General features: G+C 36.1%; 1 pseudogene; it reads left to right on the top strand.

Moving 5' to 3' along the window:
• Positions 1-14735: 14735 nt before the first annotated feature.
• Positions 14736-33318, top strand: LOC130041445 (40S ribosomal protein S3a-like; annotated as a pseudogene).
• The last annotated feature ends 38771 nt before the right edge of the window (positions 33319-72089 follow it).

The raw sequence follows: 72089 nt of genomic DNA, 5'->3' as shown, positions 1-72089 counted from the left end.
TTATTGTTGATTTTTCCTCAGATCATGGTGCAGACTTTTCATTTTGTGAAAAATTTTTTTTAAATAACAGTTTGTTCTATTTGGCTAAATCGCTAAAGATGATTTTGATTTTAATTTTTTCCTTTAAGATTTCTATGAATTATTGTGTTCCCAGTAAGGATTAATTGACATCGACTTTGTTATCTATTTCAAACATTTCATACACACTTTTCTTACCTTTTCCAGAAGAGCCATCCTTGACGTGATTTGAATGAATTAATGAATAAATTATTACATAAGATGATTGCATGCTTTGACTTAATTTTTATATTATATAATCAATATAATAATAATGTATAACTCCAACTTATATTCTTGTGTTTAACATAAGAAAATGATGAGACATGCTTTTTTGTAATTGTGATTGTGGAATAGATATTATTAAGCAAATTTATCATCACTTTTTCTACTTTTATACAGAGCTAAACCAGATCAATAGTAGTAACGTGGTTGTTGACTCAGGTTCAATGCCAAGCAATTTATGTGGTCTCCTGTGCCTGCCAGGATGAAACCCTGAGCACAGATCCAGGAGTAAGCCCTGAGCAATGCCAGATGTACCCCTCCTTTCAAAACAAACAAGAGAAAGATCAGTTTTCATTGTATGCAAGAGAAGTTGTTAAGGTATGTATAAGCCCAAATGTGTACGTTTATATCTGTTGATAGCCAGTATTAGATACTCCATATCATTGTATGCTGTTAATTTAAATGAAAACACACACAGTGAAATCTAAAGGTTTCAACACTTATGTCACTGACCTTCTCGATTAATATCCCAGTTACAGTTGTGTTCAGAGATAGGCATAACATAACCTTTCCACTTTTAAAATAGTAAATTAAACAAAAACCAGTGGAGAATGGATAAAATGCTGAACTAAACTGAAATTTAAAAACCTCTATTTGTACTTTACAGGAGTTAATTTTCTTCCTTTAATATTGAATTAGAGAATAATTTCACATGATGCTTTTTGCTTTCTGTTTTTAAAGAACGAAAGCTGTATTTTATTTCTACAGTTTGATTTTTCTTTCTAGCTGACTTTTTCAAAGTCACCAAACTGAGAAACATCAAAATTTGCATGGGGTCTGAGCTCTTCTCATTAGAGAGATTCTCACTTGTTATGATTGTTTTGCATATAAATAACTGAACTTTCAGAAATTAGGTTCAGTTTGCTTTCCCAAGCAAATTTTTGTTTTTCTAATTTGTTTGGCGTTCCCAAATAAATTATGGGGAATTTGACTTTCAGGGAAAAATCTGAAGTTTCTAGTGAACCTGGACTACCATTAATTTTAAGATAAGAAGTTTGACAAATTCTGATTTGCCTTACTTTATCATAGAGACTTTTTTGTCACGGAGACAGGTTTGAACTTTGTTTTTTTTCGATCTGATGGGGGTTTTGTGCCACATCTGGCAATGCTCTGGGTTTACTTCTATCTGCATTCAGTGATCACACCTGGTGGTATTTGGGGGGGCATATGGAACTCCAGGGGATTGAATGAGGGTAAGATGCATGCAAGGCAAAAGCCCTACCTGCTACCTGCTATTCTATCTACCTTACACCAAGACTGAATTTTGAATTTAATAAAAAAAATTCAGGTCCTGAAAAACAGGAAATTTCCTTGTTATTATTATATCTAGAATGTCTGCTGGAATAGCTCTTGCACCTTGATCCCTACCAAAGAAGCAGCATCATTCAATTAGTTGTATCAACCTTTAATAAAAGGATCATGTAAATCAAATTATTTGAAATAATTGTGACAATTGTCAAATTATAAAATATTAAGAATCAGAGGAACAAACTTCAGAAAGATCATGCACTGCTGGTATGGTTCAATTTTGTCACTCCAGTGCACAAAATAAATAGTAGAACTGAGTTCTAGCTCCTTTGCTTATATGTCTTGACAGACTGTACTTATCAATGCCTAGAGAAGTTCAGGAAAGGTAGCTTGGCAGTCATCACGGGCTCAGTTATGGGTGTTTTCAGCACTACAGTGGTTTTTAACAAAAATGCAAATTGATCTCAAGCTGCCCTCAAAAATTGTGATCGTGATATGCTTATATCACTAGGCCTCAAATTGAAATCCACCAGGCTGGTAAGAACAGATTAAAACTTTTAAAAGTGCATTGTTTTGTGAGTCATGTAGATGGGACATGCCTTTTTGATAAATACATTTTTTATTTGAAATGTTTTATCTTAATAGTGATTACAAATGCTAACTAAGGATATGGATAGAATTATTCTCTTTTATAGGTGAGATGAGGGAGAGTAATTTCCTAGAATGAGCTCCTAATTGGAAATGAACTATTAGAGCAGTGCTATTAAAGGTCAATAACAGAAAAATAATTTGCTACCTTTTAAAATACTTGCTTCAGCAGACTGTAGTTTCAATTTATTTGTGAGGACTATACATTTTGCTGAGCTAATATGGCAGACAAAGGACATCCTCAGTGCTCAAATATCTTGTCAGTGTTTCCATGGAGACCAAAAAAATCATAACCCTAAGTTCAAACAATTTGAGAAAGGCTAAATACCATACCACAAGTATGGTAGGGAATGAATGAGAAATTTTTTGAATAAGTTATAAAAACACACCTTTACACATGCCGTGTTTAGTAGGCATGAATGGGGAATCTGTTATTCTCCTTAAATTTCCTTAGATAACTAGAACTATGGTGTGGTATGTGGTATAAGTATGCAGTTGGAGCCCTGAATATGAAATCAGAAGATTTGGGTTTTAGAAGAGACTATCCATTAACAGCTGCTTGAATTAGAACAAGTAACACAATACACTAATTTATTATTCAAGAAGCTTAAAAGAAGAATAATCAATCAGAATTGAGGTGAGCACCTAAAGGATCAAAGACCTAAATTCAAAGATATTTAAAACTCCTTTGTCTACATTCTTTTTTCTCCTTTGCTCTCAGAACTTAGTCTTTTGACTGCTGAGACTATATATTCTTTCAGTTTCTGTCATCACTACCTGCCTCTCTTTCATTCAGAATCTATTTCTTTTCTTGTATAGTGGAATATGGTAGTAATGGCATTCCCACCTTTCTTTTTGTATCATTGATGTAATGTATTGATACAAGATCCCTCAAAGACTGTCATTTTTATATATGGCACAGTAACTTAAGGGAGAATAATCTATGGGGGAACAGAATTATTCTCCTATAGAATAATCTATGGGAGAATCAAGACAACTATTAAAAAGCTATCAAAATTTTGGGGAAAAGATCATTATTTCCTGAATAGAATATTTGAACCAGGATTGTGAATATCTAAATGTTTTCATACACATTTACAAACAGGAAACGGAGGAAGAAAGACGGGAGAGATATATGAGGTAAAATAATGGTTTGTTCCATTGAAATAGAGAAAGTACTTAAGAGAAGCAGAAGCAGAGGAAAGGTAGTAGCTGATGATGTGAGGAAGTTTTCAGAGATTGAGTAAACACAACAACTTTTATGAAAAACTTAGAGGTTCAGAGAAATCAACAGTTAAGGCCCTTGCATTGTAGGTAGCCAAAAGGGGTTCTACCCACAGCACCACATACGATCTGCATGGTACTGCTAGGAGTGATCATTGATAATAGAGTCAGGAGTAAACATGAGCTTTTCCTGATATGGCCTCCCAAACAAAATACTGAAAACTAATGTCTACATCTGTTTTCTACATTTTTGTTGTCTATATTTGTCTATTGTTGTCTACATTTCTGTTATATCCCTGCTTAAATCATCCCATCCCACTCTTAATAAAATCCCGTAACTTGAAAGCACTCCTGAATTCTGTGACTTTGGGCAGGGTGAAGGGGGTCTTCTGTTACTAACAGAGGCATTCTTCTTTTGCAAGAACATCTTCTGTTTGTAAGGCACACTTTGGATGCTGGAGAGGTGGTCATTTTGTGGTGAAGGGAAGAGGGCTTTATACACCAACTGGGCAAATGTTTTGGTGCGTAGGATAACTGCTGACATGAATAGAAACAGGGAAGCAACATGCCATCATGCAATTGAGTAAAAGTATCCCAAGAGACATGATGTAATAATCTGGATTTTTAGGAGTTGATTTCAATTTCACATCTATGAATTAGGGAATGTAGTTATTCCCCTAACTGATTTATAAGAATGTCTAGCATATGTGACTATGATAGAGCTATAAAGATAGGAAAGCCTTATGTAGACATGCCATGTTATAATTACCTAGTTTTAGATGTTTTACACTGATTTAATAAAAAATACCTCTTAAAACCACCTACGCCTTTATAAGGTGCTAATGCGGGGCCATATTATTAGGCTAAGACACACAAAGAGTTGAATATTGAATTTTCTGACATTCAGACAAGTATGAACATTGGTCTTAAGGTTTCTGAAATTCAATTTTACACTTAATCCAGACTTATAATTGCATGGCACTAATAATTTGATATTGGAAACTGATTAAATTATTGTTATGTGAATATAAACTTATCTTTATGCCAGCTGGCAACTTTTTTTTTACTTTGTTGTCTCTTCTCTTATTCTTTTCATTTAGTATTACAGTTATATGAATCAATTTTTAAAAGGTACATTAAAGGATTTTTATATTATACTGAAATAAATCACCTTTTCCCTATCAACATAAACCATTTGCTTTAAGAATTTCCGCTGCTTGCCAGAGGCTACCTCTAGTACCTGTTTGCTGGTTTTTATATTAGGAGATCAGATTAGCAGTTGTATGGAGAGCTTAATAATAAGGTTTTCCAAAAATACTTAGCATACATAAAATAATTTTCTTTCAAGTATGTTCTCTTTTTCTAAAAAAAGTTAATTAAATTTTCTCTCTCAGACTGTACAGATTTAAGTATCGAACCTGTCTTGATTTTTGTCAAAAATTTTGGGATTTGCTATAAAGTGAATGTACCTCACCAAATCCTTGAGTGGAAAAGTAGTCTCTATAGGATGATTGATCTTTGGAAATGGGGTTGTTTTGTGGTAACTTACAGATTTGTAAAAGAGAGCCTATATGGAAAACATACTCAGGGTACTAATTTTCCCATCTAATTACAATAGCACAGCCAAAGACAGCCATCTATGAGCCAGTAATTAGGTTCTTACTAGACTTAACTTCCTGATGCCTTGATTTTTGACTTCGCAATCTCCAGATTGGAGACATAAATCTATGTTGTTTGCTAATCAACACCTCATTGTCTTTTTGCTTTAACAGCCTGAATGGATTAAAAGAGTCATCTACATAGACAAAGGAGAAGGCTACTTGCTCATCAAAATCCACTTGTCGTGTTACATTGTAATATAATCAGAGCATGGATATGACTTGAGATAGTTTCTAAACTTATACCACTAAGTGAGTAAACTTTGTCAAATTAAGGGTGAAGTGACAAGAGCCAGAATTTTAAGATAATAACAACTGAAAATAATATCATATAGGCTTTTCCTGTCATCTCTTTGTCCTGCCCTAAAATCTGAACATGAAATTTCTATATTCCAGTTTTTGTTCAGTACAGTAAGCTAGTGGATGACAAAGGCAAAGACCAGATAAAGTCTGAGTTCTTGAGTAAACTATGTGCCTCCTTTAGAACTTTTAATCTTGGAAAGAATTTTACATTTTATCCTCATGTTGAATGGGAGGCATTCCATTGTTATAACACGTAGTATCACTCTAAATAATAAAGAATCATTTTATTTTTTGTGAAATTTATAACAATTTAGACTAGAATAGAGTAGTTCTGGCTCCAATTTTGTGAGAACATGAAATTGTTATTTATATATATATATATATATATATATATATATATATATATATTTAAACCATGCATTTGCTAGAAACTTTTCTGCTTTGCTTGAAACTTTGCTGCTCTCTATAGATCGACTTAATAGTCCTGGTGGACCCAAACCCAGATGCTATTAGTAGTATCATCTCTTCACCTAGGCACCTCCTTAAAGTGACACCTTCTCCCAGAAGTGGGTCATGGTCAACTAGTGCTGCTATCCTAGAATCAAAGTGGCTAATTTTTACAGGGCATTTATGTGCAGGATTTTGTATGTATCTGCTACCTGTCAGACCGAATGCCCTGTGAGACTAAAATGAGAACATTATTCATCGGTATCTCCTCTATCAATATTCTGACCTTGCTCTGCCTTGAATACCGGTTTCACTCACTCTAGTGCAGGTTTCACCTGAGAGTACTATATCAGCAAATTATTGAGTAAGTATTTCTGGTGAAGGTATTGTAACTTGTTGAAATTAGCATGACATAAATTAGTATTAAATAATAGCCAAGTTCCTCATCATTAAATAGGAAAAAGATAATTTGAGAATTGATTTCATAATCAGTTAGTTCATTTTACATTCTCAGTTGGCAATAGTACAGCAGGTAGGGCGTTTGCCTTGCCCGCGGCTGACCCGGGTTCGATTCCTCCGTTCCTCTTGTAGAACCCAGCAAGCTTCCTAGAGTATCCCTCCCACATGGCAGAGTCTGGCAAGCTACATGTAGGAGATTAGATATTCGAGAAACAACAAGTCTCACAATGAAGACATTACTGGTGCCCGCTCCAGCAACTCAATGAACAATGGCAGGACAATACTACAGTATTACAGTAGCCAATAAATATTATCCATGTATTTGTTTGTCAATACACATTATTTTTATGTTTGTTGAGATGCTTACCTACTATTTAAATGCTTCTTTCTTTATAAAACACTTGTGATCATACTGAAAAAAAAACATACAGTGGTTATTGATAAAAGATTACATTTTATTATCTTTAGCACAAGAGCAAATCTAGCACACTTGCATTTACTTCAAGCTAATTTAATTACCTATCATTTTTGTAGTTTAAAAATGTTATTCCCTTTTGTCTTATTTCCATTGTTCAAGCTATCATCAATCTCAATAGCTTATATTGAACTTTCTTCACTTTAAATAATAAAAAGGAGAAAAATAAGATATTCTTGAGATTATAAAAAATCTAATATCTTTATTTCATGTGTATTTTTTCCTTTAATGTCTACACAATTCATTTTCAGAATCTGTGAGTAAATTAATAGTTTGAGTTTGTGATGATCATGTGTTACATCAATAGACAATTTATAGACACTCAAAAGTGAGCTTTAAAAATTTTTATTTCTTGCAATAAATATTGCCCATGCCAAATAAACTGCTATGTTTTCATGGAAATGTTGCATGAAGCTTGTCTTATTTACTCAAACACTATGCTTAAATGAGTCAGATATTCATATAATACATTTTATAGCATCCACCAAACCTAAAGTTAGACAAACTTATGTTTATTTAAAGAGAATTGTGAAGTTGAATTTGAGCAATTAGTTTTTAATGATTATGAATTTGTGGTTGTGTTAACAAATCCATATTAAAAATCAATCCATATGTTTTCTATAGAAAATTGTTTAAATTTTCCACAGTCTGTTTTTCACTTTTAGCACATTCATTTTCAATTATTACACAGTTTTGTAGCTTTATTTTTCCTTCTATTAATATTTTTAATATCAATTGATCACTGGTAAAGTTTTAGTGGACTGTATAATTAGCTAGTTTTATTTTATAAATTAAAATATTTCTTCATCGTACCTAAAAAATATTTCTTTTAAATATTACATAAGACATTTGATTTAAAAGAAATTTTACTACTTTAATTAGTTGAAATAATCAGAGGTTTATTTTATTTTTATAGATTTTAGTGTATTTTTATAGTTTAAAAGCATGATGTCCTTTGTTATATTTTTATTATTATTGAAGCAGCATGGGTTACAATAAGGCTAACATTTCTTTTTGAATGTACACTATTACTCTACTATATCCACCACCGAAATGCAAACATCCCTCTACACCCAGCCCAGGGTCCTTTCTGGTCCACCATTTTGGTATCTTCAGTTATCTGGTCAGAGTCTAAGGGTTTTGTTGTAAGTGAATATTGACAGTTTTCTATTTGGTTCTCTCTATATAACGCAGTTAAGAGTGATAATCTAATATTTATCTTTCTCTTTTTTTGCATTACTCCACTTAGCATGATGCAATTATTTCTATTTTAAAAGGCAAACAATAAAGAAAATTAATATATTTGTGTAGTGCAGAAAATAAGGAGAGAAGGCACAAATAGAATAAAATGTGGCTGTATTATTATAATTATTTTTATTTTGTTTTGGAGGTGCACTCAGTAGCACTCAGCTCTTATCCCTGACACTGAGCTTAGAGATTACTTCTGGTGGGGTCTGGGAACCATATGGAGTGCCAGATATTGAATCCAGGTCTGCCACATGCAAAGCAACCACCACCCCACTGAGCTATCTCTCTAGCCCCTGGACTTATATTTTACCATAATTAACTTTCTGCTGAAAAAAAATTGGAAACAAAGCATGAATTAGAATTCATGTGTGTATACTAAAAAGAAAACTAGACATTCTCCTAATAAAGTGAATATTGTTTTTCATCTTTCAGATTTTCCCAAACAGACACAGATTGCATTTTTGTCTAGATTTTCATTTTTAGTGCAATGTTGAAAATGAAAATTAGGCAGTTTTCTTAAACTTTAATGAAGAATTCTATTTTAGTCCTCAATTCAGTAGTGATTAGAACCAAAAAACTTGCAAAATGTTCTCTATAAAGACACTTGAGATTTGAGTTGTGACAAACTAATTCACTGACAATGTTTAAGACTGGAGAAAGATTCTCATAAATTTTAAAATCAGAGCTCCAAACTTGACCCCATCCAATTACTTTACTGCATTGGAAGTGATTGCATTTCTAGGTCATGCCTAGGATGCTCTGTGCAGGAAAGATTTTTAAAGCCATTTTCTACTAAAACAAACAAACAAAGTCTTGCCAAGATAAATCACATGTTTGAGTGATCATTACTTTATAATTGGTTTGCTGGCAATTTTGATGAGTATTGAAATAGGAGAAATGACATATTCTAATAGTTTTTTCAAATTTAGGACAAAATCTGAAAATGATTTCTGTACCATTGGAAGAACTATTTTAGAGTATAGCTCTGATATTTTTCGTAAGATAACAGTTGTATTAGAAATTATCTCAAGTGTGAATGTTTTCTTTTTTGCAATATAAGGAATGTTTTAAATATCTGTGTTATTTCTTTATATGTTATGTAACAAGATTACTCAGTACAGATAGCATGTAAAAATGCAGAAGGTGAAAAGTTACTAGTTGATAACTTCATCTATTAGAATAACCACAGGCTCAGGTGCTATCAGTATTCACTAGAAATATTTTAAGTTGTTTTAGAGCAGCACACATCAAGTTTGTCATAAATTTACTAAGGGGCTCAAAATTCCTTAGGATGCTAGTGTTCATCAAATATATAGATGATTAGAAAATAGCATCATGGTAGTCTGTATTCATTAACTTGTGGGTAATTTTCACACCATATGTGTAATTTTGAAAACAAAATAAGATCAATCATTGCCACTGAAAACTATATATAAACTAAAAGCAATTTTTTTAATTCTACTTAAAATTATGATGACAAATTATTGGAAAATGGCAATTAGCAAAAATATATATGATTTATAGTTCTAACAACTTCAATAACTTCTGCATCAGGTATAAAAATTCATCATGTTCTCCAGAGTAAAACAGGAATGTAAGCATTATTTTGTGTGTTTATTAACAATCTTGTCGGACCTTGATAAGAATAGCATAATAGAAACACATATTCAGTGATCTTCATTATTTATCATTTTATAGTTTTAACAATTTTTGTTATTTTCTCCTATTACATTTATTATGTTCTGAAAAATATCATAGTACTCGAAGTATGTAGTTATCACCATTTTTATGGCTCTTACTTCTGATATAATTCAGCTAACAATAATTCTCAATTTAATGTCAGATATATCTATTACTTTCTTGTCAAGTCTTTGCTTTAACTTATTCAAATATTTTGTCAATCGTGATCATAAATAGGAACCTAGCTATAGCACAGCAGGTAGGGCATTTGCCTTGCACACAGCCGACCTGCATTCCATTCTTCCGCCCCTCTCAGAGAGCCAGGCAGTATATGGAGACTATCTTGCCCAAAGGGCAAAGCCTGGTAAGCTACCTGTGACGTTTTTCATAGGCCAAAAACAGTAGCAATAAGTCTCACAATTTGTTGTGTTACTAGTGCCCGCTCAGCAAATCTATGAACAATGGGAGGACAGTGCTACAATGTTACCTTTAATTAGACCGCATTAAAATGTGTCTTCAGCAATTAATAATCAAAATTAGTGTTTCTCAACAATGGCCACATAACACCCCCAGAGGCGCACTTGGGATTTTGCAAGGACAGCCACTCTAACCATCTCTTAAATGATGGGGCATTGGCAAAGATATGATGTCAGCAAGTAGGACTGGGGGATAGAAAAAGAAACAAGCTAAGAAGAGGCTCAGAGTCTGCAAAAGATTGATAAACACTAACCAAATGGCATGAAATGTGCACTGGAGTTTAGATGATTTAACGTAAAATTTATCTTAATCATAAGAAAAAACAATTGTTCCAATACTTTACACTGACTATTCATTAATTTCCAGTTATTCCTAAATATCAGATATGTTATTGGGCATTCTGCTCTATCTGTATAAAGAAATTCTCAGCATATAGTTTTGTTATATTTTTCATGTTTACTTATTATGGAAATTTACATTATGTATATTTAAAACACATACAATCTCTCAGAATATTTAATCACTCTTGCTCTTTGGCTAAGAACTTCAATACAGTGCTGAATAGAATACTTTATAATGACTACACTTTATCACTATCACTGTCCTCCCATTGTTCATCAATTTGCTCGAGTTGGCTCAATAATGTCTCCATTGTGACACTTGTTACTGTGTTTGGCATATCCAATACGTCACGGGTAGCTTGCCAGGCTTTGCCGAGCGGGCGAGATACTCTTGGTAGCTTGCGCTTGCTCTCTGAGAGGGGTGGAGGAATCGAACTCAGGTCGGCCATATTGGCCGCTTGCAAGGCAAATGCCCTACCACTGTGGTATCACTCCAGCCCCACACTTGTATGTTAATTTATATTTATAAGAGGTGTTCATTATTTATTTTTCTATAAGGAATAATGTATAATTATATTATCTACCCTCCTGGTGCCTGCTCGAGCAAATTGATGAACAATGGAGGACAGTGTTACAGTGCAGTGCTATTCTCAGAGAGCCCCGCAAGCTACCAAGGGTATCCTGACAATAGAGCAGAGGAATGCAAGCCACCTGTGGCATATTTGATATCCACAGTATCCATCATTCTGGCTATGATATGCCTTGAGTGTTTTATTAGGTTCTCTTTCAGTTGGCACCCTTCTGGCTCTTTGGATCTGGATGTCTGCATTCTTTAACTCTGGGAACTTTTCAACAATGATTTCTTTAACTGTGGTATTTTCACTGGAGTTGCCTCCCTGTCCTGGTACTCTGATGATTCTAATGTTCCTCTTGGAGTCATCACCTAATTTCTGATTCACCTTAGAGCTATTTTGAGGTCTTTTCCCATTGTTTGTTGTTGCCTGTACGTTTCCTGCTGCTCATCTTCAAGCTCACTAATCTGTCTTCAGCTGTAGTCACTCTACTGCTGAGGGCTCCCACTGAGTTTTTAATTTCAACTACCAAATCCTTTGTTTGTGACACTTCTTTTCATAGCTTTCTTATTTCTGCTCTCATTTCTTCCTGTATTTTCCCAGCTATCTGTTCCACTGTTTCTTTCTTTACTTCCTTTAATTTTCTGGATGTCTGCTCCACTGATTCTTTGAATTCCTTGAACATCCTCAGCATTTCATCTCGGAATTTTTTAACGGAGAGATCATATTTGGGGGTAAGCTCTGTTGAGGATTCAGGATTCTTTTCTCCATCCTCTCCTCATAGTGGAGATTCGTGCTCTTTCCTCATGTTGTTGTGATTGTATAGAGGTAAAACCTTCAAGTTCACTAGCACTGTTCCCTCTTATTGTGGCAAAGGATTCTGAATAAGGTCGGTTGATGGTGGTCACTCTTCTCCCCTTCTAGAATATGTCCTTCCTTTCAGACATTATTCTGTGATTTATGATAGGGATAAGTGAAGCGTTGGAGGAGGTGCTCTTTTATATTGGACTTGTGCAGCTTCTTGGGTACACTGGTCTTTTGTTGGAATGGGAGTAGGCTGGTGGATTATTGCCGTATTGTGCTTGAGGTGGCAAGGACGTTTTTCACAGAATTAGGTGACGAAGGTTGGGATGTGCATTGAGAGTGCTAGGAGTGGGAAATATAACTGCAGCCTCACAGAAGTCCAAGCCCACTTTTGAGGAGGCCATGCTCCCTACAGTGGAGGCTACTCCCCCAGCCAGTCTGAATGCCAGTCCACAGACCTATTCGGAGGAGCGGGGCTTAGTTGGGCTGGCACTCGCTGAGGAAGTGGAGGCAGGTGCCCCACACCAGTGTTTCGGCAGCTGGTGTTGAGGTGCGTGTCTCTGAGTGGGGAGGGGCCGCACAGAAGCAGGTACCAAGTTGATGGACAATGGGATGGCAGTGATCCAGTGCTACATTTTCTACTAGATATAAAAGTTTAGTTTTTTAAAAATATACATTCAAATTATTTTAAATGGTTTATGTATGTAGAGAATCTATTTATTATATTATAGCATTTGATGCTTAATTTTTTAAAAAAATCAAAAATGCTTATGAAATTTTCTCAAGTATTCTTTCTCTTTCCTTTTATATTCTCATATTATTTAAGTTCATCATATTACTAAAAGGGATGCTGTTAATTTACTATCTTATGTACAATCAGTTGTGTTTTTCTGAGATAAACCAATCATATATATTCATTATGTTTGGTACTTAAAAGTTAAAGTTTGCTTGCTTAAGATTCTTGACAATTTATATTTTCTCCATTTTCACAAAAAAATTGTAAAAACAGAATACTTGTGCTCTTACCAGCTCTTACCAAATGTCATTTTTTCTAATAGTTAGTCTGGCTTATTTTAATCTATATTTTAGCTGTTAGTGTCATTATTTATATGTTAAACTTTTCATTTATTTATTTATATGTGTGATTTTATTTGACTTAGATTTTTAGTTCACCTAAGAATTTTAGTTTAAGATTATGATTTCTTCCAGAAATAGATTCTTTTGAAACTCCTTTATTCATACCCTTGGTTGTAGATGCTGTTCATTTTGCTCTACTTGAAAATATAATTCTTTTGCTCTCATTTTTGAAAAGTACCTTTTCTGCTTCTAAAACTTCTAGGTTAATAGCAATTTTCCCCACCTTTGTAATAATGTAATTCTGTACAATTCTACTCTACAAAGTGCAGTTTGACTATAAAAGTACAATGCCATCTTTTGGCATTTGTCTGGAAAGCAGCTCTAGCCTTCTTACATCCTTCAGGTATCTCTTGAGTGTACTTGTGTGCTGTGTAGAGCTCAAAGATTCTCTCATTACCTACTTAATATTGAGTTCTTTGTGGTTATCTGTTGGTGGATGTTTTGACATCTATTATTAGAATTCATGAAATCCATAATTGTGTATTATAATTTTAATTTAAACATAACTTTACAATAAGCTGTTCCAGATGAAGGAAACTTAGCTACAGTTCTGAAATAATTTTATCAGAATGTTTCAGTCAATTTGGTCTCTATACATGAAATGGCAACTATACACATTTCTGGAAATTATTCTTTCCTGTTATGATTTAAAAATCTATCGTTATTTTCAATAAATATAACAATAAAGTTCTGGATAGCTTAAAATCAAATATAAATTAACAAAAGAAACACTTAAAAGAGGTTGCTTACATCTTCTAAAAGGGGGTGTTTCTCACCCAAGAACAGTAGAGATTTACACTGTAAAGTACCAGGAGGATTACTCCACAGCTTAGAAGCCAGCCTTGCCTGCTGGGGGAAAAGGCAGCTCAGATATCGAAGGAACCACCAAGTAAAGGGTGCTAGGAGGGCCCCCTCGGGATGGGAGATGTGCACTGAAAGTAGACTAGAGACCTAACATGATGGTCACTTAATACCTCAACTGCAAACCACAACACCCTAAAGGAGAGAGAGAACAAAAGGGAGTGCCCTGCCACAAAGGCGGGGTGGGGTGGTGGGAGGGATGCTTGAACCATTGGTTGTGGAGAATGGGCACAAGTGAAGGGATGAGTACTTGACCATCTTATGCCTGACATGCAAGCGCAAAAGTTTGTATGTCTGTAACTGTACCCCACGGTGATTCACTAATAAAAAATTTTAAAAAGTTAAAAAAATAAAAGGGGGTATTTCTCTATTCAAGTCAGAATCAGAAATAGGGCTAGATACCTAAGAGGAAATATTTTAAAAAATAGTAACAGATTTATCAACCCTATCTTCTGATTAATTTTACTCTCATTAACACAAAATTCCATAGTCCAACACATTTTTAAAGCTTTAGTCAGTTGAGAATTGAGGTAAACATTTGTTTATGTTGGGGAGAAATGAGCAGCATGGTTTGTTTCAGGAAAAAAATCATTTTAGAAAATAATTATCCAGTAAAGGAAAAAGCAAAATAAAAAATAATGTCAGACAGTGGGGAAGGGCTCGAAGGGAAATATAACACCGTAATAGGTACCAAAATAGGGATGGCTGGGACTCAGCATTCTGGCAAGACAACGGATGCATCACCAGTGGGATTTACATATTTCTTTTTCAGATCACTGATATTTAGAAGAGAGTGAATATTTCCCATACCATGGATAAGGTCAAATACAATAAGAAAATTCTGGTAAGTGTAACCTTTCAGAAATGGCATTTTATATTTAGAGGCATTATAGATCAAGACTTGTATTTTTCTTTTTGAATCCTCGAAGATATGTAGTACAGCATTCTAGCCTGTGGTTGACATAAAGTGTTTTCTTTGTTTTTTGCTCAAAGAAAGGACTGTTATTATTGAAGTCCCATTTCTTTTCTATTTCTTCCAGCAAAATATAGTCATAACCACAAAAAAAGAATGTACTTCCCTCATGGAATTTTGCAGGTAAGATGCAATAAGATGGAATAGGAAAAATAATATTTTGTGTGTATGTACAAAAATGTATCTTAAATATCCACATTTCATCTTTTATATAAGCTCTTCAAAATGCCAAGTATGTTCAAGATATTTGATATCAGATTAAATGCTCTTCAGAGCTTTATTTTTTAAATTAGATATACTAATATTCATTTAAAAGAAAAAAACCCTTTTTACAAATTTTAGCCCTAACATAAAAATAGTTACCAATTAAATATACAATCATAAAACCACAAAGCTAATAATAATTTTATTCCCCCCAAACTGATTTGTGTTCATTCTCTACAGTTTTGCTTTTGTGAGCACGTTATGAAATTTTTTTTAAATATTAGATATATTTATGTAACATCTATCATATCAAGTGCACCGTAAATATCCCAAATTAAATCAAAATCTGTTAATATTCAACTTCTATTTATACTCTTTTTGAATGTTGTGCAAGAACTAAGTAAATATCAATTTATGAAATGTGATATGCAAATTCCTCCCATAATCACTATACTGTTTTTAGCTTTATAAGTCTAAAAATGGAAGCAGTGATTGGTGGGAGGTGAAGCAGATCTTGGTCCACATTTACAATTTCTTAATCAGTGAGTGATGATAATCAGTTTCTGGAACTTACTTTGACTTTCAGAAACACAATGCCTTATTGAGCTGCTCTTTCCCAGAGGTTTCATCTTCAGGCTCAGTGTTGGAGGAAATAAAGACTCTGGTAGTGAAAATCCCTGCTGATCATGTCACCGTGTACCTAAAGCCCAGCTGATTGATGTAGGTGAAATTGGCTGGAACAGACTCATTCTATTCAGAGGAAAAAAAATTTTAAAAAAACAACAACAAAACTCCAGAGCATTGATGCACAAAATCCTTGTTATGCCTTTTCAAAATCAGAAGCAAAAAATCAACCAAATTTGTTATTTCAAGCTTTACAAAATATAACACTTTTTGATTTAATTAGTCATCAAATTTTTATGAGCTTTTATTTTGTTCAAAAATTTACTCATAGTAAGTTAATTAGTAATCTTTTCTTTGAATGAAAAACCATAATTTCTGGCAATTTCTATAAACTTTTACCTTTAACAACACTTTAAAATTTTAAACTAAGTTCTTTTGGTCAGTGTAAATCACATAAAACCAGGAGAGTTGAAATATGATTAAAGTTATATTTTTAGCCAAGGAAGTACTAGATTATTCAGAATCCTATTGTGTTATTTTTTTATCAAATGTATTTTCTTATCAATATGCATTAACCTTGAAGATATTTTTTACTTAAAATATTTACACTTTTCTCAAAATAAGGAAAAGCAAAAAAAAAGTTTCAAGTGCTTTGAATCAAGTATCTACACTCTCCTGTCACCAAGTCAAATTATTTATTATCAAAAAGCACCAATGAATCCAAATAATTCGCAAGCTTCTGAATCATATATATTTATAGCTTTTTTATCTCTTTACTTCCATAAAAATCATAATTTTCTTGGTTTACTGAAAATATGTATTTTTATATCTAATGGCACTCAATCTTATTATTTTAACTAAGATGGGAAGGTTTTGTAGCTTTAAAATATGTATTTTTTAATGTGAGTAAAGTAAAGGAGAGTTGAAATATGCATACATTTTTGCATATTTCTATTCAAATTTATTACATTTTAAGACAAAAGTATCTAGCTACTGTTAGAACTCTGATATCCCAGTAATATAGAAATGACTGACGAACACTGTGTTTTCCAGATTAATTCTGGGTAGAATTAATTATACTGAACTTTATTTCAAAAATCCATCATAGACTTTTAACAGAGCAAACAAGTGATTATGTATACAAAATACTTAAAATAAAATTCTGATTCCCTTGTTCAATAGTTAGTGGCTGGAAATAGCAGGAACCATACCCATGAAACTCAGCATAGGAGATTGTCTGATGATATTCAAGGCATTCTGAATGAATTACTCATAAAAATTTATGTGATTATATCATGTACATAGAAGGTACGTACTAAATGTGATATAATGAGGAAAAATATAGAATTATATATATGAAACAAAGAGTCTGGTGTAAGTAGGAAATTACAGAAATTCAGAAATTCAGAACAGCAGAAATTTCAAATAGAACATAACCTATTTCAGACATTACATTTATACTATACTAGTTTCTGTTTAGGTAAGGAACACTTTGAATTTTTGAATCCAGGCCTTCAAATCATAACTTTAGGATATGATTAGCATATAGAGCTCAGGTAACCATAGTACCAAGGTACTATGTACCAAGTACCAAGCACCAAGATACTATGAACCTAGTACCAAGGTCAAAATTGAATTGACTGTGTGCAAGCCAAGAACTTCAGTTGTCCTACTATATCTCCTTTCCCTGAAATTTTATTTTTGATTCATTATATTCCTGCTCCCCGAGGGGAAAAATGATACCTATGTGTGTCTTTTTATCTAAAGGCTTGAAGAGATTTTAAATGCACATTTATTTTATAGTTGAGAAAATATTCAGAGATTTCTGTATGATGAGTCTACTTCATTATATCAAAAATAATGTGCAAGAGCACATGGTTTTGGTCTCTTGTATAAAATAGGAACATTTTATACAAGATTCTAGTAATATCATGATTCTAGTAACTTAGAGTGAAAATCAGCAGTAAACAATCCATTATTGGACTATTCTGTCCCGATGACATAGGAAAAAGCTTTTCTGTTACTCAGATGTGCTATTACAATGCAGCTTGAGTTCCAAATCTGCTCGCAGCTCGTGGTACATTCCTGCTGAGTGAACCATCTGATTGCCTCCTTGAAGACATTTTATTGTTGATCACAATGTAAGTCAGTATATTATTAATTTCTCTGGTAACTTGAATTTGATACGCCTTTGTGCTGTTCTTTTTATAATTCTCTGTGGCGTTTACATAAAGGGAGCTAAATGAAGGATGACAAATACATCTCAAGCATTAACTCCACAGGTGACCTTATAGAATCACTTTTTCCATATTCTTTGGAGAATTATGTCATCCTTAGTGATTTAAAGTTATTTGTTAAAATTAAGTTATCATTTCCACCAGCTAAAACTGTCTCTCTCACAACAAGCTACATCTGTAAAGGATCTAACTCAGTACTCAACTCCAAGATCATGTTATACTGAGTTCAGAGTCTCCATGAATATCAACAACAAGCATACTGGATTTTGGGTTATTGATGTGCTAAGAATATTGATTTTTTTATTAATATTGATGGATCCTTAAAAAAAATCAAGAACAGCCACTAAGCTTGATTTCATAATCAGTCAGAACTGTGTTCTGAGTGATAGTACAGCAGCAGGTTTAATCCCTGGCATCTCATATGATCCCCTAAACACTGCCAAGAGTAATTCTTGAATTCATAGTCAGGACTAACCCCTAAGCATTTCTATGTGTGTCCCCTAAACAAAATGAACTTAGCATAATATCTCTCAGATATTTCTTATTTATAATTCAGGAATTCAAGCCTTTGCCTATGTGTGTCTGCCCCTCAATATTCTTCCAACCCCTCACCTGCAGACATTGGAACTCTTGCCAGCTGATGTCATTCATTAAAACCACCGAATCAGGTGCATTGAGGGGAGTGGAAAGCTATCCCTCCATCCCCCTGGAAATCCAGTTACTGAGCTAAGCTCGTTGTCTACAAAACTGCTGGTCTCCAAGGCCTCCCCCACCGCCCACCTACACTAGAACTGGTAAGAGGACTAAAGGGTCTTAATTCAGGGCCACAATAGCCCACATAAAAGGCCTGAAAACTAAATGGGAGAAACTAGATCTACAGCTCCCTATCCCACTGGAATATAGTTACATGGTAATGAAAAATGTGTGAAGACACATAAACATTAGCATGTTAGCTAAATAACAAATCAGATTGGTAGTCAGTTAACCAGGGATCTAAAGCTCCACTGTCAACCTTCACAAAGGTTAAAAAACATTGCAGAGCATTGGGGAAGGTGGCATAGTGATAATACAGTAAGTACGGTTGCTTTGTATGCAGCTCCCCCCAACCCAGGTTTGAGCCCCTGTATCCTATATATTTCCCTTAGCACCAGCACAAGGGATCCTATAGCACAGAGCCAGGAGTATGCCCTGAGAACCATCAGGTGTGTTTCCAAAACAAAAACAAACAAAAAGACCTTGTATGTGAAAAGGGTGTTAACTGACTGTCAGAGAGATATAGGAGTCCAGCAAAGTACTCTATTCATCAAAATTCTTGAACTTGGTTAACAAGGATCTCAAATGAACACTCTGCAAATGGCAATGGAAAATAAGAAATCATTTGTAGAAATAAATCATTCAGTCAAAGATGAATTCATTCAGAGTCCATACAAATGGAGTTCAAATTACTAATGAACACAATAGCAAGCCAAAGTAACAGAATTCTGAATGCCGAGAGCTGTATCAGCAAACTTGAAGACAAAATATAAGCAGTAGTTATAATGAAGTGACAGAAGAAAAGAAATTGAAAAAAATATTAAAGAGAATGGAAGATGCTTAGTGAAAAACAGCTAGAGGAATACTCTAATTATAGGATTACCAGGAGATAAAAAGGAGAAAGTGGAAAAGTGACTGGTAGAAGATATAATAACCTAGAACTTTCTAAACCCCTGGAGGTAGATTTCTGTGAGGTTCATAGTGTACTTAAATAAACTGCAGCAGAATAGCACCAAGAAACACTCTAATAAAAATGGAAGGAGGTGGGGGCTGTAGAGATAGCCAGCAGGTAGGGCATTTGCCTTGGACAAAGCCAACCTGGGTTCAATTCCCAGCATCCCATATGTTCCCCTGAGCACTACCAGGAGTAACTCCTGAGTACAGAGCCAAGAGTAACCCCTGTGCATCGCTGCATGCGACTCAAAAAGAAAAAAAAATGGAAGGAGGCAAAGATAGAAACAGAATACTTAAGATATCAAGAGGAAAAAAACTCAAGTACAAAGAAAATAGCATACTAATTACAGCATTTCTCCCATGTGAAACTATACAAGAAAAATCACAATGACATATCTAAAGTATTGAACGAAAATCTCAACCTAGAGTCCACTACTTAGCAAAACTGTCATTTAGATTTAAGGGAGGAATTAAAACATTCTCAGACAATCAAGAGCTACTGTAAGAACTACTGAAAAGCTTTAGTAGAAAACAAATGGCTGATTGCAAAAAATTTAATTATTCCAATTAGAAAAAATAATACAACTCTTTTTAATCAATAATCTCTTAGCAATCCATTTAGCAATTCCTGGAATCGTAAGTATGTTGAATTTCAATATCAAAAATGTGTAAATTAAGAGTGGTGCTAAGGTTATCATCTGGTCTTAGGAAAATAGCACTCTCCTAATTTAACCAGGTGTGCCCCCAAGTGATCATGAGATCCTCAAAATTAAAAGTAATCAGAAGAGAATCATAAGGAGATAAAACTATGGAAGAAAGTTACAGAAATTACATCACAGACTCCAAAGATGGTAGAAGGAGGTCTAATACAAAATAGTTGGAAAACATAGGGAAACATCTCTGCACAAAGTCTAGAAAGGACTGTAGTCTGGGACCATATTGATTTTAGTCAAATAAGTCCTACTTCTGAATTCTGATATACAGAAATATAGGAGAATAAATTTTTATTGTTTTAAAACACTATTGTTTTTTGGTAATTTGTTATGTTAGCCATAGAAATAAAACAAAAATTCAAAATTGAGGATGAGAAAATTAAAGGGTGGTGCTTGGAATATTAGTGAAAAGATTGGAATTAAATCTTTTCTGCATTGAATATGAGAGAAAAGTTTGAAGTAAAACATTTCTTTAATATTTATTGATGAAAATTATTTGATTATGCATACAAATAACAAAATACCTTCATGCAGCATGATAAGATTACAATGGAAATGGAAAAAATTTTGAATACTCACTCTACAGAAATGAATGCTCACAGCTAAAATGTATTCTATCAAGAGAAATAAATGGCATTTCGAACCCCTCCCCCCCAAATGAGTACTTGACCCCTGTTTTCTAAGGATAAAATATTTCTGGCTTAAGTTGTAGTGGTATCAAAACAGGAACTCCAAAGGTGGTTAAACCTAGTTTGTAATATGAGTGGAGATAGTGTTGAAAGAATGGTGGGTGATAAGTTTGGGGGTTTAAATACGGCTTGAAGTTCAAGTTTTAAGATTAAAATAACTGAACTCTAAAAAGCAAAAAAGGGTAAAATATAAGATATTTTACAAGAAATACTTTATAGTCCTTAAGTATTCACTAGTCCATCTGGTTTCAAGATCAATTACGTTCACATAAGGTAAATGAGGAGTCAACTTATTTTCTCTAAGTCTGACTCTGGGCTACTTTACACTCTAACTCTCGTTAACTTCATTCCCAAACATATGCACTAGAGTCCTGTGACATTTTGTCTATTTTAAGACTCTGATGCACCAAATTCATCTCTTTATAAACAAAAATTACAGCACATAATTATAATTTCAGAGATTTTCATCACATTAGCTATGCTGAACACTTAGACCATCATTTTGGAAACACCAGTTGCGACAACAACAAAAAAATAGTAACCCATTAAAATTGTAACTACCAAAAATACCTGAAGCATCTGCCTTTTAAGAAGATGAACTTGGAGGAGAAATTACATATAGGGTAGACATGAATGACAATCCGTCATCAACAGTAACCCAAACACATTAAGTGTTTTTATATATGTTTTTGAAATGTCAGTAGAGCTGACACATCACTGGGCATGGTACAGAAGCTTCCCCCAAAGGAAACAATTTTGCTTTGTCATTCTATCTTTGATGATTGACTTTCTACTGACCAGAATTGCTGCAGGATCAGATATAAGAAATAATTTATTTACCTGAATAATTTACAAACACTGATTTTATTGGAAAAGCTCTTCAATTTTGTACATGTCCTTCATATTTTTAAATCTTAAGCAACTTCATTTGTATGTCCAACTATCAGCTGGTAGACAAAATTTATTATCTAATATCAAAACTTGATATTGCACATGTAAAGAAAGGCAAATGTAACTTTGGGGAAAAACAGCATTAAGTGATTAGTAATAATTTTTTAAAGGTGTGTTATGGCAAGATTGGACAATCTGACACCTACACATGGAATTTTCTTTAACAACATCCAGTCTCACTACAATGACTTCCTCTTGTGTTCCCCTAATGCCCATGGCATCAGTAATATTGAAAAAATAGGGTGAATGTAAATTCTCAGGGTATCTGATATTTTGCTTTCTTCTCTTCCAAAACTCCTATCTTGAGTCTCTAGAGTAGCAATTATGCATAAGTTATGCATAATTGAACTTATGTTTTTTGTTCCTAGCAAAGTAAAATAAAAAGAAAAAAAATAATTCAATCAAATATAAAAATTCTCCATTTATGTTCTCATGCATTTCTTCTTTTGTTCTGTAATTTTCATTGAGCAAAATTAAAGTGATATTTTTCTACTAAACACATTAGATATGCTAAAATTGACATCTGTCTTAGATGACAAAATCATGTAAATTGAAGTGGCTGAAATTATACAAATATTGATGTTTTATTAGAAACCAAGGCTCCTGTTCTTTCTCAATAATACCAGTATTATCTCTAGAGTCTAGCTTTATACCCAATCCTCTATTCATATGGAAGGCTTTTAATTTTAGACTGTCCTTTCCTGCTGTACAATTTCTACAATAGAGCAAGATATCTTGGCATCAAATTATATGTGTATGTATTTTATATGTGTATTTAAGAATATATATTGCATAGATTTAGTATATATAAATATATATGTACATTGTTACATATGTTATGCAATACTACATATAATTTGTAGATATGTAGCACATCTTTATTAATTCACTGATGACTACATGGTTTTCATATCTTTGTAATAAATCATGTTTCCAAAAACGTAGGGGTGCATATGTTTTTTCAAAAATAGGAAACAATTATAGAATGATTAGTTTTAAAAGTTTTGAATATCTGTTTTATATTTTCAAAGTGTTGTTGGAATAATAAGTAGACAATATGAGTAGTACATTGTTTTTATTCTTAAATTTTGCCTCACTAAAAATACCATTAAAAATGAAAAAACCAGGCTGGAGTGATAGCACAGAGGGTGGGGTGTTTGCCTTGCATGCAGATGACCCGAGTTTGAATCCCAGCATCCCATATGGACCCCGGAGCACTGCCGGGAATAATTCCTGAGTGCAGAGCCAGGCATAAACCCTGAGCATTGCCGGGTGTGACCCAAAAAGCAAAAAAAAAAAAAAAAAAAAGAAAGAAAGAAAGAAAAAACCTACAAGAATAAAATATGGGCGAAAAAAAACATTTACTTTTACCAATAATGTTGGCACCTTTTTTTCTTTATAAAACTGCATTTATTGTATTTAAAATAAAGGATAAACTTCACATCTTGTGGCATTGTATAATACTCACTAATGGTGCATATGGTTGTTCTCTACAAGGTGAAGAAAGATTTAAAATAAAACAGTTAATTATGATAAATTTACTTTTATTTATTTATCTTCTTATAATTCTATTTGCCTTCCTTTTAAGTTTGTTTTGAACCAAATAATATGAAATAAATTTGGTATATGCCTGCCAAAGGGGGTGATACATGGCTTCATATATGACTGAGCATGTATGATGACTATTGCAATAAGATTCAAGTATAAAATAAAATTGAATGAGATTTATTTTAGATGTCAGAGTTGGGACAAGAGGTTTAATGCTAACATCCAAGCTCTCTAGGATCTACTGTGCAAAAACAGAAAGTTATTTTTTTAATGTCAAAATAACTATGAGCTCTGCTTGTTACAGATTTGTGCTTTTGTTTCAGCTGTCTTCTAAGTGAGAATTAACATAATTCACTGATGTATACAGTATAATACATCGCATATGTTATTTTCACAAAGGTCTCTACAAATTTTGAAGAAGAGTATAGTGAATAGGACATGTGATATATATTTAGGGCAAATGCATTCAATAACCAGCATGAACCTGGATTTGACACTTTTAATCCTTTTTGCTTTCTAATTTTCATGTGCTTTATATATCCTCCAAGCACATGAGTTGAAGGTCTTTTCTAATTACCAAAATTGAATAGTTTTAAAACCATACCCAAATATTCCTTTGAGTTGTATTTACAACTGGAAAATTTTAGACATGGATTCATCTGACTGATTTTATTAGAACAGGAAACTGAGAACATTACATAATACAAATATCTGATGAACTTCTATTTATTATTTTAATTTATATTATTTAGGGGTTTCCCAAGTCGTTATTAGAAGGTCTGGGATCCCTCCTGATTTTTTTTACCCAGCTGGGCCAATAATCCAATAAGAGGGTCAGAGAACATCTTGTTGCTATGGTCCTGAGTGCTAAGAATTACTCTAGTTACTCTTGGTGCTCAGGGACATCCAGGGCTGCATACAGACGGGCTTGAGACTCATTTGATTCCAGAGATGAAATCGAGGTCTGCCATACGCAATGTATGCATCTTAACTCTGGTATTATATTTCCAGCTCTTGAACACCTTTTAAAGTTAAAAATACATATGGGCTACTAAACTTTAAAAAAATGATTACGTATAGGCTTGATGGTTATTTATGCTTATATAATTATATTATAAATGCCCTTTTCACGTTAGTGTAAGTGAAACTCATGAAACTCTTACCTTTAATCTGAAAAAGGTATTATATTCTGTATATTTTCTAATACAATTTTCTTCATAATTTCTTTATAATTGTTCTTGTTTAGTGTGCCTTTTGTTAAGACCTGCAAGTGTCTATAATTTTTAAAGGGGAAATTAATTTTGGCCATGGTTATAACCTCATAACATCTATTTTTTTTAATTTTAACTTTTTTATTAAAGCATTATGCTTTGCTGAAAGTAGACTATAGACAAATATGATTGCAACTCAATGGCTCTTTTGCAAACCACAACACCCAAAAGGAGAGAGAGAACAAAAGGGAATGTCCTGCCACAGAGGTAGGGTTGGATGGGGTGATGGGCGGTGGGAGGGATACTGGGACCCGTGGTGGTGGAAAATGGGTACCAGTGGAGAGATGGGTATTTGATCATTGTATAATTGAAACCCAAGCACAAAAATTTGTAAGTCTACAACTGTACCTCATGGTGTTTCACTAATAAAAATTAAAAAAAAAATAAAGCACTAGACTTTACAAGGTAAAGCTAAGGTAAAGGCCCTCCCGTTGTTCGTCAATTTGCTCGAGCGGGCCCAGTAACGTCTCCATTGGAGACTTTGTTGTTACTGTGTTTGGCATATGAATACTTTATGGGGAGCTTGTCAGGCTCTGCCGTGCGGGTGAGATACTCTCGGTAGCTTGCTGGGCTCTCCGAGAGGGATGGAGGAATCGAACTCGGGTCATCCATGTTGGCTGCGTGCAAGGCAAACGCCCTACTGCTGTGCTACCGCTCCAGCCCTGGCAAGTTCCCTGTGATGTATTCGATATGCCAAACACAGTAACAACAAAGTCTCCAATGGAGACATTACTGGGCCAGCTCGAGCATGCTTTACAAAGGTGTTAATAATAGTTGCAAGCATATGGTGTTCCAACAGAAATCCCACCATTAGTGTCAACTCTCTTCCATCAATGCTCCCAGTTGCTCTTTCATTGCCCAAGTTCTTTCTTAGCAGGAAAAAATTTAATTTTGGTTATTGTAGTTTGAGTCTCATACTTACAGTGTTGTTGGAGTCGTGGTTAGATATATACTTTACAACACCTTTATACCAACAATGTGCCCAAGGTCACTGATCCCTACTCCTGTTACTTCCCATCTACCTCATATTATTTCCTACTTAGCTTTAATTCTTTCCTCCCCTGTTCTTCTCATTTTTCCTTATTGTTTTTAATGGAAAAGGTGTTTTTCTTTCTATAATTAAGCACTTGTGATTTACAAAGTTGTTCAAAGTTGAGTTTTAGACATAGACTATTGCCACAACAATCCCAACACCAGTGTCAACTTCCCTCCACCTATGTGCCCAGGTTTCTTCCCATATCTCTCCCCACTCTAGCATGACTTCTTGAAAGCCACCTTTATAAGTCCAGTTGTTAAAGTTTGAGTCTTTTGATTTCAGTGTTGTTGACTCTGTGGTTTGGACATTTGGGTTTAGCATTCCTTAACATTCCTTTTATGCCTTTATCCCTGAACCTGAACCTGGTCCCCTCTTTTCTCATCTGTCTCTTCTTCTCCCCCTGTTTACTCTTTCTTTCCTTCTCATCCCTATACTCTGGGGTTAAAATATTGCATTCCTTCATTTACTTCTTCTATGTACCACATATAAGTGATATCATCCTATGTTTATCCTTCTTCTTCTGGATTACTTCATTTAATATTATGTCCTCCAGTTTTTTTTAAATTTCTGTTCTCATTTCTATAATATAGAATCCAGAAAAATCTATGTATCCCTTATTTGTTACACTGCATTACCTTATTCTGTTACTTTATATACCACAGATAAGTGAGATTATCTGTAATTTTTCCATTAATCACTTCACTTAATATTACTGACTTTTTTTTGAGGATATAACATTTGCAAATGTCTTATTTTTAAACTGAATAACCATGAGATACACAGTTACAAAGCAGTTCACTGTCAGGTTTTAGTCAAACAATATTCCAACAACCATCCCTATCTCTCAACCAATGTACATTTCCCATGACCAATGTCCTGGTTACCTCCTGTCAAACCAACACCACCAACAACCTGTCACTATGACAGGCACTTCATTATTTTTCTATCTCTCTCTCCTTTTTTGGCATTATGGTTTGCAATACAGATACTGAGAGGTTATCCTGTTTATCCCTATGCCTATTTTCAGCATGTAGTGCTTACCCAGAGTGATCATGCCCAACTCTCTTTGTCATAGTGGTCCCATCTCTATCCCAACTGCCTTCTCCCCCAGCATTTGATCAGAATTCCAATATAGACCATTTCTCCTTGCCTATGTTTCTGCTGTCCTGGATATTAGTGTTTTTATTTCATATCTGAATTCATAAGATGCATGGAGGAAAATTTGGGCCCTCCATGACATGAAGGTAAAGACATTTTTAAGGATGAAACACAACTGACCAACCAAGTGAAAGCAAAAATAAATAGGTGGGACTACATTTAACTAATAAGCTTCTACACGTCAAAAGAAATGGTGACCAAGATAAAAAGACAGCACACAGACTGGGGAAAAATTGTTACCCAATGTCCATCTGATAAGGGATTAATCTTCAAGCTATATAAGCATTGGTGGAACATCACAAGAAAAAAAAATCCACCTGCATCAAAAAATGGGGAGAAGAAATGAACAGAAACTTCCTCAAAGAAGAAATACAAATGGACAAAAGACACATAAAAAAGTGTTCTACATTGCAAATCATCATGGATATGAAAATCAAAAAAATGAGATATTATCTCATGCCACAGAAACTGGCACACGTCAAAAAGAACAACATCTGAAGCAAATGCAGTGAGAAAGGCACTCTTCTTCATTCTGGTGGAAATGATGACCGCTTCATTCTTTTTGAAAAATAATTCAGGCATTCCTCAAAAAGTTATAAATTAAACTTCCATATGACCCAGCAATACCACTTCTGGGAATATAACCCAGGGCAGGGGGTGTTAAAAAACAAAGCAGAAATGCCATCTGCATTTCTATGTTCACTGAAGCACTATTCACAATAGCCATCATCTGGAAACAACCCAAGTGCCTAGAAAAGGTGACTTATTAGAGAACTATAGCACATCTACACAATGGATTACTATGCAACTATTAAGAAAATGAAGTTATGAACTTTGCTTATAAATGGATGGACATGAAAAATATGCTGAATGAAATGAGTCAGAAGCATAGGGACAGGTATAGAATAATTGCACTGATTTGTGAGATATAAAAAACATTGCTGACATTTTAAATTAAGGAAATATAATTAAATTTCCTCTTTCCTTTCAGTAATTAAGCTTGTTGTTTTTGTGGTTACTAAGATTGTACAGTTGGTTGTAATGTTAACATGTTTTAATGTGCACATGGTATACACTAGAGATGATATGATTCTGTGACTCCTGCGATCACAACTGAGAGTGTTGTTGGAATTATTCATAAAGGGTGTTATAGGGAGTTTTACTGGTGGCTTCAATTATGGGAGGCAAGTTCTCTGCCAGTGAGCATATTTCAGAGACCACAGTAATACTAATTGAATGATATTGTATGACATAGAATGTTTACTTATGAGAGGATCATTTACTCTGCAAATAATTGTTTAGATTAAAGGATAAAAAATACATAAAATGATAATTATCATGGGAATTAGCTGATATCCTAGAGATAACCATTTGTTAGTTTTTCTTGAAACAAGTTGGTATGTATATATTATATGTTTATCTTTAAAAAAACAAAAACAAATAAATAAAATAAAAGTTTGTTTATATTACTTTCTCTGAAATATGTATTACAAATGGAATGATTTGAATCCAAAAGTTTTTTAATATATTTTCTTCCACTAAACACTTTACAATATCAACTTTGAAACTTCAGCTTCAATTATTAGGCTGTAGTAGAATATATGATCCTGAATTTGGAAGTTTGGTGCTAGAGAGATAATTACAAAAGATAGGGTGCTTTTCTTGCCCATGGCTGACCCAATTTTAATCCCTGGCACACTATATGGTCCTCCAAGTTCCACCCTGAGTGGTCTTTGAGCCTAACACAGAGCCAAGAGTAAACCCTGAGCACTGTCAGGTGTGGTCCAATTCTCCCCTATTCCCAAAAGCAAAGATAGTAATGGATAGAATTTAGAAGCTCACAAACCACTGAACCAATGGAGAATAATAGTGCTAGTGAAAATCTTGATAATAATAGTTTGCCCCAAGAAACACAAGAAGTTTAATAATCAGCAATATTTAAATGTTGTTTCATGAATAGCTCATTCAAGTTGTTTATTAAACTAGAAACTAAAATAGTAGAATATGTTACATTGTACTTTTATAAAATGATAACTGCAATATTTTAGTTAATAAGGTTTCTTTTAGGCCATTGGTGCTTCTTGTGAAGGAGGTGAAATATATTCCCCTCTTCTTAAATCTCAATGGCATTGTGATCCAATGAAAATATTATCTGGGAAGAGACACGCTTGACCTCTAAGACTAGGTTAAAAAGATAACAAAGCAAATATGAGATATTCTGAGTAAGTACAGAAAAAGAAAAAAAATTGAAATCTTTTTCCTAACTACCATTTTCTTTTCTTTGTCTCTTTCTTTTCTTCTGTATCTCTCAGTCTGTATCTCTATCTCTGAGTCTCTCTTTTCTAAATCTGCATGGGCTCAATCTTTGTCTCAGGCTCTGAGGAAACCCAGGCAGTATTGAGATCTGAGAGGATGTTTGTTGTTTTCAGACTACCAACAGTTTCAGAAACAGTTCAGTTGACAGTTAGCCCTGCAGACATCAGAGTTGTAAGTGAAGAAGCCTCTGGCCATTTCATCTCCTGACCTTTGCACCACCTTAGTCTTATGCAAATATTAGGTTGCTGCACAAAATGAAGTTTGTTATCCTTTTAAACTACCAAGAGTGGGGTGGGGTGGGTTGTTTTTTATGCAATGGCAGTAACCAGAACATAGAGCAACAGTAAACAGAACATAGGCCTTCCTATTGTTTTCCTGTTCTTCTAGAATAAAAATAACTACTTAATAGTGAGAAAATGATCTGTCTCTTTTGCAGCTGTTATCTCAATGTCTGGCTCATTCTAAGTTAAAAATCTGACATTTTTTTTCCCACTGAAAGTAGCAAAAATGTTATGACTTGCTAAGTCTTTGTGCCTCAGAATGCCTTAAATATTTATACTAGAGAGAAAGGTTCTCTCTGTTTGCTGCTACATATTGGATTTTACTTAGTAGCCAGTCACATTGTTAGAAAACATCCTTGCATAATAGCTTGTATATTTTCAATCTTAAAATACATTGTTTTTGCGAAGGAGGCAATGTTCTGGTCATTTATCTTCTTAGAACCCTCTCAAAGCTTTTATCCTGTTCTTGAAAGCTGCTTAAACATCTTTGCTCTTAAACACTTTGCTATTATACAATTGTATTCACTTTTTTATTGTGACTTGAAAAATGTTCTATATGATTCATCAGTACTTTTCAAATGTATGAGAAAAGTGTGAGAAAAGGGTCAGAATGAATCAGTCTCTCTTCCACTCTTTTCCTCAGGTGCCTCTGGCAGTGATGTAAATCAGGCAATGCAAGTGTTTTTATAGATTTTATGCAGCATGCCGATATCCACCTTTCACCCAAATGCCAAGTTCCTTTTTCCTCTGTTACATGGAAAATGGTTTCAGTTAGGCTTATTGTTACATCAGCTCAGAAAAGCTTGTTTTTCTGTTTTAAATTGATCATCAAGAGTTGTGCTTAGCTATATTCCACCACGGTTTTTGCATGCTTCTGAAATTTCCTTAATGCCAGCTTGGTTTGGGTGGCACTCCTAAAGGTAAGGGAGGCTCAGGATGCAATTAGCCCATAGGACTGGAAATCACTGTATATCCAATGTTAGACATCTCTCTTCCTAGAAATACATCATGCTTCTCCCGAGAAAGGTGATTTTTCATTGCCTATTTGTTCTATTTGACCCTGTCTCTTGTAAAGTTGTTGGACTTCTCTTCTTCCTGTGCTAAATTATAAGTTGGACTTTATCTTGTTAATCATAACAGCTCTAAATTCCTTATGTGAACTCTAAAGTCTGTATCCTTATCTGAAAATTATAAATAATTATTATAATAGTCCACTTAGACATAAGAACTAGACTTCTTTCATGAGTGGCTGGATCCCTTAGCAATCAAAAGAAACACAACAACTAACAAAGTGTTCTTTTTCAAAAGAAAGCAGGGTATAAGATCATTTTCTTTCATCTTAAATTAATGGCAATGATATCATCAGTGAAGTATAGATACATTTATCCTGCATCTTTTATCATCCTTTCCACACTCTGTCGAGTACATTGAATGAGTGAACATTTGAAAAATAAATGACTAAAAGAGAAGGATACATCTAGAAATCCCCTAGAAATTTACTTTGTGATTCTAATTCATACTAATCTTGTTGAAGAGTTCCACTGAGTAGAAATGCATGAAATATTTTCAATCCTCAATGCTGTTTTATCAGCTAAACATTTGAGAAAGAAAATGATTCTTTTTAGAAGTTTCCAAATTAAGATAAAGAGAAATTGAGAGTATAGCTGAAGTGATAAAGCACATGCTTAGTGTGTATAAGGTCCTGCGTTTGATCACTGACACCGCTGCTAGTGTCCTTCAACACTTCTGAGTGTGGCCCTTATGAAAACAACAGTCTATATTTATTCAGTTACATAAAAATGCAAATTTTATAGAGTCACTGACATGAGTTTTAATATACTTTTTAACTAATAGTTGCATATATTGAGGGAGGGAACTACTCTATCCTAGGTTGCTATTACATGGACAAAGGTTAGATAATATACTATACATCTTAATATATGCTAATTTATCTTCTGATATTGCTTTCTATTCATCAGAGAGAGAGAAAGCAACAAAGGATCTGTCCTTCTCAGGTCAAAGAAAACTACATTGTGCAACTCCAAACATGTTATTTTTATCATAGGTCTAAGTACTAAATTTGGATTAAAAACCTTAAATGTTTTAATAGAAATATTAATTGCACACATTTTATTTGGCTATTATTTGTCAAATAAAACATTGTATTCTGTCAGTTCTTAGATGCACGATTTCTTTCTCTAGTTAGAAGTTTATATGGCATATACATCTGTAATATCTTCATTGATATTAAGATATGGAGTAAACTACTGCATATATTTATCATTTAGCATATATTAAGGAAGCATAATAAAAATAACTGATCCAATTATAAAAATATGTTAACATTAAGCATGGCTTATATAAAAAGAAGTTTTGCACATTGATTAAAACCCTATGTCCTATTTTATTAATAATAATGGTGTGTCTCAAGAAATAGAGCCTCTTCCTTAAGACAATGGCCTACATCAGAGACCAAGAACAAGTGTTGGTGGGGATATACAGAAATATGAACACTCACATACTATTGGAATGCACATTGTTCTAGCATATTTGAAATACATCATGAATTCTGCCACTTTTAGGTAGTTAAAAGCTATAAGCACACATATGGTTATCACTGCCTGGGAATCAAGAAGCAATCCAATGGCTAACCAACAATAGCTAAAATATGGAAAATAATCTAAGTGCCCCATATCATATGCATGGATAAAGAAGATTGATTTGTACACACAATGGATTCCTGCTCCATTATTAGGAAAACATTGAAATCTTGCCTTTTGATAGAACTTGGATCAATTGAAGGGGTATGAGGTGAATTAAGTCAGAAAGACAAATATACAATATCTCATTCAAAAAGAAGGAACATACTTTCTCCTAAGCGGCACCGTAGTGGTTGGCAAAAACAAGCGCCTTACCAAAGGCGGCAATAAGGGAGTCAAGAAGAAAGTGGTTGATCCATTTTCTAAGAAAGACTGGGATGACGTGAAAGCACCCACAATGTTTAATATAAGAAATATTGGGAAAACGCTTGTCACCAGAAGCCAGGGAACCAAAAGTGCATCCGATGGCCTCAAGGGTCATGTATTTGAAGTGAGTCTTGCTTACCTGCAGAACGATGAAGTTGCTTTTAGAAAATTCAAGCTGATTATGGATGATGTTCAGGGCAAAAACTGCCTGACAAATTTCCATGGCATGGACCTCAATCCATGACAAAATGTGCTCCATGGTCAAAAAATGGCAGAGCATGATTGAGGCTCATGTTGATGTCAAGACTACTGATAGTTATTTGCTTCGTCTATTCTGTGTTGGTTTCACTAAAAAGTGCAATAACCATATTCGGTAGACTTCTTATGCTCAGCATCAGCCGGTTTGCCAGATTCGGAAGAAGATGATGGAGATCATGACTCGAGAGGTGCAGACAAATGACTTAAAAGAGGTGGTCAATAAAATGATTCCAGACAGCATTGGGAAAGACATAGAAAAGGCTTGCCAGTCTATTTACCCACTCCATGATGTCTTTGTTAGAAAAGTAAAAATGCTGAAGAAACCTAAGTTAGAATTGGGAAAATTCATGGAGCTTCATGGTGAAGGTAGCAGTTCTGGAAAAGCTACTGGAGATGAGACAGGCGCTAAAGTTAAACGGACGGGCTAATGGGTATGAACCGACAGTCCAAGAATCTGTTTAAAATTCAGATGGTCATTGGTAACAAATAAAAGTTTTATTTCTGGTGGAGAAAAAAGAAGGAACACATGGGAAAAGACAAAACCAAATAAGTACAAATTTTTAGATGCAGGGCATGCAACTGTGGTTACAGAACATAGGAAGTACTGAAATGAGAGGTCATGCTCTCCTATTATTTTCCTTACTTGATGTTGCCCTGTTTCAGAATATCAGGAAACATGTATTAAGCTATGTTTAACCATGGTTCTCATATTTCTGCCATTATCTTTTTTTTCCTTTGTTTGCTTTTTTGGATTGATGCGCAGCGGTTACTCCTGGCTCTGCACTCAGGAATTACTCTTGGCAGAGCTCCAGGAACCATATGGAATGCTGAGAATTGAATCCAGGTTGGCGGCATGCAAGGCAAATACCCTACTTGCTGTGCTATTGCTCCAGCCTCACTGCCATTATCTCAACATAGCTTGAGAGTGTCATTTAACTTAATGATGAAACTTATAATCTCAAAAACCCTTTTATGGGGACTAGTATAATCTGATTCTGAAAGAAAAAATCACCAGTTTTTAAGATAATGCTAAATACTGCAGGAGAAAATACATAAGTAGTGACGGTACCAGTAGAAGGGGATTAATGCATGTCTTTTTCACATACAATTAATTTGCGAACAATATGAAGAACATTTTCTGTCTAGCCTATACTTTAATTGGCTTTTCTTATGAGACTTTCCACAAGCTTCTATCATGTTACAAAAGCATAATACCATTTTATAGAAACACTTCAGAAAAAGTTTATGATAACATAGTAGATTAAACAGAATGCAAGAGCAATGGGTTCTCTTTTATGTAATTTTATCTTAATTTTATCCTGTCAAATATGAACTGATTTTTATGAGCTTACTAACGGGGCTATATAGAAAGCAGAACCCAAACCAAAAGTAGTTAAGCATTCCAATAGGAATCAGAGAAATAGTATAATGTATATGGTGCCTGTCTTGTGTCTGGCCAACCTGGCTTGATCCCATAAATTCCCTCCTGAACCTCACCAGGAGTGAGCCCTGAGCACAGAAACAGGAGTACACTCTGATCATAGCTAGGTGTGACTCCAAAGTCAAAATCACTGACCACCAAATGACAACAAATTATCCCAGATATTTAAATATTTGCTGGCTTAATAAACTAAAATACATTATATCAATAAATTAATGGGCTAGAGCAATAGCACAGCAGTAGGGCGTTTGCCTTGCACGCAGCCAACATGGCCGACTCGAGTTCGATTCCTCCATCCCTCTCGGAGAGCCCGGCAAGCTACCGAGAGTATCTCTCCCACACGGCAGAGCCTGGCAAGCTACCCATGATGTATTCGATATGCCATACACAGTAACAACAAAGTCTCCAATGGAGACGTTACTGGGCCCGCTCGAGCAAACCGATGAACAACGGGAGGACAGTGACAGTGACAATACATTAATAATCACTTAATCACTTAACATCCCGTTAGTCGTCGATTTGCTCGAGCGGGCGCTAGTAACGTCTCCATTTGTCCCTGTCGCGTGCTAGTGTAGCCCAATGGCATCTGTTCGCTCCGGGAACATGAAGGGCTTCAAACCGATCGTTCATGATCTTGACGAAGAAGTCTGACCATCTGGTAGGTGGGTGGCCACGCGGTCTTTTGACATCCCGTGGAATCCAATCAGTAACTGTTACTGTTACATTAATAAATGAAGGAGAAATTAATTATATTTATAGCTAAACCTTATAGCACAAAATATCAGAATATCAAAATATCAGAATAAGCTAAAATACATTATATCAATTCATTAATAAATGAAGGAGCAATGAATTAAATTTATAACTAAAACTTATAGCAGATAATATCAGAATATCAGAATATCAGAGCCATAATAGATAATTTTGCGTGAAATAGAATTGGAGAGTAGGAAACATATTACAGCAGATAGGGAGCTAGCCTTGCACATGGTGAACAAGCTTTGAATTCCCTGGCACTATAATATGGCTCCCCGCAGCCCCACCAAATTTATTTCTGAGACCAGAGACATTAATAAACCCTGAACATTACTGGAAATGGTTCAAAATCAAGAACCAAATGAATAAAGATCTTTAAAAAGTAGATCTTGTCAAGGAGAACTGAAGTTCATACTGTCTGGATCTTGGTTTACTTAAAAAAAAACTCAATTACCAATTATTGAGTAGCATATAGTCCTCTCCCCTTTTTTTTTATGAAGATAAGCACAATTTTATGGGAGTCAAGTTTTTCAAAGATAAAATACTTTTAACAATTTTTATCTTAAGTGAAAAGACTATATTCCACTAATTAAGTTTTTTGAAAGTTTTACAATTACTGAGTCATTATCAAATTATGAAACCTAACATTCTATAATTTTAATTTTAACCTTTATACTGTATAAATTAGACTGAATTCCTACTGTATTCTACTGAAAACTTTTATTTAAATTAGAAATTTGTGAAACCAACATTTATTAATAAAATTTCATGTTAAAATGTCATAATTTTATACATAAAACAAAATTTCTAATTTGCACTGCTTTCTCTATGTTGATAGGTTATATATATATACACATACATGCATATACAGATATTTTTATATGTTTAATATGATTCAAAACATGAATGGTGTTATGCTAGTTTAGAATAACCAAGTTCTAGATTCTCATATGTATTTTAATTTGTAATTTATGCTGAATTATGGTATTGGCTATAAAAATAATCTGATACGGCTTCTATGTCTTTCATTTATCCTCATTCTAATTCTCTTATAATATTTGAACCTAAATTCTTAAGGCATGGCAACAAATATGTTAAGAATTACCCTCACTCCCAATTTTATTATTTGTATTTTGATCCATAACCAGCACTGCTCAAGACTTATTCCTGGTGTTGGGCTCAGGGATCATTCCTAATGTAGCTCTGGTGTGTATGGATTGGGATTCAGGGTGCCATGAATGAAACTGGGTTAGTCGTGCGAAAACATCCAAGTGCTATAATATTTCTCTGTCTCCAATTTCCACAAAATTGTAACCAATGATTTGTGTACTCTGGATATTTATAAAAAATAAAAACATCTTAATCATTGATGCTAATTTATTGATATATAAACATATGAGTATCCCTCTCAATTATATATTTTTCTTAAAACTCTATGTTTGCAAAATAAGATGGAACAAAATAGAACAATTTGTAATATTAAAACATTCAAAATGTTTTTATATTGTCATTACAGTATATTTATTTAGGGCTCAGTCAATTCCCAGAAAGAAAGAAAGAAAAAGTGCACGCCAAGTCTGTAGGTAATAAAGCATGTCTGAAACTAGCAAAATAAATCGTCACAGGAAGATGAATTGTTGAATGAAAGGTGAGAGAACTTTTCCTTGTACAGCAATCAGGAATTCACTGAACAAAACAAATTATCCCCTGTCAGCCATTTGAATAGTGGCCTCAGAGAAATAAAAGGGTTTGAAATATCAAAGATGCTTGTAAAATGTGTTTAGGAAACTGCTTTGTACATCAGATGGCATGATAATAAATTTTACATTTCTTAAGCTTACTCCAAATAGCATTTCATTGCTTTATCAATTTTGTTAAAATAAAAAGACACTAAAACTTTGTTTTTTTGGTGGGGTATGAGAACATCTCCTGAAATTTGATTTATGCTTGGATAAATAGATCAACATGGGTTTTGAAAGAAAGATTCACTTATGCTGTAAGAGAATAAAAAGATGAGCTAATTCTGAGTTCAGCTAATGAAAAGAAGTATAACTTTGTGTGTGTGTGTATATGTATATATATGTCTTTATATTCACAGTCATAATACATTAGGTTAGATCAGAAAATCACATCTTGTGAATTTGTTAGATATTCTTGAACTACATGGGCTAAATTTTTAATAAATTCAGTGAAATTGGAATTCACTAAAACATGAGTTTCAATAAAACAGCAACAATCTTATGTCTGTTACCAATTTCGAATAGCTATTCATGAATATCTTCATTTCTTTTCTCTCGAAGTGTACTTTGTCATCTTGGGGATATTAAAAATATACTCACGTGCATTAAAAAAAACCATATGCATGTTGTTCTTGATAAAAACAAAAACAGAGGCATGTTGTGCTTCATTAAAAAAAAGTGAAACTCAACATTAAAAATATTTAGAACCCATTAATATCTTTATTCATAAAGTATTTTGAACTCGCTATAATCCTTCAGAAAATTGTGCATTGTGGAGAACATGAACTTTTTTCATTTATCTGAACCAAAATTAATGATCTAAACTCATAATATTCCACATTACAATTTTTTTAACTTTATTTAAATACCATAGTTTACAAAGTTGTTCACAATACAGTTTTTTACCACCATTTAACGTTGCAGCACCAATTCTACCTCCAGAGTGACCTTGCTTCCACTATTGTTCCCATTTTCCAAAAAACCCTTCCCAAGTTCGCCTCTTTAGCAGGCACACAATATTTATATTGCTTGTTACAACTAAATGGCTAATAAAATTATCAAAAACCTTTTCAGTAAAGGAAAATCTGTGAAAACTAATGTATCTCACAATGGAGTCATTAAATCTTTGTCTAAGCTGTTTGTTGCTAGCCGAGTCTTTCACGTCATAATTTTTGTTTATTGTTTTTAGTTCAAGTCTATGTTCCTTTCAAATTGAAACTTGGTCTAATCCTACTGGGAACTCAGTATTAGGAAGTTTGGAGGTGTCACTCCAGTATAAGTACTCCGATATCTATAAAATAGAGCTGATAGATGAGTTTATATGACCATGGCTGTGGAATGTGGGGTGGAGGGAGGTTCCCCATCCCCACTCTGAAAAGACCCCCTTGTTCTCAGCCTTAACACATGTGCACTTGGAATTTTCATACGTTTGGTGTCTCTGCAGAGATTATTCGTGAATCAGTGGAGTAGGGCTGTTGTCATGGCAGCAGCTGTGGGGCATAGAAATGGCTGTTGGAGCTTTGGCAGGGCAAGGACTTGACTTGATTGAATTGGACTCCAGAGAAACTCAACTTTTTTCACAGATTCCCCAATACGGGTTTGTATATGCCCGGATTTTGCTCAACACACAGTCACTGCAAAACAGATCAGCGTTTTCTGTCTTAGATTGACCTTGAGTTCTGGAGGACTTCTGAATTGACAAATCAATTACAGTGCTCCCAAATCACCTTGGCTCCCTTTCACGGTCTCCTCCCTTCCCTCTTGTTCATGCCCAAATCCAGACAGGCAGCTAGACAGTATACCTTGAGCAGTCAGACAGCATGTCAGCAAGTCAGGGCTCTTTAGAACTAAAGCAGTCTCAATGTGAAAGAGAGGCATTCTGTCTCCTGAGCAAGTACACATCCTGCCAACAACTCTTCCATGGTTCTTCTCTGAAATCCATAATGCTGTTTCTTTTTTGAAACTTTTCTTAACATTTGTTGCCAGGCCAATAATTCTCAACATCTGTAATGTCTCTAAGCATATATTGTGGGAAAAAGGGATGAATGAAGAGTCCGAGTGCCCCTGAGGGTAGGAGATTACTATCTCACCTAGTTTGAAAAACGTTGGCATAGATAAATGATTGAATATTGGCTGCTTATATTTTAATTATTTCATATATGATTATTTTATCTTCTAAAATATTTCAGAACACTTTCCACATATTCATTACTTTCCATATTTACCTCCATGTTACTAGAACTGTAGTAATTTTTAAGAAGAGTAATAAATTAAATTAAACTATTTAGTAATTTGCTCTGCCTGAAGACACATAATAACAGCTCACTTACAGTGTAAATTTAGGAATTATGTTTTTAATCAAAATACATTTTTAACAAGCATTGTTTCAGGTTTTCATATGTTTAAAGTCAGTAAAATGTTATTTTTCTAGTATGACAAAGTACATAGTCTATGTTCAAAAAATATACAAGACTATTATAGATGAATAGAATGATTTTATCATAGTCTTTCAATTCATTCCTCTTCTCCCAGTATAATTTCTGGTAAATATGTTCACTGCGTGGTCACAAAATTTGCACCTTTGATCCTTCTATCAGAACTGATTACATAGTTTGTAATACTGAGAACAATTTCCATCTAATTATAAAAATGACATTTATAAAAATAATGTCACTTGACATTCACCACAAATTGTAAATTGCACTATTTAGATTCTGTGCCCTGGGTCTTTTTATTTATTTATTTTTAATTATCCCACAGTATTTGCCATCATAGTAAACTGTACATATCATACCTGTACTTTGATTAGTTCTACAATTTTTTAACTTGATTACCTTTCATAGGGCTCTATGATACAAATTTAAGTGTATTCTTTTTAAACTGGTATATCTCTGTTAAACTTCTCCATTAAGTAGAATGTGGCAACCAATATTCTCAAACATTAACTAGAAAAAGTAAATGAAACTATTTTCTATGTGTCAGATATGGACAAGGGGAAACACTAGAAATTTCCCTCAAATCTGTCGAGTAGAAATAAGAACTCTTGCAACAGTCCACACACTGTATGCAAAGTTTAGAGCTTGTGTTATTTGTTTTTGGTGCTGATTTTCCAAATTGATTATAAAAGTCCAACATAGTTATTTTTTTCCTAATTGCATACAACATAAATGGCAATATTATGAAGGCTTTGCAGTCTAATTCTTTAAAAAGAACAAAATTTACCAGAGATTGTGAACATTGGAAATTGTAAGCTAATAATAGCTAATTGGCAAGTGAGTCAATGAGACAGGAAAGAAGGAATGTTCTTAAACAAGGAAATCTGATTTCATGCCTAGATTGCACTATAACCATCTATGTTTGGGGCCAAGGGCACACCCAGTGGTGGGACACAGGATTTACCCCTGACTCTGTACTAGAGTCACTAAGATATGTAGTGCCAGGGATGAATGAGAGTTGGTCACATACAAGACAAGTGGCTTAACTTTTGTTCTATCTCTTTAGCCCAATTATATCCAAAAAAAATAGTAGCTGGTCACATGATATTGAATTTCTTAATACTAAAATTATACTTAGAGGCCAAAAATGTGGTGTAGTAATCAAAAATGATCCTGATAAAAATGATCTTGCTATTTAAAAAAAGATGTAAAATTAATAATGTATGCAAAAAAGTCTCTTCCATGTTTAGAAAGTCTAAGAAAACTATTCAGCTGACAAATGTCAATATTTTATCTTTTATGTGCTTAGTGTGATACAAAACATAACAGTGAGATATGGTTGGGAAATAGAGGTTGTAGAGGTAGATGGGCATGTGGGTGTATGATGAGATTCCTAGAAAATTATGGAAGGAAATGGACATTCTGATGATGCATGTGGTGTTGGAATGTCGTATTCATGAAACTTGATCATTGACTGTATTATATAATTGTAAATCATGGTGACTAAATTTTTTTAAATAACAAAATAAAACAAAACATGACTTCATCTAAGCCAATAATTCAAATTCAGAACATTCCTAGTTTGACATTCCTGTTGGTTACTTTATTTAAAAGACACGATTATTTTTATTGATGATATTTCAATGGATCCCCTCCAACGGGCTCGGGGCCCATTGGAGGGGAGTGGGTTGAGCTTTCCTCCCTGCCCCGACCAGGGCTCTGGCAGCCAAAGACCTCCAGGACCAGCCACCACCATGCTGAGACCACTCTCCGCACACCTGAAGGTACTGGCAGAGGGACAAATCCACACGGGTTCCGGGGCCGAGATCTCCCAGCCTACTCGCATTGGAGTGGAGCATCCTCCACCCAGATCCTCCAAATTCCAGTAGGTGGGGGTCACACCCACCACCTGGCCCCCTGGCGCCGTGTAATCCCATCAACGGCCAAGACTCAGAGACTATAAAATCCAGCTCCCGGACGAGAACAGTGCAGTCTGCCCCCGTGCCTGGCTGTTCCTCGCCGGGGCCCGTTGGAGGGGAGCGGGTTGAGCTTTCCTCCCCACCCCGACCAGGGCTCCGGCAGCCGAAGACCTCCAGGACCAGCCACCACCATGCTGAGACCACTCTCTGCACACCTGAAGGCACTGGCAGAGGGACAAATCCACGCGGGTTCCGGGGCCGAGATCTCCCAGCCTACTCGGATTGGAGTCGAGCATCCTCCACCCAGATCCTCCAAATTCCAGTAGGCGGGGGTCACACCCACCACCTGGCCCCCTGGCGCTGTGTAATTCCATCAACGGCCAAGACTCAGAGACTATAAAATCCAACTCCCGGAACCGCGCGGCGGCATTTGCGGCCGCGCCACATCTTATCAATACATCTTTTATGACATCTTATCATCTCATTCCTACTTTGGACAAACTTGCAGGCTATCGAATGTAGCCTGCCCACAGGGCAGAGTCTGGCAAACTCCCCGTGGCGTACCAAATATGCCAAATACCAGTAACAATTATGGGTCTCATTCTCCTAAAGAGCCTTGAATATAATCTCAGGGTTAGGATGAAAGAGACGTTACTGGGGCCTGCTCGAGGCAATCGACGAATAACAGGATGATGAAAAAATGAAAAAAATTTCAATGGATAAAGAAAATTGTTAACTTTTAGCTATTTTGCAAGAATAATAAACATTCATTTTGAGTGTTGGAAATAAAATTTGAAATGCATCTTCAAGCAAAATGAAATAAATATATATTAAGAAACTAAGAGATAAAGTTGTATTGTTCAGTGTAAATATTTCTAATTCTTGTTAATATTTTCCCTCAAAACAATAAAAAATTCATGATATTTCTATTAAAAATGTGAATCAGAAACCAGCTCTTCACAAATTCTATTCAATTTCTCTGAGTTTCATATCCTATGTCTGTAAAAAGAATAATGAAAATGTAATTTTGCATGGATGGATAAAAATATAATTTCCTAAAGTCGTTTTTACTTTTTTATAGGTAAGTTAGTTTCTAACCTCTCTCTCTTAAATGAGAAAATTACATGGAATTAGCAAAGGGTGTTTAAAATCTGACTCAATAAAAAGCATCTGGGACAGAGACTATAGTCTTATTTACAATGGAAGTTCACACTTTACCTCACCACTAGTTTAAGTCTATTAAACCTAAGTAAAGAAGATCCTTCTTATGTTTAGAGTGTGTTGAAAGCTACCATAAGTGGAACGCATTAATTTTTGTACACTACCATCAACTTTACCAGATTCCACGTGACTAGTGTTTTGTCACCTAAAGAAACACTCTTACACATAACCATTTTTTAATAAAAAGTTAGTTATTGAGGTGATCAAAAGAAAAATATGATAATTTGAATATCATCTATATTTTATTTCAGATTCCATTAGCTTTGCTTCTTTTCATATTTTCGTTCTTAATATTATTTTATTCAGGCTAATGTTAAAATTAGATTGATTTCCTGAGCATCATTATCAAAGGAAAAGAGAGAGACAACTTAGAAGAGTATTTGGTGAGTGAAAAATGTTTATACTTTTACAGGTAACAGATAAATAAAAATGTAATTACATATAATATACATTTTAGATAACTTACTTTTCAACAAGAGATATGTGTTATCTATTAAAACAGAATAAAACATTTCAATACCTAATTATTATTCAGTATTCATTACTGATTATCTGTGAAGCTTTGCTAATTTCAATATAATAAAACCTCCACTCCTAGAAAAAAATATTATTTGTGTCCATGGAAAGTGACATTTGAACTTTTACATATGTCTTTCTTTTACCATTGTAGTTGCTTCACTGTGTCCATCATATCATAGGTGGAGCATCAAGTCAGACTCAAGCTGTTAGCCTTTATGTTGTTCTGTTGCTTCGGGAAAATAGAGGGGAGAGAGAGCTTGTGTTTTGATAGCACTGTAGCACTGTTGTCCCATTGTTCATCAATTTGCTAGAGCGGGCACCAATAATGTCTCCATTGTGAGACTTGTTACCATTTTTGGCATGTCGAATACGCCAGGGTAGCTTTCCAGGCTCTGCTATGCGGGCAGGATACTCTCAGTAGCTTGCCGGGCTCTCGGAGAGGGACAGAGGAATCGAACCGAATCAGTCGTGTGCAAGGCAAATGCCCTACTCACTAAGCTATGTGTTTTGATATTAAAGGAAAATGACTAATGATATAAAAATTAACAATTCTTGCATGAAAACGTCTCCTTAGAAAAACTGTCAATATGCGTAAGTAGGCAGTCACTAAGGTTCACATTATTGTCCACTGTAATTCATTCTAGTTGACTTATTCTCTGGTAATAATAGAAATATAATATAGCAAAAAAATAAAACAGTTTTAATTCCCGACCTCTCAGGGTCATATCATATTTGGGATAAAATCCCTCTGCTCAAAGTATAAAATGATTGTTTGCCTGTCAAGTTTCATTGTCTTTCACAGAATAACTGACTTTATTTTAGTGTCCTTGAAAGATATTCTTTGTTCTTGTTCTTATCTTAATTGTGCTCAAATGCACTGCAGTAAATACTCATATCCAGATAGAAGGATAAAACAAGGATTTGTCTCACAATGAAAAGTTAAAGTTGATAGACATGGAAGCACTTAAGTGTTTGTAAGGAGGCTTAGTTCTGGCCTTTGTAGGCTGAATCTTGGAATTAGAATTTTGTCCACATCTCAACTATTTGCATTGACTTGCATCACTAATCATAGGCCCACCTGAATCAAGATTTCAGAGTGTGAACTAAGATAACATTCAAAGAAGCAAATTTTATTTTCCAAAATGTAATATAACCAAGGTCTTAATATTCTTCTCAGTAACACTATGTCTTTTCACAAGTGAAATCAGTTCAATAAGGCAGGACTCATTAATTTCTGTCATGGGATATAGAGATAACAAAGGTACTGATTCAGACATTGAGGCATCTGGAAAAGATCTGAGTTAGTGGTGCTCTGAAGTTATTTTTTCATGAATTGCATTGGTAAACGCACCTTTTAACATTTCTTCCTATGCTTTTGTATATTTCATAATGTTGTGGATAATGAATTTTCTTGTTCTGTTTTATGTCAAGGTCCATATACCAAAAGGTCAGAAAAAATGTTTGTGCGGCTTCTGAACATTTTAGAAATCACATACTCAAATCAGTTAAATTTGTTTCATCAATCATTTAGTAGTCTCTTAGTTCAAAGGTAAAATTGACCCCAACTCTCATAAAGTCGACTTACTGCACCCAGGTTTGTTAATCGTGGACAAATGAATCTACTTTATTTTGGTTTTTTTCTTTTTGGGTCACACCCGGCGATGCTTAGGATTTACACCTGGTTCTGCACTTAGGAAGTACTCCTGGCAGTGCTCAGGATACCATATGGGATGCTGGGATTCAAACCTGGGTTGGCCACATGCAAGGCAAATGCCCTACCCACTGTGCTATTGTTCCAGACCCCAAATGAACCTACTTTAAAAACATGTTTCCATAGATCTGAAAGCATAAGGTGCAGCATCAAGATGTCAGAAAATTGGTTGCTGGTGACGCCTCTTTTAGCTTGGAGATAAGAAATTTCATTTTGTTCTTCTAGAGCTTCTACCCAGAAAAATTGCAGTGACGGCAGAGATGCGGGCCTGTTTCAAGTCTTTATTATATTTTTTTATCATTTCCTTTTATTTCTTACTTATAACAGTATCACTTTATCTAGATCTAAACGATAAAAGGTAAAGGCCCTCCCGTTGATCATCGATTTGCTCGAGTGGACCCAGTAAAGTCTCCATTGGAGACTTTGTTGTTACTGTGTTTGGCATATTGAATACGTCACAGGGAGCTTGCCAGGCTCTACCGTGTGGGCGAGATACTCTCAGTAGCTTGCCGGGCTCTCCGAGAGGGGTGGAGGAATCGAACTCGGGTTGGCCATGTTGACTGCATGCAAGGCAAATGCCCTACCGCTGTGCTATCACTCCAGCCCAATCTAGATCTATTGAAGAGATATAGCCAGTCTTCCAAGTTTGTCCTATTTAAGTTCCATGAAAAATTAATTTTAGCTTTACCAAATTAATTTCTACAAGAAGTGTACTAATAATTTGATAGGCACTGACTCATAGGGTAAGTTGAGGGAAAATTGACATCTGAGTATTATATTTTCAAACAATTAAATGCACTATTTCTTGGATTCCTCTCTTAATTTCCTTAGCAATATCTTGATTTTTTCAGTGTACATGTTTTACATATTTACTATAAATTTATCTGTTATTATACTTATATTTTTTTATAAATTTGTTTATTGAATCATCATAAGAGGAGTAACAAAGCTTTCAGGTTTAAGTCTCAGTCATACAATGATGAAACACCTGTGCCTTCACCAGTGCACATTTTCCACCACCAAAACCCCAGGATACCCCCTATTCCACACCTTCCCCTACCTGTGTGACAGATGATTCCCAATTACTCTCTCTCTCTACTTTGATTACGTTCAATAATTTGACACCTGGCCCACCATTATTATTTGGGATTTTACCGCAACACACAGATCTGCTGAAAAGGCAACATTAGACAATTTGTTTTCTATTGCTGATTATGAATAAGATATGATGTTGTGTGGCTAAGGTAGCAGCTGTGTGAGTTTGGAAATGTGATTTTTTAAAGAATTTTTATTACTAAACCACCATGAGGTACAGTTGTCGACTTACAAATTTTTTGCTTGTGTTTCAGTTATACAATGATTGAGTACCCATTCCTCCACCAGTGCTCATTCTCCACCTTCAGTGCTCTTAGTATCCCTCCCACCCCACCATCCCCTGCATCCCACCCCACCTCTGTGGCAGGGCATTCCCTTTGGTTCTCTCTCTCCTTTTGGGTACTGTGGTTTGCAAAAGAGTCATTGAGTGGCAATCATATTCGGTCTATAGTCTACTTTCAGCATGCATCTCCCATCCTGGGAGGATCCTCCCGACACCCTCAATTGATGTTCCCATCTCTATCTGAACTGCCTTTTCCCCTAGTATGTGCGGATGGTCTCCAACCCATGGAATGAACCTCCTGGTACTGATCTCAGCTATTCTTGGGTGTTAGTCTCCTATTTTGTTACTTTATGTTCCCCAGATGAATGCAATCTTTCTATGTCTGTCCCTCTCTTTCTGACTTATTTCACTGAGCATGATACTTTCCATGTAGTACCACTTTATGTAAATTTCATGACTTCTTCAGCTGTTAGAGCTACATAGTACTCCATTGTGTAGATGTACCAAAGTTTCTTTAACCAGTCACCTGTTCTCGGGCACTCAGGTTTTTTCCAGATTTTGGCTATTGTGAATAGTGCAGCAATGAACATAGAAGTGCAGATGTCATTTCAAATGCACTTTTTTGCCTCTCCAGGATATATTCCCAGGATTGGGAATATATATTCCCAGTATTGCTGGGTCAAATGGGAGCTCAATTTCTAATTTTTTGAGAATTGTCCATACTGTTTTTCAGAAGGGCTGATCCAGTCGGAATTCCCACGAGCAGTGAAGGAGAGTCCCTTTCTTGCCACATCAATTCCCAAACCAGTTGCTTTTGTTCTTTTGGATGTGGGCCAGTCTCTGTGGTGTGAGATGATATCTCATTTTTGTTTTGATCTGCATCCCCCTGATGATTAGTGATGTAGAGCATTTTCTAATGTGCCTTTTAGCCATTCAGATTTCTTCTTTGGGAAAGTTTCTGTTCATTTCATCACCCCATTTTTTTTATTTATTGAATCACCATGAGAACAGTCACAAAGCTTTTCAGTTCAAGTCTTGGTCAGTCATACAATGATCAAACACCTGTCCCTTTACAAGGCACATTTTCCACCACCAAGACCCCAATGTATCACCCGTCCCACCCACTCCTCCGCCAGTGTGGCAGATTTCCACTCTCTCTCTCTCTCTCTCTCTCTCTCTCTCTCTCTCTCTCTCTCTCTCTCTGTTGATCACATTCATTATTATGACAAAAGATTCAACATTACTATTTGGGATTTTCCCCAACATTCAGACCCGCCAAAATAACATCATCAGTTAATTTGTTTTTTATTGCTGATTATGAAGAGCATATGATGTTGTGTGGCTGCAATGGCGGCCACGGGATTTGGATTTCTGATATTTTATTAATAAGTCTAGAGGGATTACTGCCCAAAGCCCCTGGGTTCTGAGATTGGTTTGTGTGCCTCTGAGATCATGGTCATTCAGGAACTTGGGGAGGGGTTTGAGGGTGGCAACCAAGGCATTGTCATGCCAGAATGAGAGCTGATTCCACACCCACCATCTCAGGAGGCCCCATGTGCCTCATCAATGCAGTCTCATACCTGGTTGTTTATTAGGCTCTAAAAGATGGAGGCCACCATGCTGCCACCACAAGGGAGGGACAGGCGGAGGGACAGACAACCTACCCCTACAAGAGCGTCATAACACTGAAGTTAAATGCACAGTCCAGATACATTTTGATTGGGCATTATATTTTGCTCAGATTTTCCCAGCATCATTCAAACCTGTCTTTCAGGGATAAACGCTAGCTCATTTACTTTCCATTAATCACTTTGAATTACTGCCATTTCGTCAGTAAAGAAATGAACAGCACCCGGCGCAGACAAGGTCACACCTGAACACCTGAAGAACCTGCCATCAGTACTCATCAATACGCTGGTTCGGCTCTTCAAGCACTACCTGTCTGAATGCAAGGTTCCGTCTCAATGGAAAACCAGCAGGACTGTACTACTCTACAAGAAGGTAGACATCCATGACATTGGCAACAATAGCCTGATCTGCCTATTGTCTGTCATCTACGAGTTGTTCACTTGAGTCATCCTAAATAGGATTGGCAGAACACTAGATGAAGGACAACCTTGCGAGCAAGCCGGGTTCCGCAAAGGATTCAGCACCATTGACCATATCCACACGATAACCAAACTCACTGAGATTTCTCGGGAGTTCAAGATGCCACTTTGTCTAACATTCATTGATTTAATGAAGGCCTTTGATTCTGTTGAGATGGAAGCGGTCATTGAAGCCCTAGCCAATCAGGGCATTCAAGCTCAATATATTGAGATCCTCCATGAGCTGTATTATGGATTCACTACCAGGATCTCACCATTCTACAAAGAAGTAATCACTGGTGTCAAGAGAGGGGTTCGGCAGGGTGATACCATTTCACTGAAACTCTTCAGTGCCACCCTCGAGAACATCATGCGATGACTGGAATGGGAAGGAATGGGAGTGAAGCTAGATGGTCAGCAACTACACCACCTCCGCTATGCTGATGACATTGTTTTAATAACACCAAATATTAGCCAAGTGGCACAAATACTGGCCGACTTTGACTGTGAGTGTGGAAAGGTTGGACTTCAGCTGAACCTTACGAAGACAATGTTTATGAGAAACAGCCTCGTTCCTGATGCCCCATTCGCTCTTAATGGAACGACCATCTCCTAATGCAACAGCTATGTGTACCTAGGTTGAGAATTCAACATGACAAATGACCTGGCACCTGTGCTGCGCAGGAGGAAGAGAGCAGCTTGAAAGGCCTTCAAGAGCGTAGAAGAAATAGCTAAGAGGGTGAAGAACCTCCAGCTCCAGGCACATCTCTTTGATCCCACTGTTCTTCCTGCATTAACATATGCCTCAGAGACCTGGGCCCTACGCAAACAGGATAAGAACGCTATTCAGGTCTCCCTAAGAAGAATTGAAAGAGCTATGCTTGGAATATCACGTTTCACTCAAATGAGAGAAAGGATCTGGAGTTCCGACCTCTGTTGAAGATCAAGATTCAGGGACGCTGTCTTGTTTGCCAAGGCATCAAAAATCAGATGGATTGGTCACATAATGAGATTTAAAGACAACCGCTGGACTAGAGCTGTTACAGACTGGATTCCACGAGATGTCAAAAGACCGCATGGCCACCCACCTATCAGATGGTCAGACTTCTTCATCAAGATCATGAATGATCAGTTTGAGGCTCTTCGTGTTCCTAAAGCATACAGACGCCATTGGGCTATACTAGCACGCGACAGGGACAAATGGAGATGTTACTGGTGCCTACTTGAGCAAATCGACAATTAACGGGAAATCAAGTGATCAAGTGATTTAAACACTGTGATTTACAAAATTGTTCATGTTGAAATGTTACAGGTATTCAATATTCTAATACCAATCCCTTCCCTTGACCATTGTGTCTATTTTCTCAACTACCTCTCAAACCTTCCCCCATAGCAAACCCACAATAATTTATTTTGTATTGCTTATTACCACTCAATGGGATGATTAAAAAGTGTTTCAGTAAAAGAAATTTTGTGAAAAGTTTGGTATATCACCATGGGGACATTTAGTCCTTATCTGAGGGCTTACTAAATTGTTGGTTCATGTTAAAGCCTTCTGTGTCAAGATTGTATCTTGATACATCGCTTGTATATTACATTTTTATGCAATTTGGTGAGATCCTACTAGGATGTCAGTATTGTAGCATTTGCAGATGGGTTCAGAAAAATCAGAATATTTAACAAAACAGTCCAGCTGGTGGAAGTTAATGTGTGAGTGAGGCCTCCAGAGCTCTAGTATGGAACTTGGCCAGCCCCACTCTGGAGATCACTTCAGAGGTCTCAGCTTGGACTGGATATCTGAGAATATTTTGTAGTAGGTCTCTTTTGAGATTTAATTGTGAGTCTGGAACGTTGTCAATAGATGAGCCTATATGGTGGTGTCAGTTGGACATGGGTGTGGCTGCAGGAGCTTCTGGAAATATGAGGAGGTAGGAGGAAGTCACCTATCTTATATCAATATTGACTTTATTAATAATATGGAGAAATGTGGATAATACATATAGAATGTTTATGTATCATCCAGTCTTGGTCATCTGACTTTAAGATTTATCAAGTATTTCAGTTTTCTTGATGACTTCTTAACATACTTTTGTGTCTCTTATTTCTAATTACTGAACAATTTTATTATGAATATTCCTACTTTTCATCAAAATTATATACATACGTACACATATATAAAATACAGAATATACCTCCATGCTGCATAATTTATATAAACATGTTAAATGATCTGAAGGTGATTTTTGATCTTTAATTGTATTAATATTGATACCATTAAAGTATTTCTAATTACATTTGTCCTGGTTAAATATTTTTGAGCTTACTCCAATTGCAGTAAGCTTCTGTCAAGCAGTCATAGAGTTATTCTGAGTTAACATATATGTGTTCTATACCAGCAATATTCAACCTTTTACATCTGCAGCCTGACACCTTTCCTGCATACTGGGAAAATTAATTATGCTAGTAATTATGGAAAATGGGTAGGAAGTATCTTATGATGTGTGGCAACCCAGTCTGGAAAGTGGCCTGGAATGTGGCAGTAGTTGGTTAATGGAGGTTAGCTGATAAGGTATTTATCTGACACTGGCATGGTGGGCCTTATGGGTGTGACCCCCGGGTCACTAGAGATTGGGAGAAGCAGGCAGAGGATCTCTGTTTCCGGGTCCTGTTGAGCCTGGAGTCCAAGGTCACAAAGTTTCACATTACCTGGTTCTGTGGGACTTCACTCAGGTGTGAGGCTCAGTCTGAGAGTCCAGAAAGCAGCCTGGAGCATGGCAGCAGTTAGTTGACTAAACTCCAACATCCTGATGGATCTATCACATCTTCCAGAAGGGCAATGGAGAAAATTATCCACGACTTCTACTCAGATGTCTTTGATAGCCACCTCCATCTGCCCACATAACAAATTCTGAAGGATGGATTTGTCGTTCCCAATGTTCTCCCTTCAAAATCCCACATGCCATTACCTCAGTAAAGAAGTGAACAGCACCCAGCCCAGACAAGGTCAGACCCGAACACCTGAAGAACCTGCCTCCAGCAATCATCAATACACTGGCTCAGCTCTTCACACACTACCTATCTGAATGCTAGGTCCCGTCCTAATGGAAAACCAACAGGATCATTCTGTTGTACAAGAAGGGAGACATCCATGACATTGGCAGCTATCGCCCAATCTGCCTGTTCTTCGTTGTTTACAAGTTGTTCACTCAAGTCATCCTGAATAGAATAGCAAAACACTAGACAAAAGACAACCATGCAAGAAAGCTGGGTTCAGAAAAGGATTCAGCACTATTGACCATATCCACAGAGTGACCAAATGCATTAAGGTTTCTCAAGAGTTCAAGATGCCACTCTGTCTAACATTCATTGATTTAAAGAAGGCCTTTGATTCTGTTGAAACTGAAGCAGTCATTGAAGCCCTAGCCAAACAGGGCATTCAAACTCAGTACATTTGGATCCTCTGTGAGCTGAACTGCGTATTCACCACCAGGATCTCACCATTCTACAAGAAAGTGACCATAGACTTAAAGAGAGGGATTTGGCAGGGTGATAGCATTTCATCGAAATTCTTCAGTGCCACCCTCAAGAACGTCATGCAACAACTAGAATGGAAAAAAATGGGAGTGAAGATAGAAAGTCAGCAACTACAACACCTCCACTTTGCTGATAATATTGTTCTAATAACATCAAATATCAGGCAAGCGGTACAAATGCTGACCAAATTCGACCATGATTGTGAAAAGGTCGGACTGCAGCTGAATCTCATCAAGACAATGGTCATGAAAAATGAGCTACCCCTGATGTTTCATTTGCTATCAATTAAACAAACATCTCTGAATGCAGCAGCTATGTATACCTGGCTCGAGAACTCAACATGAAGAACAATTTGGAGCCAGAACTGTGCAGGAGGAAGAAAGTAGCTTGGAACACCTTCAAGAGCGTTGAAGAAGTAGCTAAGAGGGCGAAGAACCTCTGGCTCTGGAAACATCTCTTTGATTCCACTGTCCTTCCTGCAGTAACATACACCTCAGAGACCTGGGCCCTACGAAAATAGGATAACCCTATTCAGGTTTCCCAGAGAGGAATTGAAAGAGGTATGCCTGGAGTCTCACGCATCACTCAAGTGAAAGAAGGAATCCGGAGTTCAGACCTCCATCGGTGATCAAATATCAGGGACACTGCCTCGTTTGCCAAGGTGTCAAAAATCAGATGTGCTCAACACGTAATGCAATTTGGAGACGACCTCTAGACTAGAACCATTACCAACTGGATTCCACGGGATGTCAAAAGAGTACCTGGTCACCCACCTACAAGGTGGTCGAACTTCTTTATCAAGAACTTGAACAAATAGTATGATGCTCTTCAAGTTCCTGGAGTGAGCAGACACCATTGGGCTACATTAACATGAGACAGGGTTGAATGGAGACATTACTGGCACCCACTGGATGATATCCACAAACAACAGGATGTCAAGTGATTACAAGTGATGTAATTACACATTTATTCTCACTCATTGAAGCACTAATGACAATAGCCAAGATCTGGAAGCAATAGAAATGCCTAAGTACAGATGGGTGACACAATACTATTAGCTATAAGAAAAACTGAATCCTTGACCTTTGCTAAAACTTGGGTTGAACTATTGGGCATCATGTGGGACAAAATGTAAGAGGAAGACAAACGGATGCGGTGGGGGTTCCGACTGATATATGAAGTGGGGAGGAGAGAAGCAGAGCCTCAAGAAGGGGATCTGCCTCTTTTTCCCCCATCCTCCCCTGCTAGGAATGACAGGGAAAACCTAGGTTTGATTAATTCTGCTATCAGATATCCATGGCATGGATGTCATTTCCCACGAGCCCCACTGGGCAGCCATCAAGCCTCACCTGAAGTCCACTTGTTCTGTGCAGCATGGGACTTGAGCCCTGCCACCCGATTTTTCAGGGTGCCCTGGCCTCAGGCAAGAGTGAAGAATCGCTTTGTTCAGGAAAGGAAAGTCCTAGACCTTACCCAAATGTTTGGGGTTCCTTGCCTTTCTCACAAAAAAGTTCAGTAGGAGAAGAGTAGTGAAGTGAAGACAGGTTTGGTTTCAGTTTATTGGAAATTTTGAATAAAGGAACAGAGATAGAGGGAAAAGGCCAGAGAGAGATAGGATTGAGGGGGTAGTGGGAGAAATAGAGAGATAAAGAGAGAGAGAGAGACAGACAGATAGACAGACAAAGAAAGATAGACAGGCAGACAGGCAGACAGATAGGCAGGCAGACAGAAAAAACAGGCTTTTCCAAATTCAGAAGGAGTCTTGAATGGATTTTAAGACAGGCTTCTATCTGGATATACTTCAGTTGCCTTGCCTGGGTTTTTCTGAAGATATTGTCATAAAGGAAGTGCTTTGAAGTTTTCCGCAATCTTCTACCATTTCCTTATCTCAGCCTTTGGTTTCTTCTGAAATCTTTCCTTTTTGTAGACAGTCCAGCCATCTCTTGGTCTGCAGTGACACCAGATAAAGGTCTTATTAGGCCTTAGTTCCTGTGTCCGCAGGTGGGTCCTCACAGCCTTGGGTCTATTGGTCATATACTTGCCAGGAATTCATTGCCATTGTAGGCCCTTCCCTATCTGCCTGGATTCCTGTCTCAAAAAGCTTGGATGAATTTGCTCATGTGTTACATCCAGAAATAAAACAAAGGAATGGACAGTATTCATAAAAGCAAATCCTGGAACTTTGACAATAGAACAGTTTGCCAAGTTGGGGGATGGGGAAATGATCTATTAGAAGTGTCAACAGAGGACAGTGATTGAAGATCTTGGGCACTTGATTGTAGAGGTACAGTAAAATTGCCCTCCTAACACATAATGTCAACACTGTTGTGACCAAATTACCTCAATAGCAATAACATATGTTGAAAAATATCAAAAACGGCTTACCAACAAAATTCTAATAAATGTTAAATCCACTAATTGTAAAACTACAAAGAGGGGGAGTTCTTTGGCATAATATTGGAGATAACCTATATTTAAAAAAATACTTCCCCACAATAAAAGTAGAGACATTTATTGAGAAAAAATTTGAATGTGGAACTACCCTGAGCATTGAGAGATTTGACAAAGGTTCCTTTTGCTTAGCAACTCTTTTTCTTCTAAGGTCATTTATATTCTTAGATTTACTGAATTTATCATTTAAAACGATATGGACTCCAAAGCAGGCTGGTGTCAGAGAGACTTAGGGGGAGTGATAGGAAAGAAGCATTATTTATCTCAGACATCATTGGGAAGAACTGTTGATGAAAAAGGAAAATAAGCATAAGACCCAAGCAAACCAATTCCTACACAGAATTACAATCACTACTTGTTAGTAGCTCCCACCTACCACACACATACACACACCCCATCTATTATCAGGATAAACTAAAGGCAAGAAAAACAATGAAACCAAATTTTCCCATGTGGAAGCAAAAGTTAAAAAAATTCAAAAGCATTATGTTCAATTTGCTCTTTTTCTAACCATTAAAGATTCAAAATAATTATATCAACTCTTTATTATCAATAACTTACAGAAAATAGTTTTAAAAATTAACATATTTAAACATTTATAGCTACTAAATAGAAGCAAAATTTGTTATATAAATATTGTCAATCTCCACATTTCACTATCTTTGGATTATGTTTTATTATGAGCAAAGATAAGATCTCACACAAAAATCTGGTTGCATTTTACTTTCCAAGTAAATTTTGACTATGGAACAGAAGACATTTTGGATCTGTTAAATATTAGAAATATTTAGTTCATTATATTTAAGAAAATAATGACAAAATTAAAACAGCCTAATAAATAATAACCAACTCTGTATCCAAGCACAGTTTGTCTCTCTTTCTCTTTAAAATACAACATAATATAATTGTACATATAAAGTATTACAAGGACTAATGGCTCAAGTGGTAAAGCAACTCTCTGAGTTTGAATCCCCAATATTTACATAATCCCCATTTCCAGTATTGCTTGGTGTGGTTCCTATAATATATTTTGTAAATAAGTTAGAGACATCAAGTATTTAAATGCTGGATTTCTTTTCAGAATCAGGGAAATGTTGCAATATCTGAAGTACTTTGTTGATCTATAATTCATATATATATGTAAAAATCTGTTCATACTTAACATTCATTTCCAACTTGATCAGTTTATGGGTAAATACGGTTTTTTTTTGTTTTTTTTTTCTTTTTGCATTTTGGGTGACACCGGCAATGTGTAGAGGTTAATCCTGGCTCATGCACTCAGGAATTACTCCTGGGGGTTCTCAGTGAACCATATGGGATGCTGGGAATTGAACCCGGTCAGCCATGTGCAAGGAAAACTCCCAACCTGCTGTACTATTACTTCAGCCTCCAGGGGTAAATATGTACCCAAACTGTGATCACCAAATTGTGATCATAAACACAAATGAAGTCTCTTGACACTCACTTTATTGCTGTTGTTATGCATGAAGATCACTTAGTAGTTACCATGTAAGTAAATTTTATGTGCAAAGTATAAAATCTTTAGTTGAATTACTATTTGTATAATTTACTCTTCAGAAATAAATGATAATGATATGTTTTGCTAATTTTTAGCTTTAACAAGTGACTGAATTGCTTTGTGCTAAACCATATAGTAAAAAGATCTGTTAATTGAGGGGCTAAAGCATTAGTACTTTATGTACGGCACTTGCCTTGCTTATGGCAGACATGAATTCAATCCAAAGCCCTCCAGGAGTTTGAGATCGCCTGAACACAGAGCTGAGAGCAATCTGAGTATCGACAGATGCAAAAAAACAAGGGAAAAAACGCATATGCATTCTATTCTTCTAAGGAGACAAAAATAGACATTAATTTATGAGACTTTCTGATAGCTACAAATCAATTCCATTTTTATGACATGCATCTTGCACTCATGGTCCATAATAAACATAAAAATGAGTCAATGATATTTATGTGAAATATTCAGTACACAAAATAGTAATTTGAATGATAAAACTATTTAAATCATTGAATATTTATACAATTACTTGAACCAAGTAGTGTAATATGAACATTGATTCAAATTCATTAGTTTGTGCATTTATATTGTCATTCCTATTACCATAGCATAAGTGTTGATGTTCCAAAACTTGAAAATTTATTTGTTTAAAATCCAAATTGATGGTTGTGAGTAGTTTCCATTTATCAATTTTTATTTTCATTATGTTTGAATTTAAGATGAATTTGATTCAAGACCAGTAGCCTATGGCAATTTTACTGCAATGAAGAAAGATGAATATAGAAAGATGACAAATTGAACTGATAATAGTGTGTGGAAAATTTGTGATGTACAGTTGCTAAATTTTTGTTTGATTTCATACATAGCTAACAGAGATCTTCCATTATCAAAGACAAGCAACACTGGCTTATTGTTTATTTATTATTTATCCATTACTTTAGAAATGGCATATTTAAATGTCTACTTTGACATCATTTGAAATATATTGGGGATATATAAAATAAGTTTTTATCACGTTAGACAGTCATAGAAATCTTTATCATTCTTGCATAATTTTTAAAGGATAAGTTTTATTTTAAAAAGGATAATAATTATAGTTCTCAAAATAACAGTATCAGAGTAAATAACTTTAGTTAGGAAAGTTTTATCTCTCAGAGTATGTGAAATTATTTAAAGAAGATTCAAATAAGTAACAAAATAGGAGACTAACACCCAAGAGTGGCCGAGATTAGTACCAGGAGTTTTGCTTCATGGCTTGGAGGCCAGCCACGTATGCTAGGGGAAAAGGGAGCTCAGATGGAGAAGGGAGAACCAAATAACGGGTATTGGGAGGATCCTCCCAGGGTGGGAGAAACATGCTTAAAGCAGACTATAGACCAAACATGATTGCCACTCAATGTCTCTTTTGCAAACCACAACACCCAAAAGGAGAGAGAGAACAAAAGGGAATGCCCTGCCACAGAGGCAGTGTGGGGTAGGAGACTGGGGGCTGGGAAGGACACTGAGACCCGTGGTGGTGGAAAATGGGCACTGGCAGAAGGATGGGTATTTGATTATTGTATGATTGAAACCAAAGCACAAAAATTTGTAAGTCTACAACTGTACCTCATGGTGTTTCACTAATAAAAATTAAATTAAGCAAAAACAAATAAGTTAAGAAACAAGTACATATAATTTAATCATTTATTCTTTCACTCACTAAACATTCAAGGAGAGCTTAGGGCCTGGATAAAATTTATTTTATTTATTTATTTATTTATTTATTTTTAGTGAAAAACCATGAGGTACAGTTGTAGATTTACAAATTTTTGTGCTTGAGTTTCCGTTGTACAATGATCGAGTGCCCATCCCTCCACCAGTGCCCATTCTCCACCTCCACTAATCCCAGTATTCCTCCCATCCCTCCCATCCCCCTCATCCCCCACATCCCACCCTGCCTCTGTGGCAGGGTATTCCCTTTTGTTCTCTCTCTCCTTTTGGGTGCTGTGGCCTGCAAAAGAGGCATCAGTGGCAATCACGTTTGGTCTAGAGTCTTCTTTCAGCATGCTTTTCCCATCCTGGGGGGGATCCTCCCAATACCCCCCATTTGGTGCTCCTTTCTACAGGGCCTGGATAAAATTTAGATGCTAAGAGTTAGAGGTAAATAAAAGTGATATTGTATTTTTCCACACTGAACTTTCAGTCTAAAGAGAGTTATACAAAATAATCGACATTTATGGCAACTAAGAAGTAGAGGGGAGATCATGAGGTGCTATCGTTGGTTAGGTTACTTCTATTGTATTCAATCTACAGGAATATTGGTAAAAAAAATAAAATATTGCTATTTTATTTTTAGTGAAAAATCTTGCACCAAGCTTTTTATAAAAAGGCATTTATTTATTGACTAGATATTTGCATGCTATTTGTTAATACACAAAATATTTATCTATCTCAATTAACAACGACTGATTTTAAAATGGGTAGAAGACGTTAATAGATACTCTGCCAAAGAACACAATAGATGGCTAGAGGCCTATATAGAGTTTTATCATATCATATCATACTATTCAGTAAATGTAAATTAATTCAACAGTGAGATTTCTCACACCAATGAGAGTAGACACTTTGTAAAACACAAAAACAAGTGTTCACACAAGAGAAATCTTGTACAGTATGGTGATGTCAATTAGTGGAAAGTAAAATAGAGAGGGCTTAAAAATAAATTAGAAACTTTATATAGTATAGATAACCAACTTCTGTGTAATTACCTTGAAAATACATAAAAGCACACATTCCAAGAATGTATTACCAAGTTCACTGCAGTATTGTTTGAAGTGGCTAAGAACTGGAAACAACCTAAGTGCCTGTCTACTGACAAATGCACAAGAATGATGTGGGTCATATACACTGTGGCATAGAGCATAAATGAAAGATGAAATCTTACTCTCTGCTATAGGAGTAGAACTAGACTGTATTGTGCCAAGGGAAATAAGCAAAATGAAGAAAAACAAACAATGTATGATTTCATTCATATGTGATATAGAAAGAAAATAGATGAACTAAATAGAATAAAAGTAAAGTTTTGGACTAAAAGACCAATTAGTGGTTACCAGAAGGGAAGAAAAAGGGAAATAAGACTATGGAATGAGATTAATCAGAACAAGCATAGTAAATAAACTGATTTTCATAATGAAAATTGATATTATATAATATTATAATGCAATGATGTTTCAATTGAACATTTTGAAATAAATTAATTGAAATAAATAGGATACTATTTATTTTAACAAAATACAAAAGCTAATGCTATCTATTAATATTGTATGATTGTCGTTATAGCTTTCTGAGCACAGCTTTCTCCACAGAAGCAAAGGTTTCTCTTTTTTAGATCATAAATCTCTGACCTGAGTTTTTCATTGAGATATTTGTAGGTATAGCTTTTAGCTGTTTTCTTACAGTATAACACATATTAACAACTTATAGTCATTTTGAAATAGAAGTGAACATGACTAGATTTTTAAGGTGTTGTAATTATTTCAAGATACTAGGGTTATTATTGGGCTAGAGCGATCGCAGAGCAGATAGGGCGTTAGTTTTGCACATGGCCTAGCAGGCCAACCCGGGTTCATCCCTCCGTCCCTCTTGGAGAGCCCAACAAGCTACTCAGAGTATCTTACCCGCACGGCAAAGCCTGGCAAGCTACCCGTTACGTATTTGATATGCCAAATACAGTAACAACAAGTCTCACAATGGAGACATTACTGGGCTCCTTCGAGCAAATCGATGATCAATGGGAGGACAGTACTACAAAAGCTAGAGACTTCTCCATTTTGGACTACTTTAGCTAATACATTTGTTTATTGTCCTTTTCCCCCCACTTTATGTAGAGGGCTGGAAGCCAAGACCCCCAAACCCTATTGTCCTGGCAGTATGGTCTCAGGATCTGAAACACCAGAAATTCTGTGGATAGAAGAGGGGGCTGAGGTAGCTGCGGGCAGAATATAGGGCAGTGCTGGAGCATGTAGTATTCTGAACAGTAGACTCTTAGCTAACGCTCACTGTGTCTGAGTGAGAATCTTGCCCATGCCTGTCTGGGTGCATTATCTCATCCATGCCTATGGCCAAAGCTGTGGGTAATTTTAAATGGCAGGTACTATTCATTTTAGTTCTCATTATGACAATGTGATTTGTCAAAAAAGTGTATTTCTTCTTGCCTTTGATTTTACCTCTTTAGATGAAACACAACAGAAACTGGGAAAAAATGAACACACTTGAATTATTAGTAGAAATCTAACTGTATAAGGCATGGTGATTTGATGGACGTGTATAGCGTTGAGAAGCAATGACTGGATTCTTGTGCCTATTTTGAAAGTGACAACACTATAGATGCTCTTTCTGAGACTGAATTGCTGGATTTATTAGACAGGATGGTCATTTACTGTGTTGTGGATTTTGTGTGTTTTTCATAACAAGACTGTGCCTCCTCATGTTTAAAAATTTATTTTATTTTTATAAAGTTGTTCACAATAGTTGATTATATTCAATATTTCAACACCAATCCCACCGCCATTACACCTTTCCACCACCATTAATTTGAATTTTCCCACCAGCACTCAAGCCTGCCCCAGAGGCAGACACTAGATAATTTATTTTGTATTGCTTGTCATGGATAGCATGAGATGTTGCACAGCCACTTTTGTGGTCACGTGGTCCTGGAATTTTAAAATTTTAAATAATTGCGGTCCAGAGACATCTCTGAAACAGACTCTCAGTTCCAAGATTCACTTATGAGTCCCTTAATCATGGCCATTATGCACTTACATGGCATCTGAAGGCAGTTTGTGGGTATGACAGCCAGGACCCCCTAGGGGAGGGGAGATGGGAAGGAGTGGCAGGTACCCCATCCCTTGAGGCCTGGCATTTTCAGTAGTACCTAGGTTTTTCATTGGGTTCTGGAGGTTTCCAGCTGCTGAGATTCATATGGGGCAAGTGAAGGGACAACATCTGCTCCCATCTGAATGTGCCTACCTTATTGTCATTATTTTTTTGACAATAGGGATTGAGTAGTTACATAATAACAAGTTTTATCACTTGATCACTTGACATCCCATTACTCATTGATTAGTTCTAGCAAGTTCCTGTAACATCTCCATTCATCCCTGTCGAGTGCTAGTGTAGCCCAATGCTGTCTGCTCATTCTAGGAACACGAAGAGCCTCAAACTGATCATTCAGGGTCTTGACGAAGAAGTCTGACCATCTCATAGGTGGGTGGCCACATGATCTTTTGATGTCCCATGGAATCCAGTCGGTAATGGCTCTAGTCCAGCAGTCGTCTCCAAAACTCATTACGTGTCCAGCCAATCTGATTTTCTACGCCTTGACAAACCTGACAGCGTCCCTGATTCTTGATTGTCGACAGAGGTCGGAACGGCAAATCCTTTCTCTCATTTGAGTGAAGTGTGATACTCCAAGCATAGCTCTTCGATTCCTCTTTGGGAGACCCGAATAGCATTCTCATCCTGTTTTCATAGGGCCCATGTCTCTGAGGCATATGTTAATGCAGGAAGAATGGTGGAATCAAAGAGATGTGCCTGAAGCCAGAGATTCTTTGTCCCAGTTCTCTTAGGAGAACCCACATTGTAGATCAACAGGGTTTGGCTTCTAGACATATACATACAGCAGAACAGAGTTGTTATTTGAGCACATGGAAGAATAGAAAAATAGTATATAATATTGTATGTTCACAGAGGCGTGATGGGATGGGGGTAGGATGGGGAGGTGGTAGGAGGGATACTGGGATCATTTGTGGTGAAGAATGGGCACTGGTGGAAGGATGGGTACTCAATCATTGTAAACTGAAACCCAAGCAAAATGTGTAAGTCTACAACTGTACCTCATGGTGTTTCACTAATAAAAGTTAAAAATAAATAAATAAATATAAAAGGAAAATATTCATTGATTTTTTTTAATATTGTTGTTATAACCTATTACCATGGTATACTAAGTTAAAAAGATGGGAATGAGTACCGTTTCCTTCTGTAGGATCTTAATTTAAAAAATCGACTGTCACCAATTATGTTCACTGTTAACTTGGCATATATATATATATATATATAAATACTTGGCATATATATAGTACACATACATATATAGTACATACACAACATATAAATAAAGGTTATCTCTATATTGTTAACTTGGCATATATTTATTATATTCTATATGTGTCAATGTCACTGTCCTCTGTTGTTCATCAATTTGCTTGAGCAGGCCCAGAAACGTCTCCATTGTGACACTTGTTACTGTGTTTGGCATATCAAATACTTCACGGGTAGCTTGCCAGGCTTTGCCATGCGGGCAAGATACTCTCAGTAGCTTGCTGGGCTTTTTGAAAGGGGCAGAGGAATCAAACCTGGCTTGGCCAGGTAGGTCAGGTGCAAGGCAAGTGCAATCGCTCCAGCCTATGCTATATGTAAAGTATATAATATATATGGGCTATATTTCTTTTACTGCCTAAGAGCCTTTATTGAAGTTTAATATATATTATTTTTCTATTCTTCCATGGACTCAATACACTATATATATGTATATATATATTTAGTTTGGCATATATATAGTACATACGCAACAATATGTAGCAATAGACTTTATATGTATGCAAAGTTTGTATATATTATATAAAATATGCATAAATTCTTTCATATTTATTGAGTTCTTTATCATAAATTGATAGTGAAATGTTGGTTGTGCACTTAACATTGAAATTAGCATGCACTTCTTTTCTTCTATTCTGTGAAAATATTTTATTACTTAAATTTGCATATGAAAATGAGTAATATTCACATGCACGATCAGAAAGCATATAAATAAAACAATCTCATTTATAATAGTAAAGCTAAATAAATAGATGCAAATAAATTAAAGAGAAGGCCCATATAAATTATATACTATAAATTTATTGATACTATAAATAATAAAACACTGAAGAGGGAAATTAAGAAGGGCAGATAAATGGGAAAACATTTCATCTTTATATGTGGAACAGTAGAACCAGTGAATTGGTTTACAGAACTAAACTTATATGGTGGAGGGACCTGGATAACAGGTGTGGGTTTATGCCAGGAGCACACACCGGTAGAATGTGTTGAAGCTTATTATTAGCACTGCACTGTAGCACTGTCCTCCCGTTGTTTATCGATTTGCTGGAGTGGGTCCAGTAACGTCTCCATTGTGAGACTTGTTGTTACTGTGTTTGTCACATAGAATACGTCATGGGGAACTTGCCAGGTTCTCTTATGTGGGCCAGATATTCTCGGTAGCTTGCTGTGTTCTCCAAGAGGGGTAGGTGAATCAAAACCAGGTCGGACAGGCTTGCCGCATGCAAGGCAAATGCCCCGTATACAAAAAATCATGGTGCACATTTTTTTAATTAAAAAGGCATTTCATCTTCATGGATTAGAAAAATTGATATTATTAAGTTATATTTTACTCGGTGTGAGCTATAGATTCAAGGCAATATCAGTCAAAATCGTAATGACATTCAATTTAGGAACAGAAAATAATACACTGGGGGTATGGTACCACCAGCAGGTCAATCTGTACCTGTGAGGTGAGTGCATCAGCAGCCTGATGGCACCATCAGGCTTTCAGATACCCCCAAATTGCTGCTGTTCCTTTGGCCAGACCCCAAAAACTTGGGGCAAAGTTTACCAAGAAAGTAAACGGCCAAAAGTTAGGTATGTGGGAGACACACCCACAAACTACCTCCGGCTAAGCTGTATAATTGGAGGCATGACCTCTTTGGTTCCTGATTGAACTGCTTAATGGCCATGATCCCAGAGACTCAGAAAGAAATCTCGAAACCCAACGGCTTTTGGCAGAAATGCGTCCAGTCCCTGCAGTAGGTTAGAGGCACTGGGCCACCCCAGATGAGAATAGGTTTTGTGCCTTGGCCTGTTCCCCCTGGCGACCTGGTGACCGCCATCTACCAGAGGTCATTGGACACTCAGATTTGGGCCTGTAGTGACAAGACCCATGGGACCTCATGGAATGGGTGTGGAGCCAGCCCTTTCCCTCCCAACTTAACGAGACCCCGAGTCGCCGCCAACAAATGGCCTCTCTGGCTCCTGATCAAGCTGCCTAACGGCCATGATCCCAGAGACTCAGAAACAAATCTCGGAACCCAATAGGTTTCAGCAGAAATCACTCCAGATTTAAGTGTTAACATTTTGGAATTTCAAAATCGCATGTCCACTACTGCAGCCACACGACATCATATCTTTTTCATAACCAGCAATAGAAAACAAATTGTCTACTGTTGCCTTTTCAGCAAATCTGAGTGTTGGGGTAAAATCCCAAATAATAATGTTGGGTCTGGTGTCAAAATATTGAATATAATCAAAGTACAGAGAGAGTAATGTGGAAATCATCTGCCACTTAGGTAGGGGGAGGGTTTGGGATGGGAGTATACTGGGGTTTTGGGGGGTGGAGAATGGGCACTGGTGAAGGTATGGGTGTTTCATTGTATGACAGATACTTAAACCCAAAAGCTTTGTTACTGCTGTCAGGGTGATTCAATAAATAAAATTATAAAAAATGAAAAAAAAAGTAAGGTTGAGTTCATGCCCAATTCAATCAGCTAATCAGTAGCTGAATAAATAGTAGTAGTCCTACATAATAAATAAATAAATAAATAAATAAATAAATGCACACTTTGCTCTTTCCAGAGCCACCAGGACTTCAAACACACACAACAATGTGAAGGAAGAACCAAATTGAATGTTGACAGGTTATGAACTCTGCTTGTCTTTCATTTACAGAGCAACCACTCCATCCTGGGAGGCTGAGCCCAGCACTGAAAGGAGTGACCAGTCAAGAGGAAAATGTGACATTCTTTCTGTATTCAGTCTTAACACGCATCAGCCCTGTCACTGCAGCAGCCTTTTGTGTCCGACAGTCTTAGGGCTCTCCGTGTCCTTCCCCATGGCCAAGTACTATCTCAGGACACGCATATCTTGTTTGCTCTACCTGTTTCCTCTTTTCCCTGCTCTTCAAGAGGTCAGCAGTGAAGACTTTTTTTTGACTCCCCTCCACTGGCTCTGTATCTGCAGCAGCACTTATTTTGGTAGATGAGATGTGAAGACTGGGGTGATAGGACAGCTGGTAAGGTGTTTGCCTTGCACATGGACGACCTGGGTTTGATTCTTCCATCCCTCTCGGAGAGCCCTGCAAGCTACCAAGAGTATCCCACCCACATGGCAGAGCCTGGCAAGCTCCCTGTGGTATATTCGATATGCCAAAAACAGTAACAACAAGTCTCACAATGGAGACATTACTGGTGCCCGCTCAAGAAAATCAATGAACAATGGGAGGACAGTGCTACAATGGTATAGTGTAGATATGATGAGCTGTGAGTATTGTGTGTGATTGAGAACTGTGTTCACAATGAGTATACTCAAGTATGATATGACAACTCTACATAGACCATGAACTTCTTGATATAAGCTGGTTGACATTTTAAATTACATTTCTTGTAAAATAGGATGATGCCACAATTTGTCACAATTAGGTATTGTATATATCAAAGGACAATTACAAACCACAAAATAAATGAGGTATTCTAATTATAAATTAAAACTAATGAGTATTATGTACCAAGTATATTGATTTGTCAACTGTAATCACAAATATATAGCACTGTCCTGTTGTTCATCGATTTGCTTGAGTGGGCCAGTAACGTCTCCATCGTGAGACTTGTTGTTACTGTGTTTGGCATATCAGATACTTCTTGGGTAGCTTGCCAGGCTTTGCCGTGTGGGCAAGATACTCTCAGTAGCTTGTCGGGCTCTCCGAGAGGGTCAGAGGAATTGAACTTGGGTGCAAGGCAAATGCCCTACCCACTGTAACATATTCATATAAATATTGATTTATATATGCATACATATATTTGGATTAATCCAATAATAACAACTGTAGCACTGTAGCACTGTCCTCCCATTGTTCATTGATTTGCTTGAGCAGACACCAGTAATGTCTTCATTGTGAGACTTGTTATTTTTTTTTGGTATATCTAATATGCCACAGGGAGCTTGCCAGGCTCTGTGTTTGTGCAAGGGGGCGGGGGTGCAGAATACTCTTGGTAGCTTTTGGGCCCTCCGAGAGGTGTGGAGGAATCAAACCCAGGTCGGCTGTGCAAGGAAAATGCCCTATCCACTATGCTAATGCTACGGCCCAATAATAACAACTATAATAAAAATTTTAATAAGGTATTTCAGTTTTTCTATGTTTCAATACTTGCATTGTTCTTTACTATTCTTTGACTAAAGAAAATGGGCCAAAGATAGTGAACTGACCTAATTTAATAAAAATTTGGGGAAAATATTTGCCATCTAAAATATATATATTTGTATTTTTCACTTGAGTTTCCTGATGAAAGAACTCTGTTGAGTTATACCTTTTTCTTGCATACCTTATAACTTGCTCCCCTTGCCCACATTTTTGTCAACATTTTCCTTAACTTTTCAGAAGAAAAAAAATCATGATTCTTTAGCACTTTTCTCTCTGTGAGGAATACTAGACATTAGTCTTATGTATCTTTCCTTTAAGCAGTCAATCCTAAGCCACATTTTATGCTAAATTGACTTTGTCTATTTCTTAGCATAACACTGTATTGTTGATCATGCAGTTTTCTCAATTAGCCATGCTGTGCTTCTCTCTTATACTGTTTTTCACTTCACTTGTTGCGCACTCTTAAAAGGTAATTATTAATCAAAACATAGTCCTTTGATTTCCATAACAAACACGAAATTAAGTTGGTGGCTATGATTCTTCAGTGACTAGAATTGGAGAAATGCAACATACCTGTAATACAGTCTTTACTTAGTGATTAATGCTCTTTTCCTTTTGAGAGAAAAGATATTGCTTAAGTAAATACCAAAAAATCTATTGTTTTCTATTTAAAAATATATTTTAAACAGATTTTCCTTAATATTTTAAGATATAATTAAGCTTCTATAATGACCTGAACATAAATATTACTAAATATATCATTTATTTTAAAATTTATTATCAATAACTAAATGCTATTCAATATTTCTAAATATTTTATATAAGGAAATTGTGATATATTTTACATCCATAATTAATTACTTTACTAAAAACTGATAGGTCGGAGCGATAGAACAGTGTTTGGGCATTTGCCTTGCATGCAGCCAAGATGGCCAACCGGAGTTCGATTCCTCCGCCCCTCTCAGAGACCCCCAGCAAGCTACCGAGATTATCTCGCCCTCACAGCAGACCCTGGCAAGCTACCCATGATATATTCAACATGCCAAACACAGTAACAACAGTCTCCAATGGACACGTTACTGGGCCCGCTCAAGCAAATCGATGAACAATGGGAGGACACTGACAGTGACAGTGACTAAAAACTGATTACTGATTATGTATCTCAGAAACTGTAATCTGCCTCTGCTAGTCGAGTTACTAAGCACTAAAATAGCATTTTTTTTTCATTTCTGACTTCCAAATGTTCTGCAAAGTTCTACAAATTGGGCCACCTTATCCCAAGAGAGGAAACCAAAGAGACAGATCTAGCTGACCTAACTCTACACAAGGTAAAGCTTCCACAATCAACTCCCATAATTTGACAGTTAGGTACTTAGTCTTTTATGCACTATATGGATATTCCAAAATAAAGACAATAACTAAATAATGCTTCACATAAAATGATGCAGCTATTCCTCATCATAGCCCCTAAAACAGAAGAAACTGATACTCATAGAAGTAACTATCATCCAAAACATTTAATCTAATACAGATTCCATCATTTCAGGATTCATTGACATTAGGCCAAAAGAAAAGAAATGAGCAGGAACAAGGTAAGTCTTAGATGACCACAGGTTACTTATACCTACAAGAGAGAAGCTATTAGAGTTTTTGTCATCTCTTATAATAACATCATTGAAACCCATCAACTTTGTCAATTTGAATCAACTCTAGTTTGAACTGTGTCATTCTTAATATGCAGTGCCTAGAAAGGATGACATGGCTTTCCATAACAATTCAGATGTATATAGAGTGAGCATAGGATGGGATCTTGCTTAATGCCAGATACACCACCAAAATAGGGATTACTTTTAAATTTAATATATATTTATAGGATGAATCAGCAACAAGTGTGAATAAGTACTATAATAAAATTTTTTCATAACATCCCTATATTTTTCTCTTTTTATTATGTTTTGTGTTCTGTTTGGGGATGAAATATAACTTCCCTGTTACTCCTGGATCTTCATTCAGAGTTCAGGGGACTAGATACTGTGCCAGAGATCAAACCTGAGTTTTCTCCATGCTAGAGCTTTCACTGCTGTACTATCTCCCAATATTCTTCTTTTATAATAGTTGGAGAAACACTGGATCTATACAACATTATATGACACTAATGTTTTGTTTCGGATTTGTACCCAGTGGTGCTCAGAGCTTACTTTTGATACTGTGTTGAGGGGTTAGTTTTGGGGCCCATATACAATATGAGAGATAAATTAGGAGTACTCACTTCAATTGCCTTATCCCCTGTATTATCTCTCCAATTCAAATATTCCTTATACCACCGGAACAAATGCCAAACTCAAGGAAGCTGATACAAACTTTCATAATTTTTAATCCAGTTTAATTTCATATTTCTAAGAAAACCATTCTCCCTTTTATGGAAGTTTAAGACAACAAAGAAGTAAAAATATTAAGTATAGAAGAAATTAAAATTAATAAATGCTACATTTCTTAGAGTTTTATTCTGATTCTATAGATGTCTATACTGTTTATAATCCATGCATCTAAGTCAGTGGATAGTCTAGAAGATCATCTAGGTTTGTTCACACTATTTCTCTGTTATATAATAATTATTTCTTCTGATCACTGTATCATTGTATCACTGTCATCTCGTTGTTCATCAATTTACTTGAGTGGGCACCAGTAACATCTCCATTTATCCCAGCCCTGAGATTTTAACAGCCTCTCCTTACTCGTCTTTCCCAACCATTTCCTCTGATAGTGAGATAAATTACCCAGGTATCATAAATGATGTTTTTCCATGTTGACTTAATTGTAATTGACCAGGTGGCATCTCATCTTCTCTATAAATGTAGTGGCAATTAAATAATGAAGTTTCAGTACAAATTTTAAACCATTCATTGGAATCCATACTTCTAGATCAGAGGAGTACAAAACCATGAGGGTAGGATTGCGAATGCATCTTTTCTCAATATATTTAATTGTAATTCAACTTGTATGCTTTCTTTCCTACCTATGGAAGATAGTCTCGGTAGCTTGCAGGGCTCTTCCAGAGGGGTGGAGGAATATTTTTCAAATATTTTTCAAATATTTATTGCTAATTTAGATTACACTTTGACACCTTTGACATCATAACTTCACAAATTTCTGTCTTACATGTGAGTGCATACTTATCTTCAAATGTTTACTTTTATAAAGTTATTTATTTCTCTATATTAGAATACATGGGGCTGGAGGGATAGCATAGCAGATAGTGTGTTTGCCTTGCATGTGGCCGACCTGGGTTCGATTCCTCTGTCCCTCTCGGAGAGCCCGGCAAGCTACCAAGAGTATTCTGCCCCCACAGCAAAGCCTGTGTATTTGATATCCCAAATATCCCCATGGTGTATTAGATATGCCAAACACAGTAACAACTAGTCTTATAATGGAGATATTACTGGTGCCCACTCGAGAAAATTGATGAACAACTGGAGGACAGTGCTACAGTGCAGTGCTATATTAGAATACATAGGAAAATGCATGTCATAAGCATCAATAGGTACTTCTATTCCTATACTGCTATTTTTTAGGTATGCATTTAAGAAGACAAAAAGAATCATAAAACATTCATGCTCATACAGTTAGTGGAACTGAATAATACTAGGTTAAAAAAGAAACATATTTGAATATTTAAATATGATACCAGAATGCCTGATTGGATAGACCTGTGCGATAGCTGTAGTGGAATGAGATATGGAAAATTAAATTTGGAGACTTTTTATTGTAACATAATGCATAAGAGAGGGAAAGATTTAAAGTACTTAGAATTATTTATATTGAGTTGGATTATATAGTTTACCTAAATGTTTTTAATGAGTGAAACAAAGTTCCTGTAAATAACGGAGTGACTAATAGAATAGATTATAGAATAACATATATAATTTCTATGGTTTTGATCCTTTAGACTGTAGTTTATGATTCTGATGCTGTGATTGTTGTTTTATTTGTTTGTGTGTCTTGGGGGGGCAGGGCTGGGGGTTTGAGGGAGGGTACAAGTGGTCAGTCCCAACTCTGTGTTTGGGAGTCATTGCTGTATGCTCAGGGGAACTTTGGTGCCAGGAAAGTGGGATAAATCTTATGAGGGAATTTTCAATATGCCACCACAAGAAAATAAATTGAAGGATCACTGTCACTGTTCTCCCGTTGTTGATCGATTTGCTAGAGCAGGCGCAGTAACATTGTGAGACTTGTTGTTACTGTGTTTGGCATATCGAATACATCACAAGTAGCTTGCCAGGCTTTGCTGTGTGGGCAAGATACTCTCGGTAGCTTGCAGGGCTCTTCGAGAGAGGTGGAGGAATTGAACTCGGGTCAGTCATGTTGGCTATGCGCAAGGCAAACGCCCAACCAGCTGTGCTATCACTAATTAAAGTATATATGTGTTAATAGAAGCTTTAGGAAACACCATAAAATCCAGTGTTAAGATAGATAAATAGCTAAAAATATTGAACTTCTGACATTATGATTGATCTAGGCAAACGAGAGGCCTTTATGGAGATACTGAAATATATCAAAGATAGCTTTAACCTATGCATTATTTCAACGCAGAATGATTTTTCATAATACTCTGAGTTCAATTTTTCTCTCAAACTTAATGCTCATATTTGTATTCAATGCAATGTGCAGAAGTATGATTTTCTCTATTTTCTTACATATGCTTGTAAGTGGCATATGTATGAGCCTCACGCATAAAAGAACTGACAGAGGAACCCAGGTGTGTGGGACCCGGGGCTGAGATCTCCAAGCCTGTACAGTTTGGGACTGGACCTGCCAGTAACTAGACAGTTACACCCACCAACTGCCGTGTAACTCCAACAACGGCCAGGATCCAGAGATCATCACACTCAGCTCCTGGGAGAGAACAAGACAGAGTCTCCTACCCTATGCCTGACTGTCTCCACCAGGGCCCAACAGCTGAAGACCACCGAGGCCCAACCAAGGCCATGCTGGGAGCACTCTCCACACACTTGGATGAGCCTCACGCATAAAAGAACTGACAGAGGAACCCAGGTGTGTGGGACCCGGGGCTGAGATCTCCAAGCCTGTACAGTTTGGGACTGGACCTGCCAGTAACTAGACAGTTACACCCACCAACTGCCGTGTAACTCCAACAACAGCCAGGATCCAGAGATTATCACACTCAGCTCCCGGATTATCATCTCATTCCTAATTCGGTCAAACTGGCAGGCTACCAAATGTAACATGCCCACACGGCAGAGTCTGGCAAACTCCCCGTGGTATACCCAATATGCCAAATACCAGTAACAATGATGGGTCTCATTCTCCTAACCCTGAAAAAGCCTTGAATATGGCACTTTAAAAAAAAAATCTCAGGGCTAGGACGAAGAAGACGTTACTGGCACCTGCTCGAGGCAATTGACGAACAACAGGGTGGTCGTGATCGTGATCGTGATGCTTGTAAGTAGGATTGATCTACAGTATTTACCACCTGATGAAGTTTCAAAATTATACCCCTTTAGTTCAGTGCTTTACTCTAATTAGTTCTAATTAGGCCCACTTTAAATACTTTTTGAATGGAATTTAATTGTATTGCTAACCTCTAATTGACATAGCTTTTCAATAATTTCAACAGTTGTCCTCAAGTCCCAAAAACTCCTTTGGGAGAGATCTATTCTCCCAAAGATTATATAAAAGAAAAATTAACTGAAAGGTAGAATAAGTTCTAAAATGCCAACTCCTACAGCTTCTATTTTAAAGATATTTTAATAGCTATTAAGAATCACTTAGGAAAGATATAAATAGATTTATCTCTTGCTCTAGGTCTTCTAAGAAAATTAGGTCTAAAATTACATGAAGACCCTTCAGCTAAACTGATGGCAAGTAGCTAAAATATTTACAATGTGTGTATTAAAGTGTGAAAATTGGGACTACAGAGATAGTCCAAGGGTTAAAGGTGCATGCCTTCGCATGAAGCTGATGTCCCTTGATCCCCAGTACCACACAGTCCTTGGAACTTCACTGGGTATAGCTCAAGAGAGGATTAGAGTCTTCCTATGTCCTACTCAGGAGATCTCAAAAGAGTAAAACACAAAGCAGAGTGAAGGCTGAAGTAGTTGATAATTTGGTTGGAATTTTCCCATTCATTTTAGCATGTTAAAAAAACAGGGTTTAGGAGAACTGGTCAATGGTTGGAATTAACCACAAATCTGCGTGGGGCTGAGAGAGGAGAAGATCCCGGTATAACAATAATAGT

The sequence above is a fragment of the Sorex fumeus genome, unplaced genomic scaffold (genome assembly GCF_029834395.1).
Source record: "Sorex fumeus unplaced genomic scaffold, SorFum_2.1 ptg000002l, whole genome shotgun sequence".
In the NCBI taxonomy this organism is placed as follows: Eukaryota; Metazoa; Chordata; class Mammalia; order Eulipotyphla; family Soricidae; genus Sorex; species Sorex fumeus.
The sequence above is the reverse complement of the archived record's forward strand: the minus strand, read 5'-3'. Positions and strand labels throughout refer to the sequence as shown.